The sequence below is a fragment of the Balaenoptera ricei genome, chromosome 14, assembly GCF_028023285.1.
Source record: "Balaenoptera ricei isolate mBalRic1 chromosome 14, mBalRic1.hap2, whole genome shotgun sequence".
Classification (NCBI taxonomy): Eukaryota; Metazoa; Chordata; class Mammalia; order Artiodactyla; family Balaenopteridae; genus Balaenoptera; species Balaenoptera ricei.
The window spans coordinates 80956295-81027538 of NC_082652.1; the positions used below are offsets into that span (position 1 = coordinate 80956295).

The following is a 71244-nucleotide window of genomic DNA, read 5'->3' on the forward strand; positions in this document are numbered from 1 at the left end:
GTATTTCACCCTAAGCTTCAGAAATGTGGGAACAGATGAGATAGAAGATTCCAGGGCAGGTGAGGTTGACAGCAAAAAAGGGGCAAGGACTGTAATAATAAAAGTCCTTGTAAAGTTTTCTCCTGATTGTAATGATTTCTACATCACACCAAAAGAACACAAGGAAATAGCAAATTACAGGAAAGAATGGCTTTCATATATTTTACTAATCTCAAGTGTGTTGAAAACAATTGCCTCCCTATTTTATCACTGAAACTGATTTAGGCTTTAGTTCAGCCTTTTACTGAATTATAAATTAGCTTCTTAGGGCATAAAGCTGTGGGGTAAAGAGGGCTCAGCATATGCTCTCCCAACAGATGTCCAAATACTTTCAGAAAGACTTTCGTAAAAAGTGATTCTTTTTTTACATACTGCCACAATATAGCTATAATAGGACTTCCTAATTTAAAACATTAAGGATTTTTTTTTAAACCCACCTTTTTAAAGTTAACCCTCAAAAGATCCAGTGGGACGTTAAAAATTTAGGTTCCACTGTTTTTTAAAAAGCAACAAACAGTGAGAGAGAGAGAGCGAGACATTTTGGAGGTCTTTAAACCTTAAAAATGCAACAAAACTTTAAAAAAAAAAGAAGTTGAAAGCCTGTCAGGTCACAGGGAATTCGCACCGGCATGGGAATTCAAAATGTTAGCATTAGGCACAGAAACGTTTTGTAGCAAATAAAATAATCCCCCAAAGATGGGGGCTTTGGGGGGCTTTTGCTAACTGTCGTGAAAATAATTTCCAAAGAGCGTTACAGACCAGAGGCAACTGTTAGGCCAGGGGCGTCCACACCAGCGCGTCCCGCTTCGGCCCAGAGGCCGTGGAACTCCCGCGGGTCGGGTCGCCCCTGCGCCCCCGGCGTCGCCCCGTGCCGCCCGCGGCCCGGGTGAGCGCTCGCCCGGGATCGAGGTGTCCAGGCCCCCAGCCCCCAGCCGCAGCCCAGCTTCCCCACCCTGTTCCCCGATCCGCAATCCGGAGAGTCGACACAGAGATCCCGGTAAAGCTGCGGTGGGAACTGTCCTGTCGCTGACTTCCAGACAGTCGGCCGGGCTGTGGACCGAAGAAATGCGGGTTAGCGCGCTCCCTCCGGAGGAAGCCCGGTTCCTGGGACGCGTACCACGCGGCCGAGAAGGGAACCCGGCGGCGCTGTGGGGCGGCGGCCCCCACGATGAGGTAGGGCAGAGTCGGTAGTCACAAGCCGTGCTCGGGCCCTTGGAAAAGGTGCAATTCCCCACTTCCTCTTCACATGTGGGCCTTGCACCCTCCTCGCTGCGCTCCTGCCCATCTAGCCGCCACCCACGGTCCCACAGCGTCCTCCCCACGACCCGCAGGCAACCACCAGACATTAGGACCACGCGGAAGCCGTCCAGAGGGAAGGCGCCTAGAGGGCAGTTGGGCGCGGCTTCTCGGAGAGAGGCGGGCCCCGGGGGCGGGGAGATCAACGCAACCATTGGTTCGGGCTGCTGATTGGCTGAAGTGCCTGAGTGGAGCCCGCAAGCGTCTCCGCCCGGACCAGCCGCTCCTCCTCTTCTCCCAGCCGCTCGGTCCGCACCGGTTCGCGAGGGAACCGCTCAGGTACCGCCGCCACAGCCCAGTGCGGACGACGGGAGAGGAAGGCGGAGGGAGGACACACTCGCTCGCTTGCTCTCTCCCACCCGCACCCGGCGCGGAGCCCAGGGGGGAGGAGTCACTGCGGGCACGCCCCGCCTCCGGCCCGGGAAGACTACGCCAACGACCCCGCCGGCTGGCCGCCGCCCCCCTTGCCGGCCGAGACCCGCCCCCGGCCCTCCCTTGGCGGCATGGAGGGGCCCCGCTCCTGACGGCCGCGCCGCCGCCTCGGCCCCCGCCCCTCCTCCTGGCCCCTCCCTCCCGCCCCCGCTCGCATGTCCGCACCGCCTTAGCCGAGGATGCTGAGGATGAAGCTGCCGCTGAAGCCGACGCACCCTGCGGAGCCGCCGCCCGAGGCAGAGGAGCCTGAGGCGGACGCGCGGCCAGGCGCGAAGGCGCCGCCGCGCCGCCGCCGCGACTGCCGCCCCCCGCCGCCGCCGCCGCCGCCGCCGCTCTCGGGCCCGCCGCGGGGCCCCCCGCCACAGCCGCCGCCGCCACCCGGGGGGCTCGGGCAGCCTGTTGCTGGCGGATCGGCGGCGGGGGCGGGCATGCCGAGCGGCGGCGGCGGGCCCACGGCGGCGCTGCGCGAGCAGGAGCGGGTGTATGAGTGGTTCGGGCTGGTACTGGGCTCGGCGCAGCGCCTGGAGTTCATGTGCGGGCTGCTGGACCTGTGCAACCCGCTGGAGCTGCGCTTCCTCGGCTCGTGCCTGGAGGACTTGGCGCGCAAGGACTACCACTACCTGCGCGACTCGGAGGCCAAGGCCAACGGCCTCTCGGACCCCGGGCCGCTGGCCGACTTCCGAGAGCCCGCCGTGCGCTCGCGCCTCATCGTCTACCTGGCGCTGCTGGGTTCCGAGAACCGTGAGGCCGCCGGCCGCCTGCACCGCCTCCTGCCCCAGGTGGACTCGGTGCTTAAGAGCCTGCGCGCGGCCCGGGGCGACGTCTCGCGGGGCGGCGCGGAGGACGAGCCCGGCGAGGACGGCGACAACGAGGAGGACGCCGAGAAGGACGGCTCCGGCCCGGAAAGCGGCGGCGCCGAGCCTCAGCCCGGAGGCGGGCTGGGCTTCAGGGCCCAGGAGGAACTGCTGCTGCTCTTCACCATGGCCTCGCTGCACCCGGCGTTCTCCTTCCACCAGCGGGTCACCCTGAGGGAGCACCTGGAGAGGCTCCGCGCCGCGCTCCGCCGGAGCCCCGAAGACGGGGAGGCGGAGCCGTGCAACTTTGCCGGCCCCAGGGCCCAGGTAAGGCGCGCCAGCCTCCCTGCGCCCGCGGGGCGGTCACTGCCCCGGCGGCCTCCCCTGCCTGCCTTTCGGACGCCCCTTGGCCGAGCCTCACCCCGGCGCAGGTGGCTCGGCATCCCCAGCCCAGGCTCCCAGCCCCAGAGCACTGATCTGCGTTTTGCTGGGCCGCTCAGTTGCACTCCGCACCCCCCCCCCCCCGCCCCTACACACACGGGTACCCGCCATAACAGAATGCTCTAGAAGTCTCTTCCGTGCCGGAGTTGCCACGGAAAACATGGAGCTCTCAGCCCCGTCCCCCTCTCGGATGAAGGGTCTCGGGGCCTTTGTGGCTTTGAGCATCTCGACGTGTTGGGAAAGGCGAAGCGCTAGGGGAGCCTGTGTGTTGGCCGCGGTCAGCCCTGGGCTGAGCTTTCCCTTTCCTGCCGCCTGGCGCTCTGGTCACGTTGTAAAGCTCTGCCTTGCCCCTCGGTGAGGCGTCCTAAAGGTGCGCTCCCGGCGTGTGGCCCTGTCTTTGATACAGAGGGGCTCTTTTTGCTCAGTGTATGCCTGAGGTAAAGGGAGTCGTAGGGTCTTTTGGCTCCTGCTCAGAGAACTTCGTGTTCCCAGAAAAACGTCAGATGTGGAGACCCGCGAAATGACTCAAATTAGATAAGTCGTAGCGCAGGTTGTCTGGGTAAAGAAACCCCTCCTGCGGCGGTTGGTTATGCCCTTTGCCTCTGGCGTGTCCTGGTTTCTAACGGGTTTGAGTTGTGCTTACACATTTGGGTACGGGGATGTTTGTTGGTCCTTTGCTGAGGCATAAGTGTTTTCTAAAAAGTTATTAAACGCCAAAGTGTAGAAGACGAGAATTAAGATAAGTCATTTGTCGCAAACATTAAAGAAAATAATTTTATATGGCTACGAAAGCAATTTAATAATAATCTAGGCCCAATATAAAGTCCTTGAGCGTCACAATTTTATGGAGTAGTAGCTTTTGTTTAGAGTAAAACCCGAACAGTAAGTTTATTTTCGTGGTTCACAACTATTTAAAAAGTATTTATTTGGATGCCATGTTTTTCAACTTGGGTGATCTCCAGGATGATATATTGGAAAGGGGGAGTTTTTTCACTCCTTGCTTGAAAGTTAATTCAACTTATATATCTGCTGCCATTCAATACCTTGGAATTAAAACTGGGCATTGTATTTCTCTACTGGCTGTGAGGACTCAGCACCCATAGAATCAAAGGAATTTGGGGGCTGGAAGGGATTTAGGGATAATCTAGGCTGAACCCCTCCTTTTTAAAACGAGGCTTCTGTGAGGTGACTAACTCACATTTTAGGACATAACTTTATCAAACTCAGATGTAGTAACGCTAGTATCCAGAATTTTCTTGGTGAGCTTGAAATATTACCTTCCAATGTCTATTTACTACTAGCATGCAACTGTGTATACTGATGGTATAAGCCCTTACCACTCTTCTTCAGCCTACTCACTAAAATAATTCCAAAAAAATCCTGCGCCCGTCATTAAATTTAGAGAAGCAAGTCTGAACTCAGAAGCAGTACTTATATATCTTAAAAAAATTTTTTTTCTTGTAATAGTATATATTGTAAAGATAACCTTAGAGTGTAGATATAATCAAAATGCCCCACAGTGGAGCAGTTTATATTATTCCATTCGTATCATTCCAACGAGGGTAACCGATTTCTGGTTTTAAATGCTGAGTCTTTTTTTTTGCTTTTAAAATTTGCTTATAGTGTGTTGGAAGGTGACTAGACAAGGAGAGAGAAGCATGAAAACCACAGTAATGAAATTTTTATCTTGACTGCAGTGTGTGGCCTTTTCTGGCAACCAGTGAGTGCTGGGAAGAGTGGACAAAGTGAGGCTGGGCATCCTGCCATTAATTTCAGCACATCATTACTTCTCAGGCAGTGCCCTGTGCTGTGGCCATCAGTAGAAGTGGGGGAATAAATAATAGGGGATACACACACTACAGGTGACACTGAAAGCTATTTCTAGACGTTGGTGTTGTGATGAACTTTTTTTCTCCAGTAGTTGTTTAGGGTTACCGTTAACAAGTCACTTACGTCTCACTAAATTGTTACTGCCCCACACTTTCTGCTGGTTGGCGTGGACTCGGAGGCCCTCAGCTGTGGCTTGTTCTGGCCTTGAAGACATTTCCGCGGATCTTATTGCTCCCAGGCTCTCTCTCTAGAGGCGGCAGATGGGGGTGGACTGATTTCAATCCCTGTTCACTGCAGTCCAACCCAGCTGTTCCGCGGCCTTGCGCCGTCGATGCACTCGGGGGAGGGACGGCCCACCTCCGAGTCTGCAGGGAGGTGCCCGAGGCTCGCGCCCGAGGGCCGCGCGGTCACGCGCCGCCGCCCACCGGCGGACGGCGACTGGGGGCCCGTCCTGCGGGGCTCCTCCCCTCCCCCGCCCTGTAAGATGGCGGCAGCGCGCCTCCCACGTGACTGGCGCTGGCCCCGCCCCCGAGGGAGCGGGCTGAGGACGGGCCGCGCTTCCGAGGGGGTGTCCCTTAGGCCTTCGCTGGGCGAGGCGGAGACGCAGGGTCGAGCGAAGAACCCGGTGGATTGCATGGTGCCCTCTGGGAATGGCAAAGGGGAGTTCTTGTGGCAGCCTTTTTTGGCCCCGGAAGTAACCTTTTAGACCCATACTTGTAACTTTTTCATTGCTTAGGAATAATTCTATTTCTTCACTAGTGTTTTAAGCATCACCTATACTCAATGGATGAAGTAGAACTAATTTTCTTTTAATTTTCTGTTGGAGTAAGGGTATACTAGCCATGACTTTTATGGGAAGTTTTAGGTTGGTTTGGCTGCAGCAAAGAATACAAACAGTTCACTTAATAAATGCCTTTTGGGAGAGGCTTTTAGAAGATCCCAGTTAAGCAGTGATTATTTTAGTAGCAAATGGGAGCTATTGGGTATCCTCCTCCAGTTACTTACATTTTTCTCTGCAGTGGTTTTCTCAGGTAAGGAGAATTCAGGGAAAATCTCACTTATACCATAAGTTAATATACCATTAATTTTTCTGCAAATTAACTAATGTAATATATATCTTTTTTTTGTTGTTTTTAATTACCTTTTGTGGATTTTTTTGTGGGGTAGGGGACAGGAAGTGTGTTGTAGAGGCTATCAAAGCGTTGAAGAGTGATAGCCATGTTTAGTAGAGCACTAGACTTGGAGGCTTAAATTCCAGCTCTGCCACTTACTTCGTAATATTAACCAGGCCACTTAAATCCGTGAGCCTCACTCTGATCTGTAAAATGGGAATAATAACTTATTCTTAAGGTTATGGTGATTGAATTAAGGAGATACGATGCAAAATAATTCACACTGTCTTGAGCACAAATTCTTTGAGAATGACGTTCAGTGCGTTTTCTTTTCCACTAAGATGCAGCCATCCAGATTGTTACATCAGTTGTTTTCAGGAGTAGGTTTTCTTTTCTTTTTTTTTTTTTTTTTAACCTAATAGAAGTCTATACATAATAGTATCTTCTATATTCTCTATTACCATACCTCTAAATTGATTGTTCAGGAAGGATAAGTAATTAAGCTGGTGTGTGAGACACATTTGGGGCAGTTTTGTTAATTCTTACATTGTAAAGATCTGGTATGCTACAGATAAGCCCAAAGGAAGCATTTCTCTGGGTCACAAATCATTAAAATATGTATTTTCCCCATATTGGATTTGGAGATGGGAATAGAGAAAATACGTATTTTGAATTTGGGTTATCATGAACTCCTGTGCAACCATAATCTACTTAAATCTTTTTCACATTTAGTTAGGATGATGTAAAGCTATTTTGCAGTTTTGTTAAGTTATGTAATTTTTCGTTTATTTCAGAGTACAGCCTGGAATCCATGGATAATTAAACATTTTATGCCTTTTTTATAGAAGCTATTAAATTGGCTGATGTTTAAGCATATTTATATTTTTGTTCTTCTTGAGAAATATTAAGCTTAATTTTTTTTTTAAGAAAAGCAAAAAAAGCCTGAACTACCCTCAAAGCAGACTGAACTTCACTTTTATCAACCGTGTTTCCATTATGGAGGACTGTGTTGTCACAGCGCTCCTTTTCTTCACAGAGAGCGCTTTGTTGCACAAGCCGCCTTCATCCAGGCTGTGTAGACAGTCACTCCAGAAGGGAAGTGCCTAATCGGGTGTTTATTTCACAGGTGGCAGAGCTGCTGGGCGCTCGGTAGTCCGTTTCCTTCTGTTCTTCCTATGCTCCAGGGAACGTTTGGCTTTAATGCCCTTCTAAATGTCTTAGTTCATTAGGCCTGTTTAATGCTCATTCAAGAAATAATTTGAGGTCAGGTTTAGGTTTTGAAGAGGTCATTTTTGCAAGTTATTTGGTTTTTCAAGTTTCAGACTGCCTAGTATTGAATGGGGATCTCATCACCATTTATTGCATGTAACTGCTGTGAAGATGAACGTGATAACGTACATGAAAATGCTTGGTAAACACGAGTGAGATAGGTCAACCCATTTGTCTGTTGATGGTTCCAAGAGTGGATAGCACAATTTGGTTGCAATGGATGAACAGAAATACAGAAGCCTGAAGAGATGATAGGGGTTGGGTTGCAGAGGGCCTTGAAGGTCAGATGAAAGAAACTGGTTGCAGTGGGAGCAGGTGGAAATTTGTGTGTCTCCCTGAAATGTTCACTGTCACTTTAAATTCATATGTATGAAAAGAATGCATCACTGATTTGTTAAAAAGAAAAAGATCTTCCAGACTCATCCAGTTTTCTCAATGGCACCATTATATTCCTAGTCACTCTGATTTGCTTGATAATCTTAATCCTCTCCACCCTCATATGCTGAATCCACTCTTTTCTCATCCTTGCTGACACCATTCTGTTCTGGGACCCTTATCTCTGATTCCCTTGCTTTCAGCCTTCCGACTTTTTACCTGTTGGATACCACTGCCAGATACATCTTCCTAAAGCAATATTTAATCATATCACGTTTTCTTACAGTGACTGATGGAACGTGGTCTCTAATAGGTCTTTGGACTCAAAATCTTTCTTCTGCTCCTTCCTCTCACGTCTGTTCTTTTATTTAAGGCTGACTCATGCCATCACTTCTTGCATGTTGTTCTCTGGAATTGTCCCTATGGTAATCTTCTCCTAAGAGTCTTTGCTGCCTCTGCATTCCAGTAGCGTGTATATTCTGTGTTACAATTTCAGTACGTATCCTATGATTCTTTTTTTTTTTAACTTTGAATTATTTTTAACTTAAAATCCAGAGGGGAAGTTCAATTTTATAAGTTCCCCAAAGACTCAGGCATGACGTCTCATTTTTTTGTCAACATTGCATATGTTGTAAGTGTTCAGTCAAAATTTCCTATGCTTAGTATATTTCAAATATAGCTCTGAAAAATACCATTATGATTAATTGCTCTAAGACAATTAGAGTGCATCAGGAAGTGATTTTTTGGGGGGGGGGTTGGTGAATTATCAGCTACTTTATGGTTACTTGCAGCCATGTAGTATAGGCACAGTTGTTTTGGAAATAATAGAAGGAATTGTTCCTTTAGGTAGAAAGCATGGAGCAGTATAGATTTGAACTGCAGCTTCAATGAGTGAATGCTGAATAGTTGTGCTTATTAATTATTCTTTCAAAATCAGGTCGTGTGTTATGTACACCACTCCCTAAATTAACTAAGATTTTGTGTGTAGGGGTGCATATTGGTGCAAACCTATGGGTGATGTTTTGATAGGACGGAAAAAGTCACAACTTACAAACTGTATTATTGTTTGGGTAGTTGTAGTTACTGTCGCCCAGTGTTGATCTCTGACCCGTGATTTGCTTGAGGGGTGGTGGGAGCCAGATGTGGAATTGAGATTGTACCTTGCTTATGATCTGAAAGTTAAAAACTTTGGGCACTCAAGTGAGCAGTTTATAATCTTAAGAATTGTGGGGTTTTTATGTTTCTTGTTAGGAACGTTTAAATGGGGAGAGTTAAGAAGCATAATGTTCCCTCAGTGTAATGGATTTTTGTTTTGGGTATCAAATGCTTGAAATTCTCTAGTGGTCCTGGAAGGAACAGCATGGTCGTGTGTCAGCCACAGTGCTGTGGTGCTTGGAGAAGACTTCCTCAGGAAAGAGGTCAAACACTTACAGAGAGGGTGATGTTGAGTGGTTTTGTTAGTTTGGGGAAGGTGCCTGTTCTCCCAGTTGGTATTAAACACAAGTCCTAATGCAGTGTTTCCCAACACTAATAATTACCGACCTGTAAGACACTTTCTGTCAAGGATGCTTCATAAGCTTTATAAGCTACAATTTCCACATGGTCCCAGGAACATTTCTCCACTGGGGGTGAAGGCTGTGCTTCAGCTAGAAGTTCCTGCAGTGCCATTTGGCGGTCAGGCTCCTGAGCCCAGGCTCACCTCCTACCAAGATCCTTTGGTGTCTCCTGTGGGGTGGGGCTGTGTAGGAGAGGGCAGTTTGGTCATATACGGGCTGGGGAGGAGAGACACATCCTCGCTAGATCCTTCTGTACTCATGCTCATGGGTGCGTTCTTTTCAACTCACCCAAGAAACATTCTGGCAAAGTGGGGATTTAAAGATCTGGGGGCTGCTAGCCCAGGGATGCAGCAGTTCTTGTTCAGCCTCCTAATTCCAGGGTAAAAGAAGAGATCTTTCCCCTTCTGTGGTAGGAGAGCAAGAAGGTTGGTAAAGGAAACAGACGCTGATGTTAAAGGGGGGGGTACCCCAGCTTTGGTCTAGGCTGGAAGCCATTACCACTACTCCCTGCATTCTATACCTTTGTAGCTTTGTGGTCCAATACAGTTTATATTTTTTCACCAGTCCACCTGTCAACTACAGATGGCACTATTGAGGTTCAAAGAGCAGAAACACAAAGGGAGTTTCATAAACGTCACACCTCCAGGCTGGTTCTCGGGTAAAAACTGCTGCCCTCACTTCTTTCATTCTCTACTCTCCTCATCCCCAGTAGGCTTTTGTATCAGGGTTCTTCTGCTAGATCTTCCCTAATTGTGCATCCTACAAGTTCAGTTCTCTAGAAAAGACGATGACATCGACAATTTTAAGGTTTTTTATTTGTAATAAATTCAGAGCTCCCCAGAATACGTAGAAAGTTACAGTGAATCAGGTTTCCCACTCCCATCTTTGTTTGCTGCACCCAGTTCCAGGCCACTCCTACTCTATACAGGTAGCCACTGTCAGTTCAGAGATGCCGTGTTAGGAAGAACTTAACAGAGCAAGGTCTTGTCTGTGGGCTGTGATGGCAAAGTGTATACACGGATTCAGTACATAGTTTAGCACTTCCTCCCACATTCAATAACTAGAGCGCGCTTACCCATGCTTTAACATAGTGAATTCTACCACACTCGTCTTGCTGAATCACCTTATTCGCACATTTCTAGTTAAACAGTAAATCACCTAGGAAGTGAGTCCATGATCATAGCAGAAATCCGTGGCATACTGTTTCTAAGCTGCTGATTCATTGCTCCCTCCTTTCTGCACTGTTGGGTCAGTTTTGTTCTTTGCGGCATAACTTCAATACATTTGCCATCCATGTTTCTTCTCACACCAGAACTTGCCTCTTATCAGATGCTGTAGATTGATTCAAGGCATTTCTTTGGGTTGGGTTATACTGTTTCATTGAGTAAAGATGAGACAGATATCTGCTTTTCTACCACATCCTCTCAATTAAAGAGACAGACAATAATTCTTAAATTCACCTCAGCTTCTTCCCTCTTTTTCTACCAAAATAGATGAAATTTGACATCTCAGTAATGTTTCTAATAATGAATCATTTTCTGACATTCACAGGAAGACTTTCTATGAATCTTGTTTAAATAATAGCATATGCTTTAGGTACAACCCTGGTTATTTAAAGAAGAGAATCTGAAACCTAGAACTGTAACAGATTACCCCAAAACTTAGTGGCTTAAAGCAACAGCCATTTTATTATTATTTCTCATAATTCTGTGGCCCAGGAATTTAGACAGGTAACTAACAGCAGGGGCGACTTGTCTCTACTCCAGGATGTCTGGAGACACAGCTGGGGACTGGGGGCATCTCTCCCCCTCTCCTCTCTCTGCATGGTCTCTGGCACGGCAGCCTCAGGGGAATTGCACTCCTCACAGGCTGGCTCAGGACTCCAAGAGCAAGTGTTCCCAGAGGCCCAGCTGCAAGGCTTCTTATGACCTATCCATAGCCATCCCGGAACATCCCTTCCATCCCATCCTACTGGTCAGTCAGGTCTCTAAAGTCAGCCCAGATCCACTGGTTGGGGAATTAGACCCACCTTTCAGTGGGAGGAGTATCAAAAGTATTTTTGGCTATCTTTCCTCTACCACAAAAACTTAATAGGGTGTTGTTGTTTTATATACTAGTGTTAAATTCTAAGTCTGATTTGATGAGTGTAAAAACTTCTGAAGTTAGTAAAATTAGTAAAAAAAAAAAAACAAACTAAGAAATTCATTTTCTGCTTTTGTTTTTTGTTTCTTTCTTAGAAAGAATGTCTTGGTATTTTAAAATGTACAGTCTGCATCAAAGGACTAGAGGAAACGTTTAGAACATTGGTAGATGAGCTAAAATAAACTCTACCTACAGTTTGACCTTTGTTAAAGTAAAATGAGACCAGTGTGATTTTTGTTCCAATGATGTGTTTTCAGAGAAGAGTCTTTTTAGGACTGTCCAGTCACTTGACTATTTCACAAACTTTCTCCACATTTAAGAGATCGCAAGTATGTAATTGTGATGGCTCTACATGTGTAAAATTGAAATCTGAGCAATCTCTAGAATGAATGAGATACATTACATGACATGTGGATTTGAGCTAACCAGGAGCACGCCATAGATCAGAAAAGGCTTTACACACTCAAATGAGTTATAGAAAGGAGAAGGGCACACACATACTAATGCTCTTTTTGTTCCTGTGCATTCTTTTGCCGGCTTAGAATTTTTAAACTTCGTCTTCTTAATCCAAGCAGAGAAAATTCTCCCACTTTCCACTTGGTCCTGATTCTTTTTGTAAAATGCCAATTCTGGCATGTCGTCTATATTGCATTTGCGTGGGAATCTGAACTTAATAGAAAAAGTGGGCATAATTCCTTCCTGTACGGTTCCATTGAACCACTAGTTTTCAGATTTTATGGCACCTTCTTCTACACAGAGTAAAGCACACGTGACATGGAGAGGGGAGACGGCAGAACCGACCCCCGTTCACGCTGGGACCAATAAACACCGTGATTCTGATCTCTGTAGCTCATGAGGCGTTAAATTTTTGTTAATAAAATTTAAAATTTTATAGTTTCTAAATTTAGTCTAAATGATTTTATAGCATTGGTACATGCTGAGACTTGGTGTTGGGAGGGGGCAGAAAACTTAATTAGTAGATATTTCATGGGTTGACGAACTTAGGTCCTTGGATAGAAACTCAAATACCATTTTTCTGCCTATCTTATTAAACTAGGAGGCTTTTTACTTGGTTGTTAAATTGTGTTCTTTAAAGTAACTTTAGGCTTTAAAAATGTGATTTTGATTGTGAAGCAAACTACTTTCACACAGTTGTTTCAATATAAAATTTGTGGAGGCAACATGATAAAATTATTCTTCTTAATTTTTTATTGTAGTAAAATATAATAACAAAATTTGCTGTTTTAACCTTTTTTGAGCGTACAGTTCAGTGGCAGTAAGTACGTTCACACTGTTGTGCAACCATCACCACCACCCATCTCCAGAACTTTTCTTTTATCCCACACTGAACCTCTGTATCCATTAAGCAGCTACCCCTCATTCCCCTCTCTCTGAAGCCCCTGGTAGCCACCATTCTACTTTCTCCATGAATTTGACTACTCTGAGGTACCCCATGTAAGTAGAATCATACAGTATTTGTCTTCTTGTGTCTGGCTTATTTCACTTAGCATAATGCCCTCAAGATTCATCCATGTGTCAATTTTATTCCTTTTTAAGGCTGAGTAATGTTCAGTTGTATATATACCACATTTTGTTTATCTGTTCATCAGTGGACATTTGAATTGTTTCCACCTTTTGGCTATTGTGCATAATGCTGCTATCAACATTGGAGTACTAATTATCTGCTTGAGCCTCTGCTTTCAGTTCTTTTGGGTTTATACCTAGCAGTGGAATTGCTGGATCATATGATAATTTTATTTTTTTGAGGAACTGCTGTACTGTCTTCCACAGTGGCTGCACTGTTTTACTCTCCCACCAGCAATGCACAGGGGCTCCAGTTTCTCCACATCTTCACCAGTACTTGTCCGTTTTTTGGATAATAGCCATTCTGATGGGTATGAAGTGGTATCTCATTGTAGTTTTGCTTCGCATTTCCCTAATGAAAACTGTTGTTTCTTTTATATTTTGCATTCATTTATATTTAAAGGTGTTATTTTTAATTCATGAACTACATATGAACAGTGTGGAAAATACTCTATATAAAATGGTTGACCTATTCAGCTGAACTTCCAATTTACACAAGTATTTGAGAGGATTACAGTGCTTTATTTATTTTGATTTTTGAAGTATTTACAGCAATTTTAGGCCAATGTGGTTGTATTACTTTGTAGTAAATGATTATATGGTTTGGGTTAGGAAATACATGATTTTGTTATTGTTGGAAGAATTCCTGTATCCACTTTTTTTTATTCAGTAATATTGAAAGTTGGTGAATGCCATTCGAAAGTTGGATGTTGACTTAAGAGGTCGGTGCTCTCCTTCTTAAGTGTTTCTGTGTAGACAGTCTTTATTTCCTTGGGTTTCTAGAACAAGACATACTGTAAGGCTGAAGCTTTGCTCCCAAGAGTATCTATTATGATGCCTTATTGCTAGAAATAGAGGTGTCAACTGGCAACCCATACTCGTTGACAGGCCAGGATGAATGATGAGACTAGAACAAAATATATTTTTTTAACATCTTTATTGGAGTATAATTGCTTTACAATGGCATGTTAGTTTCTGCTGTATAACAAAGTGAATCAGCTATACATATACATTTATCCCCATTTCTCCTCCCTCTTGAGTCTCCCTCCAACCCTCCCTATCCCACCCCTCTAGGTGGTCACAAAGCACTGAGCTGATCTCCCTGTGCTATGCAGCTGCTTCCCACTAGCTATCTGTTTTACATTTGGTAGTGTATATATGTCCATGCCACTCTCACTTCGTCCCAGGTTACCCTTCCCCCTCCCCGTGTCCTCAAGTCCATTCTCTGTGTCTTTAAATTAGGATTCTTGGAAAGTTTAGAGTCTTCTGTTTACTTCATTTCTTTATACAATTAAAAAAATTAATGTATATTATTTATTGCAGATTTGCAAAATTGTAATTGGTTCCTGTAACTGAGATAATTTTGGTCTGAGTAGTGTTTTGAGATTCTGAACATAAAGGGGAGGATAAGGTGTGAGTTGTGATAAAGAATTGTGTTAAAGCTGTTTTAATTTTTGGCTTACCCAGTGGGTTATAGTAACAATATATACAAGACAATACTTGAATTCTGAGCGCTGTGTGTAAGATTAGCATGCTCTTCATTACTCCAAGTAGCAGTTCTGGGGTAAAACTTACCTCTAGTTCACTAATAGTAGTGATTGGCTGAGCAAATTCAGATTTAGAGCACCCAGTTGCTCTTAGATGGTTTAACATTAATAGTAAACTCATTGTCCACACACATTCTTGTTTAGAATTGTGTATTGATGATACCTTTTAAAAAACTTTTTCCTAACAAAGCATCTTGTTAGACTGTCACTAAGACCAAGTAATGAATAAAAATTGCATAATTATATAAAAAATACAAATACCCTTACATCTGGGGAATAGCATAAAGGGTACCATCTTTTTATATTTATTCCTTCGATCCTGGTTCACTTTGGTAAAGAACTGACATCATTGGCAGTTCTGAATAGCAGTTTGCAAGCTGTCCCAAGAAACTGGGACAGTGAATAATGGATAGAATATTGCCATTAAATGAAGATAAATATTGATACTTCTTTCCCCACTGCTCTGACACTGTACCTTTCTGCTCTTAATGTGTAATCACCAATTTTATCTCTAAAAATTGCTATTAAAATTATTGCTATTAAAAGTAAGACTTTAATCTGGTTTATTTTTGTGCCATTCGCTATTCTTAGTCTCTGATATAGATTAACATGTGCCCCTCTTTCTCCTCTAGAATGACTCTGCTCATGGTGATTATATGCAAAGTAATGAGGCCAGTTTAATGGAACAAGCCCCGATACCTCATGATGGACTTACTGTGGCACCTCATAGAACCCAGCGAGAAGGTATGCTGTATTTTTCCTAAACTTTAAAACATCTGTACACGAAAAGATTGCAGAGTGCTATTGACATTGGTTAACTCACTCCTCTTTCTCCTTTTTGAAGTAGAGAAATCCTCCAGGTCCTGGATTTAGCTCAAATGCCAGCCCTCCCACTTCCTTGAGTCTGTGTCTGGGCTCTGGCTCTGCAGCCCCTGGCCTGTCCCAGCCCACGCTTACTTGGTTCTGCCTTGTGGTCCCTTGTCTTAAATCTGATTGCATACTTCTGGAGGACAAAGACCTTAACCTACTCCCAGAGTATCAGCCTAGTGCTTTATCTGTAGAATGTGCTCGATGTCTACTGAAGAAATTAATTTTACGGAAGTTCACTGCAAGAGAGTGAAGAAATTCCTTACAAGCCCGTTCTTCCTGCAGTAATGCAGTTTTCAGGAGGACCGGGTGGAGGAGTGAAAGGACGTTGCCCCCTGAGAAGAAATGAGTTCAGATTTTCTCTTCTCCTCGCATCTGGGGAGCCCGTTAGCCTGTACTGAGGGAAGTCTGAAATGGCAGATGTAGACTGCCACCCGGGCGGCCTCGGAAGGGTGAAGGGTGTACACTTAGCATCACACTCAGTTATAGCAGCTTTGAATTGGTGTCGTTTTGCTTCCTTTTCATTCCGGTAATAATCCTTTTGTGTGATGCATTTTTCTTCACGGAGGAAAAATAGGTGTGAATGTTTAATGTTTAGAAAATGTTTACAGAATTACCACTTCTATTCAAGACTATTAAACTACTCGAGTCACGAATGAACTGCTTCAGCCAGGCCCAGTGAGCCTACCAGTAACCTAAAGCAGAGTTTGGTTTTGCAGTGAAGGTCCTTTTTTAAAAAAAAGTAAAGATATTTAAAAAAAAAAACATAAAGACTACATCAAAAAGGTAACAATTAACTGTAATGTGGTACTCATAGATGGTTTTTCCTTTATTCATAATTTGTAAACAAAGGTACACAGTCCATGCTTTTCAGTTTTAATTTATGAGGGTTAGGGGATCTCCCATTATCAGCCATTCCTCACCACATACCCCTTTGTTTTCCTCATCTTGATTCTGATAGATCACAGCAGGTATAACTCGAAATCAAGGCTGAAGCCATAGCCGTGTTCCCGTACCCACACTGCCCCAGTGGTCCCCTTCCCTAGAAGTAAAGCTGCTTCATATTTTGGAACATTGATTAGTTCAGGTGGTTTTTATTTAATAGCATCATCCTTCACATAATTTAATAGAACAGCTTTTGGAAACAGCAGACTCTCCCTTCCCCACTTTGGCCTTTATCATACTGCAGCAGTTGTGAGCAATTGAAGGCTTCTCACCTGGCTTCTGAGATTTTCTTTTGTCCCATTCTCAACATTTCTCACCCACCAAGGGAAATTGGCCCAGAAGCAGGCCACCAAACACTATAGATTTGGAAAGTTAACACAAAATACTGGTAATGGTATCTCCTTAGTTTATTATGCCTGTTTACCAGCAAATTTCTGTAATCTTATGTTTCCTGCTTTCTCAGTGCCCACCTTCTGTGATCTACAGCAGTCTTAATTCTTCCTGTATACTTTTTGTTACTTTGTATATTCTACTTCGCCTATTTTAACTTCTTCTTTTAAGGCAGAGTGAGTCCTTCCCTTTTCTTCTCCATCTCCTGTCCCCCGAATCCAACAGTGACCTTCTGTTGAGTCACTTTCCTAACTTCTTACCTGTGACCTTTATCATCTTCATGACTATTTCTTCTACTTACACCGTGAGCAACAATCTTTTTTTTTTTTTTCCTTAAGTCCTTATATTATGCTTAGTAGACTGGCTCTTTTCAATTTGTAAAGAGATTTGCTTGCTAAGGTGATAACTTTTACTGAAGGATGTATGAAATGAGTAGTTTGGGGATTTGCACTTTTGCTTATTACTTCACGAGTAAGCTGACCATCTTATCTAATTCAATTCAGAGTAATTGTTCTTAAGCCATTAATGTAATTTATAATCACTATTTTATCTGTATAAATTGTGAAAAATTTTGCTGCAGTGAACCATCATAGTTCGTTATAATGTTAAGTTTGTGTTACTGTTATATGATATTAAGGGTCACATTCGAGAAAAACAATTTTTAAATTCTCAATTGGAAGGAAATTTTTACCAGTTCACATTACTTTTGAAGGGTTTTTTCCCCCCAATCAAAAAACAAAAAAACAGAAAAACATTTTCTAGTTTACACCTAATATGCATAAATAACTGAATGACTCTAAAGTGCTGTATTTGTGGTAATCTGAATTAACAGTTCTGAAGATTTCATCTAGAACAATAATCTTCACTGCGGGCGCCTTTTATTATTTATCTTTGGTGCTTAGCAGAGTGCTTGAAATGACTTCAGCCACTCAGCATGCTTAGTGGATATAGAAATAAATTACTTCATGAATGGACAGCACATTGCTGTGCTTCTGGGTTTTTTTGTTTTATTTCATGATTAAGGCTAGTAGTAAAGATGAAGATAAATAGCTTAATCGTTTGGCTTTGTCAGGTTGGGTAACTGAAATATGTATCTAGTCTCTGTAGAACAAGTCAGCATGTTTTCTTTCTTTCAGCTGTACACATTGAGAAGATAATGTTGAAAGGAGTCCAGAGAAAAAGGGCTGACAAATATTGGGAGTACACCTTCAAAGTAAGCTACTCTCACCCAAAAAGATATCTCATACTATGTTAAATGATCTTTTGGAAAGAATGAAAATTGATCTTTGGAAAAACTTAATGGCAGGTTTGCTAATTTAAGGGAAGCTATACACATGTCTGTGTTTGTCTTAGTTAAGGGAATGTACTGTTTTCAGTATATACTGCATGGTTTGCCAAGTGTTAAAAATTGTATCACATTAAAGTTACTCTGACAGTTTTATTAAAAAGAAATAAGAGCCTTAGATTTAAGGTGTAAGATATATCTTTAAAAAGTGAAAGTAAACATTCACCAGTATTTTTAAAAATCAAGATCACAGGCATTGTCTTTTCCTGGTATTTTTCTCCTCCTCTTCTTTCTCCGAGGCTTTGGTTTTCTGGCCTTTGTTGGCTTTTCTTATCTCTGCTTGCTCTGCTGCCATTCTGTCCTTCACACGGCTTTCTGATTAAGTGCAGAGCCCAGCTCTGTTAGTCCCCATGGCTCCTCTTTGCCTGTTGATTGTGATGTGGATTCCGTGTCCACGTCTTCCTCCCCCCCTGCTCGGGCTTCGCTGTCAAGCCCTTTCTTCTGACGTGGGACTGCCCACGCCTGGAAGCCGCGTGGAAGGACGCTGTGTTTCTCTGCATCCTCACTTCACTTCCTACCCAAAGGTGTTGCTTGCCCAACTTTAGCTGTACTTGCCTCACAAAGTCATTTCTAATCCTCCAGCAGAATGTTTTTTCATTCATCCCAGGTGTACCACCATCATCCCTTTCCCAGCTTCTTAATTTGGGTTCCATGATTTTTCTTTCCAGAAGGCTGTCATCTCATAGAGAGCAGGAATCTTCATCCTCTGCATCTCGCCATATCTGACTTGCTTCGTACATTAGTTGGAGTTTCAGGACTCTGGCTTCTGCCTTCTGTGAGAAATATCCTAAATTTTCAAATTTTAAGTCCTTACCTCCATGTTTCACCTATGTTTGGAACATTTAACACAAGCCCCCCTGCTCTCTTCATTCAGTTAGACCAGCTCTCCTTTTGTTGCTGGAGCTCTAAGCGCATTCCTTCCTGAAGGCCTTCGTTGTCCTCTGGCTCTGGAACGATATTCCCCCGGACCCTGGCAGAGCTGACGTCCCTTCAGCTCACACACAGGCTCGACGGCCCCTACTCTGAGGCCTTTCTTGGCACCCGTCTGACCTGCTTCTCCCACCTCCTGCTCCTGCTCCATGCCCAGCTCGTTTTCTTTGGAGCGCTGATCACTGATGGAGCTCCTTGTACATTCATTGGCTCTAATCTGACTCCTGCACTAGACTCTGACCTCAGCCAGCAGAGGCTTCACTGTCTCGTCCACTCCTGTATCCTTTCATAAGAACAGTGTCTGACACAAGTAGCTGCTCGACAGACATTTGAATAATTAAAAATCATTTAAAAGATGTGCCAGTTAATAAGGATATTTGTTTGAGGGTTGCTAGATAAAATTTTGTATGTATTCTTAAGTATCTGGTTAACTGTGGCATGACTGGTTGGTAAGGCTTATGTATTAGCATAGTTCAAGTATTCACTCAGCTCAAATAATTGTGAAGTAGAAATTATTAGTGGGCTACCATCGAGTCCACTGAGTTAAAGGTATCCAAGAAGTAGGTGGGTAATAGATTTTAGTTCTGGCTCTTCTGCTTACCTAGAGTTGAATCTGCGTAAGTTAACCTTTTTGAGTTTTAGTTTCTCCATCTGAAAACGGAGGTAGTCATATCTGCCCCATCTACGTTAATAGGATTGTAAAGCATTAAGATAAAGATGAAATCTTTTCATAAACCATAAGTCCCCATAAAAATGCAATACAGTACTACCAAAGAAGGGCAGTAAACTTGGCATTTCTCTTAAGAATGTATATTTAATAAGTTCCAGGAGATAGAGTTTTTCTTTTTTCTTGGGGCATAGATCTATGCTGTCGAAGTGTCATTTTAGAGTCCCTACAACTTCACCAAAAGGAACGTAAGACATTTCCCTTTCTGAAAAATTACTAAAGTATAGTCACGTTTTTAGAAGACAGCTTGTTTTGAAAACCATGCGCTTTGAAAGGAGTTATTAAAATTTTTTTAAGTAGAATGTCAATATACAGTTAATTTTAACAGTTTTGAAGCAATTATGACAATACCAGATTAACTTTATATTTCTAATTGTTAATCTTGATAAAGTTAAAGTAAGGTCATTTGTTTTACACATGGCTTTTTTCCAGTCAGTTCCTGCCTAAGAAATAACTGTATAACATGTTTTTTTTTTAAATCAGGTAAATTGGTCTGATCTTTCAGTCACAACAGTAACAAAAACCCACCAAGAACTACAGGAATTTCTGCTGAAGGTAAAAGTATAGATTTGTTGTTAAAATGATTTTGACGTGATATACAGCAGGGGTCCCCAAGCCCCGGGCAGCGGGCAGGTAGCGGTCCTCGGCCTGTTAGGAACTGGCCGCGCGGCGGGAGGTGAGTGGCAGTGAGCGAAGCTTCGTCTGCCACTCCCCATTGCTGGCATTACTGCCTGAACCATCCCTCCTGCCACGCCACCCCACCCCACCCCACCACGCCCCGCCCCGGTCCATGGAAAAATTTCTTCCACGAAACCGGTCCCTGGTGCCAAAAAGGTTGGGGACCGCTGATACACAGAATCCGAAAACCTTAGTACCAAAACAAACACCAGCAAAATTAAAGCATGTATATAGAGGCTGGCTTACAACTCTTCATGAACATTGCTGTAGAAGATGTCATGTTATTCTAAACATAGATTTTGTTACCTTACATTACCAATATAAGGAATTGATGGTTTTCCACATTAAAAAAAAGAAAAAAAAAAAAAAGGGAACCTTATTCCTAGTTCCTTGCTGAGATGTATATTGTTGGTGGCTCTGCGCCTAGTGCCCGACGGGTCTCTCCTCTGGGTTTCCCTGAACTTTATCTACTCTTTGTCTTGACAGATTTCATTTTTCAGTCACAGAATTTCTCTAAAGACTTAGGTGTTTTTTTAAAAAAAATGCAGCCCGAAATAAATAATTTGCTCTTCAGAATCACAGTAATTAATGGTCCCCCTGCTTAGCCAACATCTGAATATAGTGTTTTTTCCATAGGACCAATGCCTTATCAGGTTATATGAAATAATTGGCAACTAGCGTACTTCTAGGAACGAATTGCCGATTATGAAATATCCTTTCAAGTTTACCATGTCTTTTTTCCTTTTCATCTTCCTTTTAAAATCATCTACAAAAGGTAAGAGCATAAGCTGTCCGCTTGACAACCTGTACATGCTAACTAACGTCTTTGACTTCTGTGGAGGCGGTTGAACTGCACCTAAAGTTTGCTATAGTGAGGAAGGTCAGTGAGTTTGCTATAGTGAGTTCGAGGTCAGTGCTTTCCAGTCCTTTTTTCCGTATCAGTAGCAGCCTCTGTCCTCCACATCCTGGCCTCCTTCCCATGCTGCTCCTTGACAGCTGTGTCTGCCACCTGTGTTGTTTCTCCTTACCAGAAAGGAAGCTCCATGAAGGCGGGGTTCTTGTTTCATCCTCACTGCTGTATCCACAGTGCCAGAAACAGTACTTAGGACAGGATCGGAGTTTGAACTCTATGTTGACTGAATGAATGAATGGATTAATGAGGAGAGTTGCAAAAACCAAATTGTAATGAGATTTTGTAGATGGTTATCCGTTAGGCCTCAGTGTTCTTCTTAAAGAAGAACGTGTAGCGAGGTGTGAATGCCTTCCAGCACGCTGAGCTTGTGCTGTGGCTGAGCCGGGCCTCCGGAGGTGGGGGACTGGGTATGTTGGAGCAAAGACCAGACAGGTGAGAAAGTTCGGGGGACTGGTATAGAAGAGGCGTGTATTTTTAGTGAATGTGCCTTCCTCTAGCACTGGAAGTAGTCCCTGGATATCAAAGATAAAAGCACTTGAAAATAAATCCGTTTGCAAATACTGATGGCTGCATATCCGCACTCTGCCCAGTCACGTGAGCGGTCACTGACCAGGTGAAAATGTATATATTCTCACCTTCCTGTGTTGAGAAGAGCCATCAGTCATTCGGTAGTTGAAACAAGCTTCTCCACTGAAGCTGGTTTTGGCTGTGTATAGATATTCAGGAGAAATTGTGTTTAAAATGGGTAATGTGATATATGCCTAATGTTCTAAATCTGTATTAAAATGATAACATCAAAGTATAAATACTGAAATGAATGGTCATTTCCTTGTTTGCAAAAATGTGTAGATCCAGAACATGTTTCTTCCTGTTAGTGGTCTGAGGACATAATTTACACAGTGGGTGTGTGGAATGCCAGCAGAGCGTTTGACCTTACCAGGTTAATAAAAGGACCAGGAAGAGCTTCATTCTGTTATAACATCTTGATTCCATAGTCTTACTGTGCCTAAAATAGTAATTCTTACGCTACCTTTGTTAAATGTTCCATTTCTGAATTGTTGACTCAAAATGCTTATTTGTCAGAAGAATACTTACTTTGGGTTCTCCAATTAAAAATTAATATGTAAACTGACAAATTTGTATAGATTGTTATATTCCCATGGCACCTTAGATAAATGTGTTAATGGTTCTATTCTTAATTTTAGTGAAAGTGCCTGCAGTTCACGAGTTAATTGCAAAGACTAGTTATCAAAAGTCAAATTTAAAACTTTGACTTCTTGAAAGACTTGGAAAATTAGTTTTATAAGGGATCAATTTATTAGGCATTTTAATAGGTAAACTAGTTAATAAAAACAAAGTTTTAAGTCATTTTATTTAATTTAAAAATTCTCTTGGTCAACTGATGATTTTTTTGTGATTTCTTGTGCATGGCTCTGAGGCCACCTCCATCACATTGAGGAAAAGGTTCCTAAACCTCCAATTAATCTTTTTATGTAAGATTCTGAGTTTTCACCCCATCTTTCACACCCAGGTCTTTATTTGGTGTGTAGCGTTGACAGCCTGACATGGCCTGAGGTTCACACGTGATGCAGAAGGCACAAAAGTGGTAACTACAAAGGCAGAGATCACGTTTTCAGAATACTATTTGAGGATAAAAATAATACTCCCTGTACTCTGCGAAAGGCTCCATTTCACTAAAGAACCTTGGTGCGGTGTCCTGGGATGGGATGGGAGGGGAGTGCCGGGGGGCCCAGAGCAGGCTTAGCGCTGCCGGCACCCTCGGCCCCTCCCCTTCCCTTGGGACCCTGCAGTTCCCTGTGCAGTGGGTTCCCTGTGCAGTGCCACTTCAGGCTGCAGCCCTATGTCGGGAAGATTTAGAAAAGGAACTGCTTCTGGATGATTTCTGAGTAGGAGGCATTCATCTTCCTTTTGTGCCTCTGGTGTGTGACATATTTGCCAGTAAGTGAGAAACTTAACGTTGGTCGTGCGGTTTTTCTTTCCTAGCTTCCAAAGGAGTTGTCCTCGGAGACTTTTGACAAGACCATCTTAAGAGCCCTGAATCAGGGCTCATTGAAGAGGGAAGAACGGCGGCACCCTGACCTGGAGCCCATCCTGAGGTAACGGTTTACTGGCACCTCCCCGGCAGCCTCACAGGCTGGGCCACGGCCGTCCCGGGGCTGAGGATGGAGTTCTAGGGGAGATCACAGAGATTCCTCCTCTGGAGTACTTTTCAGAATGGACTTTTTATCCTTGTGTTATTTAGATCTAGGCTAGTAGTAGACACCAAACGAATTTCTCGTATCATTGTACTTTTCAGCTGTCTGTTATCATAAAAATCGTTTCTAAAGTATGCATATATTCAGTGAAACCTCTTATTTTCACCATAAAGTATTTATTGAAAGAGGCCCGTGTCCAAGAGCTCAACTTTGGAGGTGGTTTTGGATTTAAGTTGTTGAGTAAGGTTAGGCTAATGGGTGGGAAAGTGAGGGGCGTCCGAGGTCTGCAGTGTGGTTTTGGTCACTGTTGGCGCTCACCCCTCTCTGAGGGCCCCCCTTTAGGAGAGAGAAACTAAGGAATAACGGCCAAGGGAACAAAGGCTGTTATACTGGAAACTTGCAGTTATCAATAAGTAAAATAAGTGAAAGCAGTGTTGGCGCATATGCGGCTTAGAGTCGGGGCTTAGGTGAGACTGATCTGCCCCCTGAAGCTCAGCGGGCCCAACCTGGGAGGAAGACTTGCTGGGGCAGAGGTGCGGGCCGTGTCATGCAGTGACCCTCCTGCTCCCACCCAGGCCCCCTGAGTATTCTCAGGACGGGGTGGGGCTGGGGACAGAAGCAGAAATCCGGGAGGGAGGGTATTTCCATTGTATGACAAGATTTAGGGTGTGATTTGGAAGCAAATGAGGGAAACCAGAGAGGAGATGGAGGGAGTGACTGGGAAAAGGCAGCGGAGCAGAGAGCTGGAGGGTCCGATTCGAAGCCCCCCTACGAGCACGAGCACGATGGAAGGCGTGGAGGGACTGAGGAGCGACGTGGAGGCTGGAGCCAGACGTGGAGCGGCCGGGGAGCAGCTTCAGGGGAGCGCCCCTCCCGCGCAGCCCGCGTGCACGATGGGCTGTGAGGCCTCGGAGGGCACAGTGGGAGGGTCCAGAGAAGGACCGGAGGAGTGGGAGGGGCTGGGCTCCTGGCGGTGGGCGCAGAGAGCATTCCAGGGCCGAGCTCCTGAGGCCCCTGTGCCGCTGCTCAAGCATGGGGGCGTGTGCATCCCTGGGGAGCCTGTTAAAGGGCGGAGTCGTGCCCCGCAGTACTGGGGTGAGCGCAGTGCTGGGGTTCTAGGCTGCTGGGGGCGCGGGGTCCGCAGAGCACGCCCAAGAGGGTGGCGAGTTCTCAGGCCCCCGCACGTACAGGTGGCTCAGGAGGGGCGTGTGCAGCTGTGATACGGGGGTGGGGGGTGGCAGCGCGGGCCTGGTGTCTGCGCTGGGTGACAGCCTCTGGGGAGGGAAGTCATTCGCCCCCCGGGTGACGGTGCGGGGAGGCCTGGCCTAATGTTCCAGAGGGTGCACACGTGACAGGTGGCCCGGCAGGGGCGTGAGGCCCAGATGGGGTCAGGAGGGCGTATGCGCAGGGCTCCGAAGGGAGAAGCAGTGACAGTGGGAGACAGATGAGCTTACTACAGGGGGATGGGCCTAGTTAGGGTGTATCTTAAGAATCATGAGAACCAAGTTTCTCTGTTGGAGAAGAGAGTTATGGTATGGAAAGGAGAAAACCAGAATGAACCCTGGAGTGTCTCATTGGAGTTGAAGATATCGGGGCAGACTCACAATTTTCAGTATATATAGGTAGATACAGAAATAGATATGGTTGTGTGTGTGCACATGTGTTCCCCGGCTCTGGTCATTGAAAGGGTCGGGAAGCAGCCACACCCCAGTAGCGGTGGGCATCCCTGGTATCCAGAGCTTGACTTGTAACTCTGTTCTCCACTGAACAGAGCTAGGGCTCCTTGGAGGAGAAGCTGATTGCAGGGCTGGAGGAGGAAAAATACAAGATGAGCCCGTTGTGCCAGAGAGCAAGGAAGCGCTCAAGGGATGTTTGGCTCGGTCACGAGGACAGAGGCCAGCCTGAAGGGCTCCTAGTGGTCAAGTCTGGAGCAAATTGAACATCAAAATAAATAATAACAGTAACATTGAATGAAATAGGAAACCATGGGTCTGTGTTGAAATAAATAATAAACGAATAGATTGAACGTTTGAGGACTAGGATATTTACATTGTCAGAGTCATTTCCCAGTGCTTATTACTTCTAAAGGAGGGAGAGTAACTCTGGGTGGAGAAGTCTGACAGATGCTACTTGGATCCAGGAGAGCGAACTTGACTCAGGATCGCCCACCGCACAATAGGCTGCAACGAAGGAGCACTGCCTCACTCCTGTGATACTCCTGCTGTGAACCTAATCTCGAGGAAACAGCAGGCAAACCCAAATTGTGACCATTCCACAAAATATCTGCGCTGTCCTCTTAAAGCCAGGACAGTCGAGGGAGGGCTGAGAAGGTAGCACGGCTAGCTGGGTGCAGCGCAGGATCTGAACTGGGTCTTTGTGGTAAAAAGGATACTTTGGGATCAATTGGCAAAATTTAAGTGGCATCCGGGGGTTAGGAGGTCCTAATTTATCAGTGTTAGCGTCCTGATTTTGATTGTAGGAGAATGTCTTTGTAGGAATACTCATGTTTCACCCGGTGTTGGGGCAGCAGAGGTCAGTTATTTATGGTTTAGAAAGAAAGTTCTCTTTATTTGCAACTTCTCTGTAAGTTTGAGGTTTTCAGAGGGAAAAAAATACTTCCACAAGGAGCCACTTTCAGAAATTTGGCTCTTGGCCAGCACCACAATTAAGAAGTATGTGTTGGACTCCTTGTTATAGCTTTTAGGGTTCTCCTCAGTTATGATCTCGTGTGTGTGTGTGTGTGTGTGTGTGTGTGTGTGTGTGTGTATAGCCTTTTTACTGTAAAGATGTTATTCAAGCTATTTGTGGAGAATGCAAAGGAAGGTGTAATGTGAAAAGTCCCTAATATCCCTTTCTTCAAGTCTAGTCACTAGAAGTGGCCTTCATTAAAAACTTACATAGCTTTCCAAAAATTTTCTGGGCATGTACACATCCCTGAATTTGTGTATTTGTGTGTATTTCCTTTGCACAAATGAACTCTTCTTTGCACACTTTTTTGCCATTTAGTCTTTTCAGTAAATAATATTGGACGTGGTAAAGCATCAGTACATGTAAAAAGATTGCTGCCTGACTTGAGTCTGTATGCTGATTCCAACCAAGCCCCTGCCTTTATCTCAGGTGTGGTTTTCCTATACTGGATATGCCTGTACTTTTGACCAGTTAATTTGGTTTGTAAATGTAACTGGGCAGTAGATGCCTTTGGATTTTAATCCTCAGCCTTAGGTAATGTGTTCAGACCTGGAAATTTAGATTAGCTCCATACTTCGTATCTCAGTTTCTCTTCCATCTCTTCATTTCCTCCCTTTGTCTTCCTATTGAATATTTACCTCCACATTTGAGAACCAAGAAGCAATTTTGTCTAACGCACAAGGCAACTTTGGTCCATAAGGGTCATCTCTTCATATGGTATTTTGATGATTTTTTAACTAATCTGAATGATAGGTCCAAAACCTTGGGGAGACATTAAGAATTAAATTTTTAAATGAGCATTTAAAATGTTCAAAAGTAATGCAAGGGGGTTTGGATGTTGAGCAGGGTGACAGTTTAATATGCGTATACTATTTGAGTGTCATAACCTTGAAGAATGTTAGTATAGTCCCTAAGAAGAAATCGGAACTGAAAGGCCAGATAACTTGTTTAGGGTGATGCAGCTTTTAAGTGATTGAGCTGGTATTCAGATCCCAAGTAAACTTTCCATTAGACTGTGCTGTAACTATGCCCCTTTTGGCAGAGTCCCTTTTGTAGGGAAGACCTCCAGTTGGAATCTTTTAATGACATTAATAAAACATGAGGAAAGCTGTTTTTTAAAAATAACAGCTTAGAATTGTGGTATGATACATATTGAGGTGAGTCATCAGTCATACCTTAGTCTGTAGTAATACTTGTAACTAACCTGGCCGCTGCGTTCCATTTGTAGTTTCCAGAACTCCTGCATCCCGAACTTCCCAACCTCTTACTTTCAGACTGTGGGAAGGTGCCTTCATGGTACACCCAAATGATGAAAAGTAACACCTATGAAGAAGGGTAAAGAAACTGAAGTTGTTTTTCTGAGCAGAAAGGCGACTATTGGACCACTTGGGTAAAAGGCTGAAATAATACATAGTTGGTCAGAATTGAAGCATTACCACTAGATTATATAAAATTAAAAATAAGCCTGTTTATTAGATTCTTGTAAATAAGTCTTTTATTCACTTCCTCCTATGGGAAATACATTAGAAAATAATATTTTTTTCCTTAGGAAGGCAATTTTTTATACCTGAATTAAACTGCCACTGGGTTTGTTTACAATCTAAACTGTCTCGTGGATTTATAGTACATGAAATTAATGAATCTCTTTTCTTTTTATGTGCAGGCAGCTATTTTCAACTTCGTCACGAGCTTTTCTACAGAATCAGAAAGTACACAGCTTTTTTCAGTCCATATCATCAGACCCTTTCCACAGCCTCAGTAAGTGCCCCTCTGCTTCTCTGTAGAAATTTGGCCTTTTCCTTGCTTGGATGTCTTGCTTTACCATGCCATCTTGTATGGGATTGTCACTTTAGTTAAGGTCAAGGAATAGTGGCATACAAAATTAGAAACATTTGTAGTTTTTAGTGAATTTTACCCTGCAGTTTTAAAGAAAATAACAACAGCTAATGTGACAAAACAGTAATGACCTGTATGCAAAAAGAATATAAAAAGGAGTGTATGTATGTATATATATATAACTGATTCACTTTGCTGTACAGCAGAAACTAACACAACACTGTAAATCAGCTATACTCTAGTAAAAATTTAAAAATTTAAAAAAATTTAAAAAAAAGCTAATGTCACAAAACAGACTGATTCCAAGGCAAGGGCCAAGTATCTCAAAGTCGTGTGCATACTGGATCCTCAAGTTCCTTGAGAGATCTGGCTTACAGGTTGTAGAGATGCTTCAGTGCTGCTTGCATGATGGTGCATGATGGATAACCTCTCATGATCTGCCCCTGTTCCCATAATGACCTCCCCAGCCTCCCAGGCTGGAAACTCTGGCCTTACTCTTTTCACTTTTCCTCTTTGTATTCAGTCATTTAAAGGCCAAGCCATGCCAGACAAAGGACATCATCCTTTTTACCCCTCCTCACCAATCCCATTGTTAGTTAGGTCGTTTTTTCATGCATAGACTATGCAAAGCCTCACTTCTCTCAGGTTCTGGTTTCTTACTGTACTATAACCTGTCCTGGGATTATCTCGGGGATCAATTTGTTAATCCTCTATTTAGAACCTTAAACGTTTGCTGTGAAATTCAAGCCCTGCCGTGAGCCCCTTGAGCCGCCTCTCACCTCTCTCAGGCTCCCATTGGCAGCCACTCAGGACACCCTGCCGTTTCCTGTCCCAGGGTCTTGGCTCGTTCTGCACCCTATCTTTTGTTACAGCCTGTTAAAATCACACCTGTTTCAGGACCCAACTGAAATAACACCTCCTGAGGATTTCCTAGCTTTCTCTTACGTTCCTGTGTTTTGGTTTTGCCCGCATGTTTCAGCATTCATCATGGTCTGCCTGGAGTTTAGTTTTATACACGTCTATCACAGCTGCCTTTTTTAGCAAATATTTTGCCAGTAACATCGATGTGTGCTTTAGGAGAATTTCTGCTAACTTTAAGCACAGCCACTATGGCAAGTCGCTATGTATTTTTCTTGTTTTTTGAATCTTTCCTTCTGCTTTCAACAAAGCCATGTCTCCCTGTACCTAAAGGGGAAAGAAAATGCATTTTTCCTCAGTTTGAAGTGGGAGGAAAAAAAAGAGGTAAAAAAAAAAAAAATAGTATGATTGGATATTTATTGTAACAAAGGGGTTAACTTTTAGTTTTTCTGATCATTTGTGTGTATGTATATATGCCTTAAACATTTTAAACAAAAAGTAGCAACTAGAATTAATGACTCTTCATGACTAAGACAAGATGAACAACTCCATGTTTAAATTCATGTCTGAATAGTGGCAATAGCTTTTTAAAAAGAGAATCCTGATCATTCTAGAGTCGTTAATAGATTTAACAGCCAGTGCTTTCCACTTGAACCAAGTGTGGTTTTTAGTGAATATCTATAAATAGCGTCTAATTCTAAAAAAGCATTGAAGCATGAAGTTAAACTTTTAATTCAGATTTTAGCAGGCTGCCTAGGAAAATGTACCCAAGTGAGTAGTACACACATAAATAACAGAAAACCCGTCTGGAGAGTTTGGCAGTATCTAAATTACATGAGCAATGCTAAAGAGGCTGGTAGATTTTAAGAGATCAAATCGTTATGAAATCAAAATAGTGTATTAAAGGACATGTTTTGAGATTGTGGAAAATCTGGTCAGGATGTTCAGATTATTTCACCAAAGAACACATCATTGGCAAAGTTCATTTGCACTTACTCTTTTAAGAAATGACAGCTCTAACTTACCCTGCCCCCACAATAGAGAGCAATATTCCGTATCCTGACAGCTGAGAGAACAAATGTTAAACTCCTGAATGACTTAAAATGTTGACCTCCAGAAGCCTACTGGTGTGTATTTTAATGGAGACGTAATCCAGTGCATCAGGGTGGGTTCCGTGGGTCAGTGCTGGTCCATGATTGCCGGTCACTGGTCTGTGGTAGAAGAACAGGAACAGAGAGGAGACGCTGGGAGTAATCTGACGTTGCCACATTATACTGTCTTTCATAAAAGGAGCGATCCACACGATCTGGAAATTCTGAAAAACCTTACACAGCACAGATAGTTGAGAAGCACTGATCTAGTCCATCTCCTCATTTTGCACAAGAGCACGCGGGGGCAGGCAGATGTGAAGCAGCTTGCTTCACCCCTGTGGCTTGTATGGGGAGAGCTGGCTCCGTGCTTCAGGGTCCCCACTCCCAGTCCAGGGTTTTGTACTATGTCCTCTAGCTTTCTTCAAAGTCCTAACTACTAGACACGTTCTCTTTACCATTAACTCTCCACTCTCATCCTCCATGGGAGAAGAGTAATCATTATATTTGTTTTTCTCACTATTACAATTTTCCCTAAAAGTTAATGGTATTTAATACTTCCCGCAGATAACTTACAATCCAATCTGAAGACTTCTAAGATATTAGAACACTTAAAAGAAGACAGCTCAGAAGCTTCAAGTCAAGAAGAAGGTAAACGCTGATTCACTGGAATAAGTCATTCTGCGTGATATTGTCACAGGGATAGGTAAACAAACCGTTAGAACAGATTAAGGAACTGAGAAACAGACATATGGGAACTTGGAATGTGACAGGTGGCCTTACAGAAAAGTGGGGAAAGAATATGCAATAAATGGTATTGGCTGGCTTTCCAGTCAAAAAAAATGTTATATAATTAGATCCCTACTTCTCTTGGGCACAGAAAATTTCAAATGAATAACAAATTATTTGCAACATATATAAACTTAATGTAATATGTAAAATGTAAAACTTAAATTTTTAAATGTTAATAGTCTGGGATGAGAAGGCTTTCTTGACAAGACAGAGCATGACCATAGTGGAGATCTTTCTAATGTAAATTAAAGCTTAACACGTGACAAGAGGTTACCATTCAGAGGACATTTGCAGGATATTTACAGGTGTAAAGACTATACATCCAGACTACAGATTCTTCTAAAAATCACTGAGAAAATCAGTCTGGTCAACAATATGGGGAAAGATAAACATAGGCAGTTCTCACAGAAGAACGTTGAATGGTTCAGCCTCACAAGTAGTCCAGAAAATGCAAACTAAAAACAATGAGAGGAGCTTCCCTGGTGGTGCAGTGGTTAAGAATCCGCCTGCCAATGCAGGGGACACGGGTTCGAGCCCTGGTCCACGAAGACCCCACATGCCGTGGAGCAACTAAGCCTGTGCACCACAACTACTGAGCCTGCACTCTAGAGCCCGCGAGCCACAACCACTGAGCCCGTGTGCCACAACTACGGAAGCCCGTGTGCCTAGAGCCCATGCTCTGCAACAAGAGAAGCCACCGCAGTGAGAAGCACTGCAACGAAGAGTAGCCCCCCGTTTGCCGCAACTAGAGAAAGCCCACGCGCAGCAACAAAGACCCAATGCAGCCAAAAATAAATAAATAAAATAATTAAAAAACAAAAGTACAATGAGAGATTAGTTCACACTCATCAGATTGGCAAACCATTTTCAAGTCTGACATTATCAAAGATATGAAGTAATGGGAATCCTCATCTACTGTTGATGGGAATTTAAATTGGTACAACTATTGGTACAACTATTTTGGACAAAAATTTGACACTCTCGTGAAGTTGGAGGTGATTAATGCAGTTCTGCTTCTATGAAAATTGTCGTCCGTGTGTTCAGGGGACAGGGATTCAGGCTCTCCCAGCAGCTTATGGGTAACAGCAAGCACCTGGATGTTAACCCAAATGTTTCAAATGTTAATAAAGTTATAAACAGATTGTGGTACCTTCATGCCAGGTGGTAATTAAAATAAAGGGTATTTGTAGTATATTCAAACATGTAGCACCACTGTGTGTTTGTGAATACACACAGAGGTAGTTAAAATAAAAACATGCACTAGATTATTTCAACTAGTTAACCTCTGTAGAGGGAGGGAGCTGAATGGAATGGAGGGAGGCCTTCAGTTGTTTCTGGGATATTTCCTTTCCTAATAAAAAGAGGCAAATACAGAGATACCTGCGAGGTGGGTACATGGGTGTTGGTTTTATTAATATGTGGTTTTTTGATATTTGAGACACTTCTTTTTTTTTTCTCATGGTTAAAAAAGAGCCTGAAATTGAATGTGTGGTTTTGCAGCTTAATGCTCATAGTCAAATTTCATAGTCTTGGACAAAATTGATTTTGCTATTAGGTGGAACATATTTGAGAGGATATTTAAGGAAATTACTGTGTCTTACTGTGTCTTTGAAAAATTGTTTCTTTAAGGAATTTTCTGTGAAAAATGCTTAGAAGTGCTCTACGTGGTCTGTCAACACTGTTATGGTCACATACGATAGTTGCGTCTTCCTTTTGGATTTTGCAGAAGCATCTGGTATAATAAATTGTTTTTTTCCTCCACTCTAGATGTGTTACAGCACACCATAATCCACAAGAAACATACCGGGAAAAGTCCCCTTGTGAAGTAGGTATCTAGTTCCTAAAACATGAATGACTTTGTGCGTTTTTAAATCAGCGTCACGTTTACTTACTGATGTATTTGGCTATAATTTTGCCGTTTTACTGTTTGCTTGTTATTTGTCTCACCTTTTCTGTGTTTTCCTTTCTCTCCTTTCTTGCTTTTGGGCGTTTTTTTAAAATTCTGTTTTTCTCTTCTGTTAGCCTTGATAGTTTTCCATACATTGTTTTTCGATTCTTCTGATGGTTACCTAGAGGTTTTATTCTACATCTTTGACTTAGGAAGGTCTGATATTTGTGCTTGTACCATTTCCCACGTGAGGGCCTTGGATCACTGTAACTTCACTTACCTCCTCCCAGCTTATAAACTGTAGCTGTCATGCATCTTAATTCTGTTTTAAACCTCATGAACCTTTTCACGTTAATCATTTAGTTTTTCCCATTCCACTGTTCTGCATTCCTTCCAGTGTGTCTGAGCGTCCTTGTAACTGAAGAACACTGGAGAATTCCCTGTCATCATATCTGCCAGTGATGAAATCACTTTGTTTTTTATCTGGAAAAAATGTCTATTTTGCCTTCATTTTTGAAAGACGTTTTTGTTCATACGACATAGGACTCCAGGCTGGCAGTTACTTTCTGTTAGTGCTCAGAAGCTCCAGTGTCGCTGTCTCCGGTCTAGTGCCCTTGGTCCTTCACATCATATCCTCTCAGCCCAGTTTGATTTCTGCTGCAAGCCACATAAAATCATTTATGTGACTTCTGACCCCCCTCACACTGTGACCATCCCTCCGCAGGCCCTGCCTCGTGACTGTCCGCCTCCTGCCTCAGGGCCCGCACTGATTCTGTGAGCCTGCTTAGCCCTTGAACCAGCCCAGTTCAGAGCTGCACGTTAATTTGCCCCGGGGGTCAACCCTCAACTGGTGGGGAGCTCCAGCTTCCTGCCCTTTGGGGAGATAATTCTGGGAGGTCCCAGCTGGTTTGAGCCTCTGTCGCTCATAGCGGCAGCCTCACTAATGGACCCACACGCTGGTTTTTCCTCCTTTCCTGTTTCATTCTCCCCACTCCTTGCTCCCACTTCTGGATCACCTCCCAAGTCAACTGTGTCATCCCCAGATTCTGCTTTTAGGGGCAACAGTGGACAGTGGGTATCCATTGTTCTTCAATCTTATTGCTGCTCTTTGAAAGTTAGTGTGCTTTTCCAAACTGACTGTGTTTTTGAATTTTCCCATTGTCTGGTTTTCAGCAGTTTCCTATGATACATTTGTAGCTTTCTTTGAATGAGTTCTGCTTCCTGAGTCTGAAGCTTGATACAGTTTTGTTTTAGAGAAGCCCAGGCCATTCTCTCTTCACATATTGCTTCTGCCTGTTCTCTTGTTCCCTCTTCTGAGGCTCGGGGTGCTTACAGGTTAGACTTTTCACCATGTCCTAGGTGTTCTCTCAAATTTTTTTTGTTTTCCACATTTTTTTCCTCTCAGTGTTCCCGTTTATTTTCTCATGGTCAAATTTCCTCTTCAGTGATTTTTTTCATCTGTTTCCATCCATTGAGTTCTTAATTTCAGTTTATTGTACAGTTCTAGAATTTAAATTTGGTTCTTTTTTTATATTTTCCAGTATTCTTCCAAAATTCTGTCATCTTGTAGTCCTTGACCGATGTGAAACACTGTTAATTCAGAGTCTGTGTCCAATCCCTTCATTCTCTCTGGATTCTCTCTGAGTCTGTTTCTGTTGTGTGTTTCTCTTGGTTTTCAGTCACATTATCCTGTCCCTTCACTTGCCTTAGACACACACAGTACATAGTGGTTCTCTTGAGATTGGGGTTAACACCCCAGCTGTGAGTGGTGCAGGATGAGTCTAAAGACAGACTGTGCTTCTGTTGTCAACCTCCTCAGAGGCGGGTATTAATTATTAAATAGGTAAGAGAGGTATGAACTGGTTTATTCTTATAGTAGACTTTTTTCCTTAGAGCTGTTGCTAGGCATTCTATAAAAAACTAATATACTGAAGAAAGGGTTAGTAGAGCTTCTTCATTATGAGATGAGAAGGTTAGCTGACTGAGGACAGAGTTTCATACTTGTGTGAACTCTTCTTTTGATAGCACTATTGGTACAAGTTGTTCTCCGTTGGATGGGCTTACCATGCAGTATTCTGAACAGAATGGAATCATGGATTGGAGGAAGCAGACCTGCACCACCGTTCAGCACCCGGAGCACTGTGTGGCCTTAGCTGACCAGGTACGGCGGCTTTGTTTTGTCTTCGTGCCATACTGTTCAAGCATTGTCACTGCATGAGAGTCGAGTTCTTTAAGCATATTATGTCAGATAGTGTATCTGGTAAGAAGAAATGAAGGAATGTTTGAATGTAAGACTTCAAAGTTAATTGGTGTACATGATCTAAGCTCCTCTGTGACCTGAAGAAGTGTATATGTATTACTTTGTTTTTTGGTTTTTTGGGTTTTTTTTAATTTAATTTATTTATTTTTGGCTGTGTTGGGTCTTCGTTGCTGTACACGGGCTTTCTCTAGCTGAGGCAAGCGGGGGCTACTCTTCGTTGCGGTGCGCGGGCTTCTCGTTGCGGTGGCTTCTCTTGTTGCGGAGCATGGGCTCTAGGCACGCGGGCTTCAGTAGTTGTGGCACGCGTGCTCGGTCGTTGTGGCTCGCGGGTTCTAGAGCGCAGGCTCAGTAGTTGTGGCACCTGGGTTTAGCTGCTCCATGGCATGTGGGATCTTTCCGGACCAGGGCTCGAACCCGTGTCCCCTGCACTGGCAGGCAGATTCTTAACCACTGCGCCACGAGGGAAGCCCCGTATTACTTTTATTGGTCAAAAATATTAGTACATTTTATTGTGATGCCTAAAATGTTTCACTAGGGATGCATTGTTAAGCCAGGTTTTTTGCTTTTGAATTATTCACATTTCAGTCACTGTCTTGCTATTGGTGATGTGAATTTTGAAACGGACCTTCCCTCATGAGTTGTTGGGCCAGTTTACCAGCAGTCCTGAATGTACTTAGGAAATACTTGGTTCTTAGGAGTTGGTGTAATCAGAGAACAGAATGCTCTCAAGTGTGTTTAGGTAACATGGCACCACAGATACATGAGAGATACTTACTGGTACAGCTATGGAGAGAACCACCTTCTTTCTAGAAAATTGATTTTTATTACTGGCCAACACTCAGATCCAAATGTTAACCTTTACTGGAATGTGTTTTTACGAACTAAAGCATTAAAACATACTTTGAGAAATTGTGTGTTATCGGAGTCATACTTATTTAATGGCCGAGTTTCAGGTCTATGTGATTATACTTTTTCTCCCTCTACTTCAGTGCCAGCACCTTTTCTTCTTAGAGTTGATGCAATTGTGTGTTGCAGTTTTACCAACCTGAACTTTACGAGAATATTAGTAAACGTATAGCAAATACTGGTTACTTGACTGTGTTTTATTTTGTGGTAAGAAGAAAAAATACACATCCATTTTAAAAGCAAAATACGAAATAGATATTTTTTCTCATAATTAATATTAAGTATTTGTCAGAATATGCAGATTTTAGTGGGTCAAGTAGGTGACTTCAAAAAAGAGGTTGGAAATAAAAATGTGTTAGAACATACAACTGGGACTGCATCGTTTTAATGTTTTGTATCAGAATAAGAGGACCCTACATGAGTATGGTCTCACTTTAGTCTGATATTTTTTTTTATTCTTTTCCCTAGCATTCAACTGAAAAACGAAGTTTATCTTCAATAAATAAGAAGAAGGGAAAGCCACAAATAGAAAAGTAGGTTCAATTTAATCTTTCCAGTAATAGAAATTGGTAAGAAGAGACAACATTTGATAATGGGCATGTTTAATTTATGTAGTATAAATAGTATTTTTCCATTAGTTTTCTTTATATTTTTACTCTGGACTTAATTTTTTCAGTTCTAAATAATCAACACATGCAGGTGATAAAAATAAAGCTATTGTCAAATATTATATTCAGTTTGGAGGGGCAAAATTCTCAGCCCTGTAAACTAAAGGGTGAATCTTGGATTTACATTATACCTTACTAAACGTTTTTATTTTAATTATAAAAAAAATTTGAGGGGAATTTTATTAATACTGTGCTTAGTGTGTTCTCTAGGGACTCTTATAAACCATGTGGGTAACATGTATACTTTCGGCTTAGGGAGAAAATTAAGAAAACTGACAACAGATTGAACAGTAGAATAAATGGTATTCGAATCTCCGCTCCTCAGCACGCCCACGGTGGTTCTGTGAAAGGTAAGGGTGTTTTTCTTTCAAATACGCGTCACCTAAATATATTTAGCAGGGTACCTATTAGAGTAGGTATTAGGCTGTTGTGTCAAAGCCTGATAACACTTTTTTCCTGCGTTGATGTGAATAGTGATTTCTGAATTAACTCCATTAATACTTCAGAATTGTTTAATGCAGGAAATTTGATTCGGCCATGGAGGTAAATTTCTCCTTTGCCACAGTGACACTCTGGCACCTTTTCCTTCCCCTGGTAGCAGCGGTCTCCTCGATTGTTTCCTTCTCAGCCAATCCCTGCTCCAGAGCAGAGGCCGCAGGACCTGCGGGGTCTTTCCACCCTCGTGAAAGCCTGTAGTTCTTGTGTGTAAAGTCACTTCTAAAAATCTTGTTGACTTTTTCATGTTTTAATGACTGTCCTTTGTGGAGTTTTATGGGACTTCAGGGGAATTCAGACCCTCAGATTTTCGTTGTACTAGATTTATGTGGCTTCCATCTACCCACCATTATATTAAGGTCCTTTTATTTTTAAGTGAAAGATTTTATGTTCATTTGACTGAGAAATGTCCCTTGTGCTGGTTCATTGGTAACTTTTCTGTGTTACATTTACCTTCACCACTAATAGTAAAGATTTTTAGAAAAAGAATAAAAGCTCACAGACCTCTAGGAAAGTGTTTGTCCATGTGTGTGTCTAACACATAATGTTGACAGCTGACCCTACAAATACGATTTGTTTAATTTAAATTTTATTCAAATGTTAGTACCTTCAGTTGTGATGCAACATAAATAACCAGAATATATCCATTTTTTTAATGGAGTATATTTTTAAACTAGCTATTTGTTTAGAGAGATTTAATATTGATAAGGAAATATAGTTGCATTTTGACTCTAAAATCATCTGGCCCACTCATTGAATTAATTAACTGAGCGGTCTTTGGGGGGAAAATGACATGGGGGAAAAAACCATGTTTATGAGTATATTGTAACACTTCAGTATCTTTGAGGTTTCCTGTGGTGATGGCAGCTAAAAGGAGGGGGAGAAGCTAAAATAAGGAAGACGAGAGTTCTCTGTCGGTGGGTGATTAGAAATAGCTTCTGCCAGGCCTCCCTGTCTGTTTCCTCCTTCTGGTTTATTTTCTGCACTGTCTTCTAAAGCACACACTAAATCAGGTCATTCTATAGTTGAAATTCCTGTCAAATATATACCACCCTCATGACATCACTCTCTCTCGTCTCTCACATGATTTGGGAACTACACCAAAAAAGCTTGTAACAGTTCTTTCCCTTTTAGCTTCATATTTTCAGAGAAGTGTGTGGACTTTGATCTCAGACAGATGTGGGTTTGAATCCTTACTCCACCAGTTTCTTAAATTTGTAAAAGAAGAAGAATATCTACCTCACCAGACTGTAGAACTTAAATGTGATAACATGAAAAGCATTTAGCTAGTATCAAGCACAGAGGTGTTCAATAATGTGGTTCCTTTTCCCTATTCTAATAAGTTAGAAGAAAACATACGCTGTATAGGTTATTAAGAACTTTTTTTTTTTTTTAAACATCTTTATTGGAGTATAATTGCTTTACAGTGGTGTGTTTCTGCTTTATAACAAAGTCAATCAGCTATACATAAAAATATATCCCCATATCCCCTCCCTCTTGTGTCTCCCTCCCACCCTCCCTGTACCACCCCCTAGGTGGTCACAAGCACCGAGCTGATCTCCCTGTGCTATGTGACTGCTTCCTACTAGCTATCTATAAGAAATTTTGATAACATCTCAGGCTCTAATTCCTTTATTTCTTTATTTTTAAATATTATGAAAGTACAATCTCAGGATTTTTGATTCAAGATTAACCTTTGCTGTCTATTTTGTTCTCTGTATATGTCACTGATTCATATATATTTATATTTATAGAGTACGACTATAAATATATATATCAATACTTTGTACAACTTGTCTTATTGTCTAGTATAGCTCAGATGTTTGCTGGCTCCAACTTAAAGGGAAAACCCTCTATTTATTAATTCCCCTTTGAAATACTAAGGAATTACCTTTAAGTAGGTGATTACCTTTAAGCATTCAGTAAACTTAAGATATATTTAAGATTTTTTTTTAATAGAACCATCACACATATCATAAATGTAGATACTATATTGAAGCTGAAAATTTTAAATAACTCAGTTAAAGATAAGTATTATTTATTTTTAATTTAAAATTTAACTTCTATTTTGAGTAATATACATTTATGTAGTTCAAAATTCTGAAGGTACAAAAGGGAACAAAATAAATCCCTCACTGCGTCCCTCCATGTTGTCTTCTCCCCAAAGCAGTCAGTGCTGTTCATCCTCTGTGTTTTTGCAGTATATTTGCTTTTAAAATCTCTTTGAGACATGATAAATAAAACAGTTTGTCTCTCTGTTTAAAAGGGCAATTTGTGGAATAGCCTTTGGCATAGTTATTTCATCCTCACCTTCCAGCCACACCTCTGACTCCAAAGGATCACATATTTTTTTATTATAAAAATTCCAAAGACTCTACACAATTCTGAAGCACCTGGATTGTCAGAAAGGGAAAATTATGTTCAGTATAGATTTACATTTATGTGTTTAGTTCTTTGAAAATTGCAAATTAATATATGACATTTGGTGATTAGAATATTTGCTAGCTATATAATCTAAACAAAATCATTTCATAAATTGATTTTGAGAAATAGCTGCTTTTTTAAATTTTTCTTTTTACATTTCTGAAACTTACTCTTTAGAGTTTCAAAGTCATCACTGCATTTTAGTGAGCAAATCTTGGCTCACTCTATCCCAATGGTTTTGTTTTGTTTTTTTTTTTCCCCCAGTCCATCATTTCTGGTTCGAACTCAGGGGTTACTCAGTCTACTTGATGGGAAGCAATTTACTCTTTTAAAGAAAGAATTTTACAACATGCTCTGAGGAGTTAAAATATATAGACTTAAGAAGTGGCTCAATGTGCTAATATTGGACAGATCCTACAAAGAATCTTATTTCTGATTTTTTGAAGTCGGTTGTATTGATTTTTTCCTCTGCCTTTGTTTTAAGAATACATTTGTCCCCCCCAAAAAAAGTCGTCAATTATGTTCAAATAATATTGTGCTTCAGTAATGAATTTTTACTTAGGTCAGAGGCCAGCTTTTTAGGTAATTATAGAAAAACTTGGAAAAAAAAAATTTAAGGGTGTAACTAATTTCTGATGGTTCACTTCAGAAATTTATTTAACTAAACAATTCTATTTTTTAAAAATCACGTTATTTTTAGATGTGAATTTGGACATTGGATCTGGACATGACACATGTGGAGAAACATCTTCAGAGAGTTACAGTTCTCCGTCTAGCCCACGACATGATGGAAGAGAAAGTTTTGAAAGTGAAGAAGAAAAAGACAGAGGTTTGCTCTTTGGAGGGATTTGGGGGTGTCAGAGGAAAATGTGTGCTCTTAAAATCAGTCAAACATAAGTATTTTTATGTTACTGTAAATGTCATTATTGACTTTAATTGGTATAAAGGGTGTCTTGTAGACCACTGACTTAGCAGTTTCTAGTGATGTTGATTTTTTTAAGCCTATTTCACTTCATATGAAATTAAAGAGAAAGAAGACAGTCACAACAAAATGTGGAGTTAATGTAGAAAGATTGAAAACTTGCATATTGTTAGATGCACATATATTTGTAACGTTTATGTCTTCCTGATGGATTGACCCTTTTTATCATTATAAGTATCCTTCTTTGTCTCTAATGACAAGTTTTGTCTTAAAATCTATTTTGTCTAATAATAATATAGCCACTTTAGCTCTCTTTTGGGTGTTTGCAGGGTACCTCTTTTTCCATCCTTTTACTTTAAGCCTATTTGTGTCTTTGACTCTAAAGTGTCTCTTAAAGACACCTTATAGTTGGATTATGGTTTTTTAGCAATTCTGCCCATCTCTGCCATTTGACTGGAGTGTTTAACCTATTGAAATTTACTGTAATTACTGATAAGGTAGGATTTACGTCTGCTATTTTGCGCTTTGTTTTCTGTATGTACTATGTCTTCAATTCCGCCTTAAATGGAGGCTCAGAGTCAGCCAGAAATGAGAGTTTAGGGCCTTCTTAGGTCTCTCCTGGGCATGCGTATATAGCCCTAGATATGAGCATGGCCTTTTAGATTCCCAGGAATATATTGAAGCTTTTCAGAGCTCCCTGTGAACATCTCATTTTCAGTTTTTCCTTTTAAGTTTTTTGGTCAGGCTATTGTTAGCCTCAACCGGTAATGCCAGCCCAGGCCCAGGCCGCCAAATTGTTAAACAGTTGCCGCAGATTGATTGTGACAAATGCCCTGTGGGTAAGCAGCTGTTAACACAGAGTGAACTCAAGTTGCCAGACAGATAGTGACGGTTCCTTAGGAAGGTGCTTTTATAGAGTTCCAAATCCATGTTTCTTAGAGTGGCTGCTAGGCTGCTTGTTTTCATCGCTACTATAGTTGCAAGACTATTCGTTTGCAAGGCTACTTCAGAGATGGAGAATGTGAGCAAGAATTAGGGCAAGGTGAAATACTGCAGTGGTTGCTATTCTTACAAGATTCAGCTGTTTTTCTTTAATAAACACTCTTCACATCGCTGCAGGCCTTTAATTGATTTCCAGAGTTCTGAAAAAGTTGATTTTGATAGTTTTTGCCAGGATTTTTGTTGCTTTTATGGAGGAGTGGAGTGTCAGAGGTTCTTACCCTGCCATTCCAGAAATGAGGTATCAAAAATGTATATGTTGGGACTTCCCTGGTGGTCCAGTGATTAAGACTCCCCCTTCCAATGCAGGGGGTGCGGGGTTTGATCCCTCGTCCGGGAGCTAAGATCCCCCATGCCTCGCAGCCAAAAAAAACTGGAAACATAAAAAAACAGAAGCAATATTGTAACAAATTCAATAAAGACTTTAAAAGTGGTCCACAGACACACAAAAAATGTATATGCTGAATGAGGATGTCATTCTTTACAATGATAATGCTATCTGATAACATCTTGGCTATAAACGTCTGAGTAATACTGTCTTGGTTATAAGGTGTGTCCATGCTGGTGGGCAGTAATAAATGGTTTCTCTTGGGGCACTTAAAGATCATAAAGATCCTTTGACAACAGCATTTCAGACACGTGGCTTTTTCCTGCACGGTCCACAACTCTTCGAGACCTTAGCCTTTGTGTTATAGCGTCAGGTCACATCTTAGGGAGCTATGACAGTGATTCTGCTGCATCACATACAGTTAAAGCCAGTTTTTACTTTGAAGTTATTTTGAAGTCATAACAAATGTAGCATGCAGTGACTACTGCCAGTTCTACTAATCTGAGGCAACACTGCACTTCTGATCTGCAGTTTCCTCCTGAAAGAAGAAAAATGAAAGTAACTGCCCAGAGCTCTTATGAAGGTTAAATGAGAGAATTTTTATGCCTTATCCAGAACAGAGAAGCTTTCCATATGCTATGCTCAGTTCTGTAGGATGTACCAATAATCCATGGCTCTTAAGCTAACAACGCAGATTTGCCTCTTTGTCAGAATTAAGGGTACATCTGCATGCCTAGATGACTTTGCAGCAGTCCTTTCCTGACATCAGATAGGGTGAGTTGGTGGGCCTGTATAGAGGAGCTTGCCCTTTTTCAGATAGGCTCCGTTATCGCGTGACTAAATGAGCCTTCCCTAAACGAAGTATCATTAAGGGCTCTCTGAAACCAACCAGGGGGGAAAATGTCCACTGTGATAACAAGTGTGGATCATCTTTAGAATTTGGAGTGCATGAAAAGGTTGCTTTGAAAAGCATGGGGCTTTGTTGTTCTTGTTGGTCATAAAGGGGTTTTGTTGTAAGACTTCATACTTTTCAGAGTCAGTGCAAAAATGGAGGACCTCTCTCTAAGTAGCTGGGTGAGTCCTTATAATGCTTAGAAAACCATTTGGGATCATGGGGCCATTTGCTATGACTTAAGAAGATTTAAACAAAGACCAATTCCTATAGAAATTTAATTGATCATCTGAAAAATGTTACAGCTTCTTTTGAACTTAAATATTTATTTTTAACTCTATACTTGTATGAAGGTACAGATATAAATACAGTGCCTTAAATAAGTTACTAATTATTGGATACTTTGTGTTTTGCAAAGTTTAACAAGAAACTCCTCAGCTATTAAGGAGAGTATATGTTAGAACCATTTACTCATAAGTTGAATCTTTTCTAATATAAATTATTATTGTTGAATTAATAACATTGTTGACATTCTGTAGGTTGGCTCAGGTTTAAACCTTTCTCCAGGAAGACTAGTATGATTTGTTTTTAGTATTATTTCAAAAAATTTTAGCATCTTAGCTGAATATAACTAGTTATTACCTTAACAAATATAAACATTTTAAGTACACAATGCAATTCTGCTTATATTTGTAAGCAGAAAGATGTTAAATTAGGCACTACATTTAACTGAATGGTCTCTATACATAGTACTGCAATATCTGGGTTTACGATATTTAAACATTGTGAGTTAGATTTTGTCTTTTGTCCCCTTTATACCAAAAGTCAAGAAATCCAGGGGAAGCCTAGATCGAAGTTATTTCTGTTTACAAGCAGAAGAGTGATGCAGAAATAAAAACAAATGCAGTACAATTTTGTATCTGCCACTTTGCTGTTTTGTTTTAGGAGAAATGGCACTGCTCTCATATTTGCTCTGCTTCTTGTGTTCTAGCACACTTGTTTTATGACTGTAATGGTAGCTTTAAATTTTCTTTCCCCCACTGAAATATTTAAAAGTAAGAATATTTATTCCATTCTAAGAAAACTCTCTTCCCTTCCCTATCTCTGGATATTTGAGTTAAATATAGTCTTTTTTTTTTTTAATTATTTATTTATTTATTTTCGGCTGTGTTGAGTCTTCGTTGCTGCACGCGGTCTTTCTCTAGTTGTGGTGCGCGGGCTTCTCATTGCGGTGGCCTCTCGTTGCAGAGCATGGGCTCTAGGCATGCGGGATTCAGTAGTTATAGCACGTGGGCTCAATAGTTGTGGTGCACGGGCTTAGCTGCTCCGTGGCATGTGGGATCTTACTGGACCGGGGCTCAAACCCGTGTCCCCATGCATTGGCAGGCGGATTCTTAACCACTGCGCCACCAGGGAAGTCCTGAGTTAAATATAGTCTTGATTGAACTCCTTTAAATTGTATTATTTATGTGAGACAAATGTGAAGACCTCGGGTTTAGTGGTACAGAATATAAATCAAGTGAATTGCCTAAAATTGATTAAGGTTAAAAATATCTGATCCCAAAAAAAAAAAAAAAAAAAAAACTGATCCCTTTCTCTGTAATAAAGGTCTGTATTTTATACTGTGCTTCATTCAGTCTCCATTCACGTTTTGTTTCTTACCTCTCCTTGGATTTTTTTTTAAATTTAAGATTTAATTTTTTTAGAGCAGTTTTGGGTTTACTATAAAATTGGGAGAAAGATGCAGAAATTTCCCATGTATTCCCTGCTCTCACACAGATATAGTCTGCCCTGTTAACAACATTGCTCCCTAGAATGGCACATTTTTTACCAAGGATGAACCAGTCTACTTTGACGCATCATTATCACCCAAAGTCCATGGTTTATCTAAGGGTTCACCTTCAGTGGCTTTGGACAAATGTATAATGATACATATCCATCATTACAGCATCACACAGAGTATTTCCACTGCCCTGAAAACCCCCCGGGCTCTCCCCGTTCATCCTTCTCCGGGGCCCCTACCCCTGGCAGCCAGCAAGCTTTTATTGTTTCCATAGTCTTGCCTCTTTTCCAGACTCTCCATACGTTTACAGTGAAGTCCACAGAAAGCCAAAAATTAAAAGAAGTTCAGCTTGGTAGTCAGGAAGCTTAGGGATACATTTATTAGTCCAGACTTCAGTGTTTATTTTAGATATACTTAAATTTTATTTCTAGCAAGAAGGTTGGGAGATTTTGCTTGTGTTAACATCTACTTATGTTTGTTTCCCTCAGACACAGACAGCAATTCTGAGGATTCTGGAAATCCATCAACAACCAGGTTTACAGGTTATGGTTCTGTCAACCAGACTGTCACTGTCAAGCCACCTGTTCAGATTGCTTCATTAGGAAACGACGATGCAAGCCTCTTAGAAGATCCCTTAAGCTCACCCAAGTATCAGCATATTTCTTTTATGCCAACTTTACACTGTGTCATGCACAATGGTGCCCAGAAGTCTGAGGTGGTCGTTCCTCCACCCAGATCTGCTGATGGTAAAACAATAGGGGTGCTTGTTCCTAGCCCTGTTGCTCTCTCTGCAGGAAGGGAGTCCACGAACTCAACCCCCGTCGGAGTACTAGGGCCAACAGCTTCTACTGCAGAATCAGAAAAGCACCTTGAATTACTGGCGTCCCCTTTACCTGTTCCATCAACATTCCTTCCACACAGTAGTACTCCCGCTTTGCACCTCACAATTCAGAGGCTAAAACTGCCACCGCCGCCGGGATCTTCCGAGAGTTGCACAGTGAACCTCTCCCAGCAACCAACCGGGAGTCTGAGCGTCGGATCACCAAACACTGCCTTTATTCCTGTTCATAATCCAGGTAGTTTTCCAGGATCTCCTGTGGCTGCCACAGACCCCATCACAAAATCTGCATCTCCAGTGGCAGGACTAAATCAAATGGTGCCTCAGATTGAGGGCAACACGGGGACAGCCCCTCAGCCTGCCAATGTGAAGGTAGTTCTTCCAGCAGCCGGCCTCTCGGCCGTACAGCCACCAGCTTCCTACCCCTTGCCAGGCTCTCCCCTTGCGGCCGGGGTGTTACCCAGCCAGAATTCCACCGTCCTCAGCACGGCGGCAACGTCTGCCCAGTCAGCGGGAGCAGGCGTCAGCCAGGCCCAGTCGAGTGTTCCCCCCGCGGTTCCTACCCACACCCCCGGCCCCGCCCCAAGCCCGAGCCCTGCTTTGACACACAGTACTGCGCAGGGCGACAGCACGTCTTACATCAGTGCTGTGGGAAACACGAACGCCAGCGGGACAGTGTTGCCTCCGCAGCAGATGGGCTCAGGTCCTTGTGGTTCCTGTGGGCGAAGGTGCAGCTGTGGGACCAATGGAAACCTTCAGCTAAATAGTTACTATTATCCTAATCCAATGCCTGGACCAATGTACCGAGTCCCATCGTTCTTTACTCTGCCATCCATCTGCAATGGCAGCTACCTCAACCAAGCACATCAGAGCAATGGAAACCAACTTCCTTTTTTTCTGCCTCAGACTCCATATGCAAATGGACTGGTGCATGACCCAGTCATGGGGAGCCAAGCCAACTATGGCATGCAGCAGATGGCAGGATTCGGGAGATTCTATCCTGTGTACCCAGCACCCAATGTAGTTGCCAACACGAGCGGTTCGGGGCCCAAGAAGAACGGGAACGTTTCATGTTACAACTGTGGTGTAAGCGGGCACTATGCGCAGGAGTGTAAGCAGTCGTCCATGGAGGCCAGTCAACAAGGTAATCATGAGAGCTCCCAGAGGACTTGTTTCTGAGTGTGCCCGTTCCTCCCTCCCCTAGTGATCGCGGTGATCCTGTTGGAGCAGAAAGAGCTGTTGTGTGTTTGTTTACGGAGGTTGTGCTTTCGGTGACAAATCGTAAAATGCAAACGGCAGAACCTAGTGTGGACACACACAGGTCACACACACAGCACAAGGAAGTTCAGAGAAATTCAGTTTCCAATTAAGGAATAAACCATTAAGGCACTTCTTAAGGAATATAATGGGGATTTGCAAATCTCTTGCTAGCAGCACTTTTTTTTAAAGCTACAATCCTATGTCATAGAGTAAGCAAAATTTTTAAATGCTGAAAAACTAGGAAGTGATAGTCATCTGACATGGAAGATTTTTAGTTGTTTGGGTCTATCTATGCATAACCAACTGGCCTCATGCTATACCCTTCCTTCCCAGCAGACGTTTTTTTTTTTCAGTGCTATTGCATTTTAAAAGGAACAAAATATTTAAGCACTGGTTTTTGGAGTAAGGAAATTCAAACTAAGTTTAATATTATTACCACCAGAATAAAGAAATTGTTCTTAAATAAGTACGTGTAAGATACCAAATTCAGTGTAGACCTGAGAAACTGTTACCTTTCACTCACGTTAGGCTTTTGTCATTTTGCCAAATCTCACACAGAAAAAAAGTCTTGACTTGGGAGTATGTGCTTGACATTTTTAAGGGAAAATTGAGTTTGATAGCTTTAGGTTGAACTTAAAGCACAAACTTCGTTATTACTTTTTAAAAGTCATTTCATGGACCGTTTTGCGGTCAGAGTGTTGCAGAAGGAGCAGCGCCTGAGGAGCATGCCCATTTGATATCTTGTAGTGGTTTGTGATGCATTGCATTGTACGCAGTGACTTAGCGGCTCTGTCTTTCCCATTTTAGGCACTTACAGACTGAGATACGCACCTCCCCTCCCCCCTTCTAATGATACGTTGGATTCTGCAGACTGAAACAAGTAAAGCTTGCCTACTTAATACACTGAAGTGTGGGGAGTCATGGTTGGGGTGTGGAGGGGAGGAAAGGAAAGGTATTTTGTTTGTGTTTCTTTGTCTATACATTTCCTAGATTTCTATGCAGTTGGGGTTTTTCATTTCTCTTGTACCAATGTCCAAAACAAGAAAGAATGCATTGCTTTTGAGCCTCTGGTCTCCTGGTACAACAACAGGCTTATCTGTATGATACATGTAATTTAAACATCCAGACAAACTACCAAAAGGAAAATGTTGATGCGTACTTTTTTTTTTTTTTTTTACACTGAATACTTGCTGTGTGCAATGTTTACTGAATCTTTAAAACTGTGTATTTGACCTTTTTTAATAACACTGGTGACAGTCCTATGGTTTTGAAAAAAAACTTTGCTTCTTCCCCAGTTTTTCTCACTTTGGTCCTACACTCCGCTTTTCTCCCCCGCCCTCACTCTTTCCAGTGGCCGCAGGAGTGGTTGGCACTGCATTGTCCACACTTTGTAAGCTGCTCTGCATATAAATTGAGGGTAGAATGTTTCACCTTAATCATAAGGGAGAATCGCATTCCCAAAAGAGTGTGTATATATGTAATGAACAGCACCACGTAAATACATATATGCAGCGCTTGTTGTCCAAATAAAAATTAAAATAAGTGGAAGAGAGAGGAGGAAGTAAAATCATATGAAACTGAGAAAATATGACATGTGAAGTGGACAAAGAGCTTTTTCTTTAAAAAAAACAAACTTTTTACTTTATCATACTTTTTTAGCCTGTTGCTTCAGAGAGACATAAAGTGAACAAACTAGTGTGAGTGTGGTTCTTCTGTGTGTTTGTGTTTGTCATGAAAATCAACAGCCAATTTTACCTGTAGTCTACCACTGTGTCATGTAAAAGAGACACTTGAGTCAAGATTTCTTTTCCTACACCAACTGTTACAGTGTTCCATTGTGTTAAAAATGTGTATGCTTTATTGCAATCTGAACAGAAGCTCTACGTTTCTACAGAAGTCAGGTATTTGTTCCCTAACTTGTCTCGTAGCAAAGTCACTTTTATAACAGTTTACCACTATGCTTCATTATAATGTGAAAGACTGAATTCTGAGTGTGTTAAGATGGTATGAATCATGTCAGTGTCACATCACTAAGTTTAATGCTGCTGTTTAAAAACAAAAGTTTTTTTTAAAGCCTATCTATGTACTAAATTGCTTCCAGGTAATTTTTGATTTCCTAAAGTGCACTGAGGTTATCTGGAAGACGGGGTGTAGGTTTGGACTGCTGCATCCAACAGCAGTGAGCAGCTACCACTGTAGAGTCGCAGGTTGAGGGGCTTGGGGTTGGGTTTGTTTCCCCATCCTCAGTACAGGGCAGAATCGACAGATATTTGTTGTGTGGGGTCACGTTGGTGTGCAGCAGAGGAGGAACTTGAATATCATATCTGGTCTCGGTTCAGAAGCCTAACAGATTGCCAGACAAAAGGAAACACTTGAAGAAAGAAGCTTTGTGTAATGCTTCACAGATAGAATTTATATTTATAGCACCAATGTACATTTTGAAACCTTCTTTCCGGGTTGGGAGTTAAAGGGGAAGGAAGGTGGGGGTGTGAAAGGGGGTAGACGAAAGCTTTAATTTAAAAAGAGAAGAAGTCCGAGTAAAGGAAATTATTTTGATTAAATGTATTTTGTTTGATCTGGGTATTTTTGGACCACATTATTAAATTAATTGTTGAGCTGCAGTTGAGTTGTTCACGTGAGAGTTTTGATAAGCCCCATCTGGACCGCATTGTGAACCACTTGCCAGTTGTACTTTATGGAGCTTATTTTATGATTTAAAAGACTGTACTGTACATAGGAGGTATGTTACCTTCTCCTTATTTGTATGTTTACCATATACTTTGATATTTGAAATGTTATGTACTGGAAAGGCCACTTATATTTCTAGAACAGATTGGATTTTATGCAACCTTTTTTCCTTGAATTAACAGCAATAAAAAAGTGAAAAACGGCTTAAGGATTGTGCTTTATTGCAAATTTTGTACAAGTGAAAGATAGGAGGACATCATACCTGGTGGGTTTGGGGTTTTTTCCCTTTTTAGAGAATCGACCCGTTATTTTCCTGCAATGTGGGTAGTGAATCCCGAAGTTATTTACCATCTGGAAATGTTTCCCACAAGCAGCCTTAATAAATATGTGGGTCACCTGTGTGACCGCTGAACGAAGAGTCTGCACTTCTGTGCTTCCTGAGCACACACTGTGTGCCAGAGGGCACCGTGGCGGCTCAGACAGAGTCCTTATCGCCCGAGAGCGGTGTTTCTGGTTCAGGCCCTCCCTCACCAAAAGCGTAGAGGACCTAACTTACTTCCTCAAATTTGTTAATACCATTTTGTTTTCCAGGCAACTCTCCCAATACAGTACCTTTGATTACACTGGTTCTGTCTTCTGTAATCCAGTCTCAAGTCAGTCTTTACACAATCAGTAATTTTATAAGAGATTGTGGGGAGGCGCTTTCCACGTATCCATGCATCAGTCATGTCCTCTGGTGATGACTGATGTCACTCGGCCCAGCCCCTCCAGTTGTCCCCAACGTTCCCGTGCAGTGATGGACACTCAGAATGATTGTCCTGAGCCACCTAACGCACGTTCCCTCTGTACCCAGCTGGGCAGTGGGTTTGAAAAGATCACAGGACCCCTGATGGCTTTTCCGTTAGCCAGCAAACAGGCACCTACACGTAACACACGGCAGTTATGGACCCGCCTCCAGTTAACTCACACCTCCAGTGTCATCACCTGGGTCCCTTAACAGACCCTTCTCCTTCCTTCCCCCACTGTGCAAGGTCACCACTACTATCAATTTCACTATTCCTCTTTTCCCCTCACGTTTTACATCCTCCTTCCCCAAACAGTGTATTTTTACTTTTCTTGAGCTTTATAGAAAGGGTACCCTTTACCTCGTCTTCTGTGACTATCTCTACTCATCTGGTTTTACAGTCCTGATGTTGCATTCCTTCAGTTTATTCATTTTCACTGACTTTACAATATTCCATTGCATTGGGGGAGAACAATACACACACACACACACAATTTATCCATTCTTGTCAACAGACATTTGGGTGGTTTTCACTCGTTTGCTCTTGTAACAGGAGCAGTTTTGTACCAGTCTCCTGGCTTGTATGTGCGAGAGTTCCCTGGGATATACATCTAGGAATGCAAGTGCTGGGTTGTAGGACGTGCCAAGTATTCAGTTTTCCCAGATTCGCCATGTGGTTTACACTCTCAGCAGCAGCCTGCATGCCCCTCAGTCCACATCCCGATGCTGTGATAGTGCCCGGGGCGGCTTGGCGAGGGAGAAATAAGTGTAGGCTTGGAGGGGTTTGTGTGAGGCTTCATGGAGGAGGTGAGTGTGGAGGAGAGCCTGACGTGACAGTACGGGCGGGGTTTGGACCAGTGTGGACCAGGGGCCGCGCTCTAGGCAGAAGGTGTGTGTAAAGGCACAGGACCCGAGGTGATGGGTTGTGAGGTCGGGAGGTGACACAGGCAGCTGTCGTAGAGGGAGCATCTTGAAAGAGTTACGAGATTTGTGGTTCAGTAGGTAAAATAGAGCCAGACTGGAGAATTTGGAGTTGATCGAATGAAAAATTGGAAGTTGCCAAGTTTTAAGTAGAGAAAAAATACGTTGACGATAGTTTTTGAAAGTGTCGGGTGGTTGAAAGAAGGCTTGGAAGTTGAGAGACCGGTTAGGGTGAGGCGACAGGAAGGAGGAGGATGGAAGGAGCCCTGGGCTTCAGAGCCACGTTTTCCCCACATGGAAGATGAGCTTGTAGAAGTTACGGCTGTGAGGATTACACGATACGTGGGAAAGGTCCAGCGGGATGAAGTAGCACCAAGGAGGCACCCAAGTGTTAGTTGAATTCCGTTTCAGTGAACAGGAGGAGAATTGTGATTCTGTTTTCAGAGACGAGGAAAGTGCGGACGAGAGTTAAGTCTGTGTGAAGGCAGTGGTTCGCTGGGTGGCGAGGAGCCTGGTAACTGTAGTTCTTCATTATATTAAGCTTAGTTGTTTCAGCTCTATCCACTTATAAAGGACAAAATATTTCTTGTGCTCAAAAAGTAAATCTATTTGGAGGTAGCTATGGGCTCTATATCCATGGGCTGAGCCTTGCAGTACCAAAGTAGAACAAGGTCTTACAAGGCAAATCCACATTTAATTTTTTATGTAAGTGCTAAACATCTAATTTTTCTGAGAAGTTTCCAAAAAGATTAAAGCACAGTGTAAAATAATTTCTCTCTCTCTCTCTCTTTTTTTTTTTTTTTTTTTTTTTTTAAACAGGTAGCATCTAGTACTTGAGCACCACCATCCATGTGAGCTTGGAGGACACCTTTTTTCAATTCTACATACTGATTACAAAAACATTTAAGGTTAAGGCAGTGAAACCAAATGGAGGCAAGCTGTGACAGTAGTTAACCCCATAACCCTTCCATCTTTCCTCTCAAAGGATAAAGAAAAATGCTGACTCCCCCCCCCCCCACCCCACCCATAGAAAGGGCCCATTTCTGTCCAGAGAAATGAGTTGAGGTCTGGGGGATGAAGGAAGAGAGAGGTGCCCTGACCTTAAACATGGTGGCTGCACCTCTGGACCTTTCCTCGGGGATGGAAGACAGTCTGAAGTTGGGTTCTATTATGAGAGTGAAGGGCTCTGGGGCCCGAGGTTGAGAGGCAGGTGTAAACTCAGATGAGGGCGTGTTCTCACTGCAGTGCCCTAGACCGCCTGCAGAGGGCAGCACCATCCTTTCCCAGAGCACGCCCATCCGCTTGCACGGTTTGGATACCTAAGGTCAATCGAACATCAGTATTTTAGTATACCACTGCTTATGAATCACAGCTGTTGTACTCATATGTGCAAAAATAACTTTTCCACGTTTCAGGAAAAATTGACCTAATTCTTAAATGCTGTCCTCTTTTGAAAACTGTGAGCCCCTACATTGGAGCATGGGTACACATGACGTGAACTGTGTGTGTATGCAAATGTCTGTCCATCCTGGAAGCAAGATAGCTTTAGGCTCCCTCTTTCCTGCTCTGGAAAGTGGGGTACATCACAAGTGTGGGCGTCAAAAATCCTTCCTTCCTGCAGTCACACCTCTTCTTCAGTGACTGCTGGCCTCAAGTCTCCAGAGCTCTTAATTCCAAGATCCTGATTTGCTACTTGAAATTTGGGGGTAGGGGTGAGGTGGGGGGCTGGGTGGCTCTTCATTGTCTTTCTTTTTCCTCTTGCAGCTCCAACTTGATCCACTGTAAAAGGTCTCGCTCGGCCAGCCTCTCACCAAAAGAAATTGCTAATTGGGAAGCGGCGCCACCTGGTGGGGGACGGGGACAATGCAAGCAAGCCGACGTCATTGCCCACTTGACCTGATGTAGAGAAAATTGAACGTAAGGCAGAAAACAATTGAGATTGTAAACCTGTGCTCAAAACCTTAAAGAATGCAGGCAACTGGCCATAAAAGCAATTTGAGCGGTCTCCTCTTTCAGCCATTGCAATCTCAGTTTGTTATAAACATCTTAAACGCATTGATGGTACTTTAGAGTTTCCTTTGCACTTTTCTCTGTGCTAATTGGCCTGCACAACTGTGAAGGATATGGGGTCTTCCTCCTCCCTGTTTTACAGATCAGGAACTCAGGGTTCAGAGGGGTTAAGTGCCACAGACATGCCGCCAGTGATGAAGGCCAGGCCCCAACTTCAGATTAGTGCTTACCTCCTGCCCCACTTCCTGGCCTGCAACTGCTTCTCCACTGAACCCAGGGCAATGACCTTTTTAAACCATACAAAGCGATAGGCACCCATGGTCTTAAGAACCATGGGGCCTCTGGATTCCTGAGAGAGGAGTGGGCTGGGTCCTGGTCAGTCAGAATGTCTCTTTTCTGTATCTCTGTTGAAGGGGTGAGGGAAAGTTTGCAGAGCTGGGAGACCTCAGGCCTTTTAGAACTAGGCTTTCAGCGTTTGCCTGTCTCAGATGAGTTCAAGGAGCAGCAACTGTTGCCTACATCCAAGGTTTGAAACATGCACCAACATACTCTGTTGGAACACTGAGTCTTGCTCTGCAAAGGTTTTTATTATCCCCAGATGTCTCAGTGACTATTGAGCATTTGGTGACTATTCCATTAATTTTAAGACTTCAGAACTTAAGAAATGCAGTAGCAGGGCACACAGAAAAGACACTTCACTGCTGATATTTGCAAAGCTCTGACAGTTATATATAGATTGTCCCAAGCACTCCCTCTACCAGCCACCGCAACTCAAAGACACTCCAAAGACCAAAAATGACGGAGGCAAAGTCACCTTCAAGCAGGAACAGTGACAGTCACACCCACCCCAAAAGCCTTTCTGGATGTTAAGAATGCCACCAGGTCACCTAGTACTCGGTGCGCATTCTTGCTAGCGTATCAGGATTGGGTATTTGTGACATGGTAACTCACTTTTGCATTGGAAGCCTCCATCAGATGAACTTGTACAAGAGGTGGCGCTGGTAAAGCCTTATTTTCAGCACCCACCCACAGTACGCATGACCTTTCTCAGGCTCATTTACAGAACGGGGATAACATCCACTTTGTTAGAATAGTTACAAGGATTGAATCTGGCAAAATACATAAAGCACTCAGCGTCTGGCACACAGTAGGTGCTCAGGAAATGCGTGATGGTGGCGAATGCCTTCATGCCCAGCGGGGGGCAGACACATTTCAGCCTCACTGCAGCCATACGAGGTGGGTACTCCGCTCCACCTTACCGTTGGGGAGGTTGAGGCATGAAGGCCGCCCAAGTGTCTGAGGGTACAGAGCGGTTCAGTGGTAGGGCTGGGACTGGTACCCGCCGCTCTTAGCCCCCAGGCTCCTCCAATTCTTTGTGCCCGGGTCACAGGATGGCACAGGCATGGCGTGACAGTGCAGGGCACCCCACACGGGGGTCAGGTAGGCAGGACTCAGGCCGGCTCTGCCGTAAACTCTGTCGTCTTGAACACCTGGCCCTCCTGGACCTTCATTTTTCTTACCCGAAAGCTGAGTGTTGCTTGGAAAAGAGTGGTAGAAACTGAGCTAAATGACCTTAGAATTCTGTGGCTTGAAGCTTACTTTTTCACTTTAAGTGATTTATCAAGTTTTTATAATTCTTTACCTTTACACTTTTGTTTTAACTGATTTGAAGTCCTTTTTGGGTGTGGTCAGGAGCACAAACCCCAGCTGTCACCGTGTGCTAACAGGACAGGAAACGTTTCCAGGTCCTTAGGGAACGGCGAGAGAAAAGACCCCAGTTGGGGCTGGCTGGGCACTAGGTGGCAGCACCGGGTTCTGACCGTGTCTGGTCCAGCGGAGGAGCAGGTGCTCTGTCCTCTGTCATCAAGATTCTAGGCTCTCCTCTACTCGTACTGATAAAGTTTTCACTTAGGCGGGCCTTCTAGTCAAAAAACGAAGCTCGCATACTGAGTCCTGTGCTGAAGGACACAGGGTTAGCCGTAGCTCACAGGTCGGCAATGCGTAGAGATGGACAAACTACGGTCCACAGCTAAGAATGGTTTTTACATCTTTAAATGGTTGAAAAGAATACGTTTTCATGACGCATAAAAAATGATATGAAATTCACATTTCAGTGTGCACAAATAAAGTTTCTTGGAACACGGCCACTCGTTTGTCTCGTTGTGGCTGCTTTCGTCGGAAATGGCCAAGTTGAGCAGTTACGACAGAGACCACGTGGCCCTCAGAGCCTGAGGTACTGTCTGCGCCTTTATGGAAAAAGCTTGCCGACCCCTGACACACAGCAACCTTCTCTAAGTAAAGGTGCGCTCTCCGGTGTCTTTCAGGTCCTACGAGCGAGTGCAGGAATTTCACTCTCTCCTTTTTGCTGCTGGGTCTTCTTAGCAAAATGAGATCACCTCTGGTGCACACATTCCATCAGCTGTTTAGCAAATATCTCTTGGCTGGGAGCTGAGTGTCACGAGGGGCATAACCAGCTACAGCCTGGTCACAAGCTGTGGGATCCCAGCAGGTGGACAGGTGAACTCTGCCTGCTGAGAACTGGGAAAGGGTTTCCAAAGGACAGCATTTTCGCTGGGCCAGAAAGGAAGAAGTGAGATATTCTTAGTGAAGAGGTAAAGAGATGGCAAAGAAAATGTCATCGAAGATGGACTTCAGGAGTGTTGGGTAGGGAGGTGAGAGGGTGGGAGGAACAGGCAGGGGCAGGTGCGGGGCAGCAGGGCACGAAGACGGGAGGGAGCCAGGACGGGCAGGGGTTTGGAAGAAAAGAACATGGATTCTTTTGCTCTTGCTGAATTTGTGGTGCTTGAGTGACACCTGGTCATGCAGTGTTTGTCTCACAGTGTGGCCTTGGGTCACCTGCAGCAGAGTCACCTGAATGGCGTGACTAAAACACGGACTCCTCAACTCTCCCTCCCCCCAAACACACACCTAGAGAATGGAAATTCCCAATGTATATTTTGGTGGGTGCAGGGGAGGGCAAAGCCGATCCGTCAAGGAAGGCTGAGAAGGAGAATCCAGATAGCAGAGAATGTTCCCTGAAGACCGGAAGATAAACCTTGAGAATGAGATGGTTGTTATTGCCACATACAGTAGAGATCAGGAGGTATGGCCATGAGCTTGACAGTCACGAGGTCACTGGTAACTTTAAGACGACAGTTACAGGGGACTGAGAGGAGAGCCAGAGGAAGACAGACAGAAGGATGTGAGGATGGACAACTAACCTCACTCTAGTTGCTACTTTTTTTTTTTTTAATTTATTTTTGGCTGCCTTGTGTCCTCGTTGCTGCGTGTGGCATTTCTCTAGTTGTGGCGAGCGGGGGCTACTCTTCATTGCGGTGTGCGGGCTTCTCTTGTTGCGGAGCACGGGCTTTAGGCGTGCGGGCTTCAGTAGTTGTGACATGCGGGCTTAGTAGTTGTGGCTCGCGGGCTCTAGAGCGCAGGCTCAGTAGTTGTGGCACACGGGCTTAGTTACTCCGTGGCATGTGGGATCTTCCTGGACCAGGGCTCAAACCCGTGTCCCCTGCATTGGCAGGCGGATTCTTAACCACTGTACCACCAGGGAAGCCCATAGTTGCTACTTATTTTTAAAGGCAGTATAATGTAGTGCTTTGAATCCCAAGGTTGTCACTTGAGCCGGGGCCTCTGAGCAAGTTCCCTTACCTGTAAACAAAGATTACAAGAGCGTCAACCTCCTAGGGTTTTTGTGAGGGTTAAAACGTTCCAACGTGGTGCCAGGCATACAGGGAGCACTAACACAGTGTTATATTTCCTTTAAAAATATTTTCTTATTCAGAACCTGCCTTCCTATTTTAGGGCCTGTCAAAATTAGGCATGCCTCCCTTTGGATTATGACTGTGCTTTGTTCTTTTCTGTTAGCTGCTATTTTTGTTTTACATAATTGCAGTCATCCTATACACGCATTTTATATCTTTTTTTGGTTTACAACTGATGAGCCAATATCGACACTTTATTACTAACTAAAGTCCACAGTTTACATCAAGGTTCACTCTTGGTCTTGTACATTCGGTGGGTTTTGACAAATGTATGATGACATGTATCCAGCAATGTAGTATCATACAGAGTAGTTTCCCTGCCCGAAACATCCCATGCTCTGCCTATTCACCCCTCCCTCCCGCCCCTGGCATCCACTGATCTTTTTACTGTCTCTATAGTTCTGCCTTTTCCAGGTGGTCATATAGTTGGAATCACACAGTATGTAGCCTTTTCAAATTGGCTTCTTTCACTTAGTAATATGCATGTAAGTTTCCTCTATCTCTTTTCATGGCTCAATAGCTCTTTTTTTTTTCTCTGAATAATCCACTGTCTGGATGTGCCAGTTTGTTTATCCAGTCACCTACTGAAGGACATCTTGTCTGCTTCCAGGTTTTGGCAATTATAAATAAAGCTGCTCTAAACATCCATGTGCAGGTTTTTGTGTGGATGTAAGTTTTCATCTTACTTGGGTAAATACCAAAGAGTGCGATTGCTGGATCATATGGTAAGCTATGTTTAGTTTTGTAAGAATCTGCCAAACTGTCTTCCAAAGTGGCGCCCCGTTTTCGTTCCCACCAGCGGTGAACGGGAGTCCTTGTTGCTCCGCATCCTTACCAACATTTGTTGTCGTCCTTGGGTGGATTTTAGCCGTTACAAGAAGTACGTAGTAGCACCTTATTGTGTGAACTTGCAATTCTCTAATGACACACGATGGGGAGCATTTTTCACGTGTTTGTCTTTTTTGGTGAGGTGTCCAGATCTTTTGCTGATATTTTTAAATTGGGCTGTTTGTTTCCTTATTATTGAGTTTTAAGCATTCTCTATATTTTGGACACCAATCCTTTGTGCTTTGCAAATATTTTCTCCTTAAAAGCATTCTTTTAATGCTTTTTTCTTTTTATTGGGATGAAACGGGAATGTGAGGCCACCAAGGGACAGAGCCCAGAGGGTCCCCCTGCGTCTTTGCTCTTCTCAGACGCAGCGCCAGACATCTCCAGCGGGCATCCGGCAACATGTCAGAAGCAGGATGCCGCAGTGGTTGCCAGGTCCTCAGTCCAGAGCTGGGGGCGCACTTGGCAGCTGGGGTGGGACCCTGGAGGCTTCCAAGTACCTCCTCTGAAGGGACAACGGCAAGATTAAGCGGCTGGGCCACCGCTGGCCCTTTTATTACTTGCCCAGAGAACAGAAATTGCGGGTCTACAGCGACATCCCTTCGTAACTTCTTCAACCTTATTTGGGACACAGAGGACCGAGTTCCTCCCCAGTGTGTTTACAGAGACGTGCACGGCAAAGGAAGCAAGCCGTTTCCACGCCGGGCTTCAAGCAGGGCTGCCGGCGTTGCCTGTGCTCCTCGGTGTGGATGAGCTTCCTATCCGCCAGACACAAACAGACCTTGGCGGGGCCTCGGCGGAACAAGAGACAATAGTGCTTCCCCCAGGATGGAAAGTCGTCACCCCGCAGCGGACGGGAAGTTCAGTTCCACAGAGGGGCTTTGCCTGTGGGTCTTCACATCTCCCCTCCCACCCCACCCACCTCAGGATAAATTGATGCAATGTCCTAATGCTTCCACATAGCTGAGTATCTTCTCTGGAGTTCAGTATCAAAATAGGCATATTTCTGGCTACATTGAAAAACCTGGCGAGGAGGAAGTGAACTACTCTAGAGTGTGCGTGATCCCAGTGGAAATAAATCATTGTGCCCAGCTCGTTCTGAGTCCCAGTTTCCTCTTAAACCAGACTTTCCACCTAATGGAAAGTGGAGGTGTGTTTACTCTAGCAAAGATGGTCTCTTGATTGAAAACAGTTGGAAAAGGCCCGTCACGTGGAGGGAAATTGGTGGAGCGCGGTGTTTCTCCCAGTGCTGTCTGGGGAGCCCCTTGGGGGGCCTGTGAAATACAGACTCCAGCATTACCACTACCACCCCCGGCCCCCCCCCCCCACAGGATGTCCGGCGGAGGGCGCAAGAGCGAGCTCTTCACAAGCTCTCCATTCCGATGCACAAAATTTTGAAAATCATTAAGTTAAAAGCACAAACTTCAGAAGCCTAAAAAGCTGGCTTTAGATCTTGACTCTGTCACCCAGTAGCCGTGTGACTTTGGACAAATATTTAAATGGCTTCATTCGTATCTGCAAAATGGGAATAATAACAATGGGGTCGTGGAGACCCCCCAGTGCCTGCACAGCTACCAAAGCTAAAGTGCTTGAAACATGTACTGATACACACAAGAGGTCCTCAGAAGACAAGAAAAGGGGCTTCAGAAAGTGTAGGCTGTCCCCCTCCTCTACTGTGGGGTTTTGTTTGTTTTACACGAAGTAACAATGACTAGCTTTTATTTGAGTCCATATCATGCACCAGGCATTATCCTGAGCACTTCCACGTATTATTAACCCTCAAACAAGCCTATGAAATACGTATAATTATGATACCCACTTTATAGATGGAGAAGTCGAGTCAAGGACAGGTTAAGGAACTTGCCCACTAAGTTGCGAAGTCGGCATTTGAATGCGGGACCTCAGAGCCTGGAGCTCTCTTCTCCTTGGGCCTCTAGCCCTTAAAGACCTGACAGTAAACTGATAGAGAAAAATGGAAGTCCATTTTTCTGGACTTCAGTGGAAGTTTAACTCCTCTTCAGCAACCACATGGTAAGCATGGAATGTTCAAATAATTATTATTGTGGAGCCCAAGGCAGAACAATGTTTTCTCTGACGAGCCTTACAAACAGTATCCTTTCTGAGATGCTCAGTCTAAACCCGAGCTGTCCAATCTGGTAGCCAGTAGCCACAGATAGTTATTTAAATGTAAGTCAATCGATCCCTGGAAGAGACTAGAGAGTCCGGATATAGACCCACACATATGCCAAAAACTGACTATTGACAAAGGTGCCGCGGCAGGTGCAGCCGGCTGACCTCGGACGCCCAGGGACTGACCGGCTGCAGGGCTGGGGGCGGCGGCGGGGCGGGCGAGGAGGGTCCTTCTCAGCGACCACCCCGCGGCCTCGGCCCCCCTCCCCCCGTCCGCGTGGACGCCCCTCTGCGCTTCTCCGAACCCATTTTAGGACCGAGAGAGCCGCCCAGGGGATCTTCCCCCGGCGCGCCGCCCCCAGGGGTGTTGTCCTGCCAGAGCTGAGGATGCTAAATGTCCTGACAGAGGCCCGCACCGCCAAGGACGGTCCCTCCGGAAAGGCGACCGGGGCCCGGAGCAGGCCCCGCCCCGCCCGCCGGCGCGCGGGGTCCACGTGGAGGCCTCGCCCCGCCCGCCCGCGCTGGGTCCACGTGGAGGCCTCGCCCCGCCCGCCCGCGCTGGGTCCACGTGAAGGCCTCGCCCCGCCCGCCCGCGCGCGGGGTCCACGTGGAGGCGTCGCCCCGCCCGCTCGCGCCTCCTCGGCCTGCGCGGTGGCCCCGAAAAACCGAAGAGCCGGGGAGGTGGGCCCCAACCCCGCGCCACCTGCCCTTCGGAGCGTCAGTGTGTGCGGGTCTCGAAGACGGTGAGAAAGGGGCCTTTCCAATAGGCTCGGGACAGTTTCCCCAGGGTTGGTCTAGAAAGTGCTCCGCGTCCCTTAAACTGGTTCCCGGCGCCGCAACTGGAACCGTCCTGACCGCGAGGCCAGGACACTTTCCCCTTGGATGGGCTTGTCCCTCTGTGCACGCGGCCCGCCCTCACCCCGGATCCTAATGCCTCAGACTTAGCGTCACAGCTTTTGGTTCCATGCTGAATTGAGCAGGGAGAGATTTGGACCTGGGAATATCCGGAAAACAAGCGGTGTCTGTATCTAACAGACTCTCGGTAAATGTTACAGGAATGAATGAAGTGAGGAACCATCCCCCAGCCGCCACGGTTCCCTTTGTTCTTCCACGAACCAGAAAATGACCTGTGTATTCTGAGTGGGCATTCTAGGACCGCAGCCCTAATGAGAAAGAATTATGAGGACTTTACACTCCTGGGTTTTTTTTTTTTTTCCCCTTGAGACAAGAAAAGGATGTTCAAAGCCATTAACCTCCTTAGAACAAGCAGATAGGAAAGGCGGAAAGCAACGTTTTGAAAACAAAAGCAAATGGCCTTATTTACTTTTAAAAATACACGTAAAACATGAAGATATGTTCAAAAAGAATATATTTCTGAAAAGTGTAAACAGTTAAAATCCCTGGTCCTAGAGCCCCAGTCTTAATTCTCTCCCCAGGTGTAACCTCACCCCACGGCCCTCCTTTCCCTCTGCGCAGCTCCAGCTGCGGGTTTCTGGCTGTTCTCCACGAGGGCCAGTCCACCTGCAAGCCTCTTGCTTATTATTCCCTCCACCTGGAAAGCCACCCCCTCCCTTTCGTTTCCCTTTTTTGGGGGAAGGGGTATTTCATTTTATTTGTAAGATAAGTGCACAAACAAAGTGTGCTGCTGGATGAATTTTTACATACTTTTCTGCATATATATTCACCCAGATTCAGATGCAGACCATCTCCAGCACACGAAGCCTGCCCCCCGTACCTCCCAAAGTCAGTACCCTCCCCAGAGGTAAGCACTGTTCTGACCTCCATCGCGGCAGATTCCTTTTGTCTGTTATATAAATGTCCTAATGTCCTTCGGAGTTTCCAGCACTTTCTTTGGGAGCTCATTCCCATCCTCCAGGTCTCAGCTCAGATGTCATCTCCTCTCCTGTTCCTTTCGATAGCAGTATCCATAGCAGTATCCTGTGCCTTTCCTTCAGAGCCCTTCACGGTTTGCAATTTGTTTACTTGTTTACTGTTTGTCTCCCCAACTGGAAGGTAAGTGTCCTCTCCTGTTCACTGCTGTCTCCTGAACCCCTAGCCCATTGTCTAGCATATGTAGACAGTCAACAAATATTTATTCAATGAATGCATACATGTGTGAATGAAAGGAAGAAATGCCCCAGGTATCAATTTGTATGGTCCTGAATCCAAAACTAATTATAGTCATCCAAACACGCCAGAGGCCTCTGCGCTGTTGGTTACAAAGACAATATTCACCAAAGTCAAATGTGAAGATTTAGAAAGAAATACTGGAGTTGTTCCAGTCTGCCTGGAAGCAAAAAGTGGGCTAATTCTCCCGCTCTATAACAGGATTGCTTTCTCCACCAAGACAGGGCTTTCGCTTTATAGTCTTGAATCAATGTTTTATAAAACAACTCCACTTTGGCTACATAAAAAGACTCTCTCAACAGTGGTAGACTCTGTTGGAGTGATAGAGGATGATGGTTTTAAAACTTCCTTTATATTTTGTCATGTTTTAAAAGTGAGCACATAATACTTAAAAAAATTTTTTTTAATTGTGATAAAATACACATAACATGAAATTTACCATCTTAACAAATTATTTTAAGTGTACATACAGTTGAGTGGTTCTAAGTACCTTTACATTGTTGTGCAGCCCATCTCCAGAACTCTTTTCAGCTTGCAAAACAAACTCTGTAGCCATTAAACAAGTCCCCCATCCCCTCTCCCCCACACCGTCCTTGGCAACCATTATTCTACTTTATGTCTTTATGAATTTGACTACTATGGAACCTTATGTAAGTGGAATCTGTAACACAGTATTTGTCCTAGTGACTGGTTTATTTCACTTAGCATAATGTGTTCAAGGTTCATTCATGTTGTAGCATGTGTGAGAACTTCCTTCCTTTTTCTGGCTGAATAATAATCCACTGTATGTTAAACCATATTTTGTTTATCCATTCATCCGTCGATGGACACTTGAGTTGCTTCCAACCTTTGGCTATTGTAAATAATGCTGCTGTGAACATGGGTATGTGGGTATATCTTTGAGACCCTGCTTTCAATTCTTTTGGGTAGTAACCAGAAGTGGAATTGTTGAATCAGATGATAATTCTGTTTAATTTTTTGAGGAACTGCCATGCTGTTTTCCACAGCATCTGCATCATTTTACATTCCCAGCAGCAGTGCACAAGTGTTCCAGTTTCTCCACATTCTCACCAGCACTTGACATTTTCTGGCTTTTTGATTGCAACCATCCTATGGATGTGAGGTGGTATCTTTTTGTGGTTTTAATTTGTATTTCCCTAATGAAAAATGATGTCGACAGCATCTTTTCATGTGTTTGTTGGCTATATGTATATTTTCTTTGGAGAAATGTCTAGTCAAGGCCTGTGTCCATTTTTCATCAGCTTGTTTGCTTCTGTTGTTGGTGTTGGGTTCTGGGCACGTATTACTTTTAAAATCAGGAAAGAATTTTATTTTATGAAGAAATGGGAAAAATGCATATAGAAAGCCAGTTAAGAGAGTGTGGTGGTTAAAAGCTTTGGGCTCTGGAATTAGAACACTCAGTCACCGTAATTATTGAGTATCTACTGTATAAGTCGGGGTAAGGTAACTACTCTAACATACAACCCTAAAAGTGACCTAGTACGATAAACGGTGCTCGCTTACTTCAAGTCCATGGTGGTCTGAGGCAGAGGTGGGGGAAGGGCAGGACTTATGGAGGGACAGTATGTCATTTGGGGACTCTGAGTGACATAGTCATTCAGGGACCTCGGCTGCATCCATCCTGTGACACTTGACATCCTCAACATGTGGCCTCCAAGGTCACCAAAGGACGGGATAAAAGGGAGGATTACACGAGGGCATCGTTTTAGGGACCAGTCTTTGCCTGTATCGCATCAACCTAAAGTTGTGCTTCAGCCTCACCCACTGCAGAGGAGACTGGGAAACATCCTCTTCCTGTGTGCCCAGAAGGAAAGGAAATGGCGTTGTCTCTGCCCCAGTACATCCTTTTGGTCACCAGCCATCTCATTCTTCTTCCCCTCCACACACAGTCTCATCCCCTTCTCTCGGGAGACAACCTAAAGTTACATCCAGGATCTCCAGGTCACGCATTCTTCTCCAGCAGGGCTAGGTTCCGATCCTGTGTTCTGGTGACCAGTGAACTAAGGGGGGGTGAGCTGTCTGCCTGCCCTCCTGACACCCAGCGTACAGAGCTGAAGTAGAAGTGACAGATTCCCATTGAGCCATTGAGGGAGGGCGCAGTAGCCCCTGGCTCACAGAAGTGACAGATTCTTTCCTGAGAGACAGGTTTTGTGAGGGTTCCCAGCCCTGACAAGGGGAACGTTCCCTTAGGTTTCTGATCTGGCCTCCAAAGGGCACCCCAGCTGCATCTCAAAGGAGTTTCTCCCATTTCATTATCTTCCCTGACTACACCTGAAATTCTCCTTGGGGAGTAAGCCCTTCTCCTTGGCTTCCTCATCCGGTTCTTGGAGCGTTCTTCCTGCTCAGGGAACCCAAAGGGATGTTTTAAGTCTGCTGTGTGCATAGTCAAAGACATTTTCAGGGTGACTGTGATTTCTCTGGCAATAATCTTCTCAGAAAGGTAGTGGGCTGAGCGAAATAGGGAAAACTCTGGGAAGGGTAGATTTGAGATGCCGACCGGAGATCCCTGCACAGATGTAGACTAGTTGGATGTAGGAGCCTGGCATCGGGGACGAGTCCAGGCTGGAGAGATACGTGGGGAGCCATCACCATCTGGCTGGCATTTATCAGGAGGCTGGCACGTGTAGTCAGAAGAGAAGAGGTCCAAAGACTCAGCCTGGGTCCCTCCAGTGGCCAGAGGTGGGGACGAGGGGTGCGTGCCACAAGCCGGGAGATGAAAAGGAGGGCCTGGGAGGTAAGTAAAAATCCAGAAGAGTGTGGTGTCTCAGAATAAGAAAGAAGAACACGTCTCAAGGAGGAGGGTGTCCCCAACTAATCCAGTGGTGCTGAGGGATCAGTAAGATGAGGGCTGAGTGGACACCTGAGGCGGTCATCGGTGACTTGGGCAAGAGCTGTTCCTCTGGAGCAGTGGAGTGACAGTCCCACTGAAGTGGGTTCAGCCAACAGTGGGAGGGGAGCATGAGTGGACGTGACTGCGGACGGGCTGGTCTTGCTGTGAAGGGGAGTGGGGACATGGGAAGGAGTCTGATGCGCAAGGACAGCAGGAACACTTCGCCCCTGGTAACCGCCCTGAGACGGCGCAGAGGATGTGGCCGGAGCCGCCGGGAGACGGGGCAGCGAGAGCCCGAGGAAGCGAAATGTGTAGAGTGAAAGTAGAGCCAGGGCAGCAGCTGAGAGTGAGGGTGAAGAGGCATCTCGGGGGTCCGAGGAGAGAGGAAAATGCTACGCAGGAGTGGTTGGAGAGCGGAGAGTGGGTGGACTCGGGACCTGTGACGCTGAGCGGCAGGAAGGCCCCCGGACGGCCGTGGTCATGCCTTTAAGGAGAGACACCCTTGCCCCGTCCCTGTCGTGGCTGTGCCTCTTCAGCAGAGCACAGCCACGTGAGCACGGGCGTGGAGCAGGCAGAGCTGGATTTAACCAAGTTTGGGGGTTTTGCCACCGTCGGCTCCCCTGGTTCCCAGGCCTTAGGTTTGGGCTGGAACTACACGCCGGCTTTCCTGGGCCCCCAGCTTGCAGAGGGCAGATCGTGGGGCTTCTCAGCCTCACCATTGCATGAGCCAGTCCCTCATAATGGATCTCTTTGTGTATATCTACATCCATCCTCTTCGTTCTGTTTCCTGGAGAACCCTGACTAATCCAAGGCATATTGGGGGAGGTGATGGGGGGGTGTGGCCGGCTCAGGGAGGAGGGGAAAGTCCTGGGGGCCAAGCAGGAGCAAGGAGGCGGGAGGACAAGTGTCACTTGAGAGGCTCCGGAGCCGCAGCGCCCACTGGACGGAGCCAGGCTGAGGTTCCAATGTGCAGGTGAAGAGAGCATTCAGAGAAGAGGTTGCAGTTGTAGGAACTGGGGAACTGGGGGGGAGGGGGTGGAGACGGGGTCGCAGGGCCCGCGGAAGGCTTCGTGCAGTGGGGAAGGGGTTTGGATCGTAGATGTTTAATGAATGCACTGTCCTTCCTCAGGGAGGATAAGAAACTCATCCAGGGTCACCAGACTACTCAGTGACAGGGAAGCGGTCCTGATGCCAAAGCCTGGACTCTCTCCTCTGAGTCCAGGCTTTTCTGTGAGAAACACGGAAGTCGCTTGTCTGCCTCCTGTTCCAGAAAACCCCAGCGCTCCAATCACCTTTCCTTTCCTGCTATGGAGAGCCCGTGTCGCGCTCTGGGCTCCCAGATCTCTTCAAGATGCTGGACAAAGTCTGCGGATTTTCCCCAGAAAAATGGGCATGTGCACAAAGCCTGTGCATTGCAGGGGTCGTGGACCCTTCAGGATCCATCCGGAGCCCTCAGGTTGACACATCCTGCCCTGTGGCCTCTGAGTGTCAGGAGGTGGAGCTGAGGTGAGCTGGACGTCGATCCTGAAACGAAATGGTCCAGCCGCCCTGACGTGACCGCGACTAGCAGTGCCCAGTTACTAAAGGCCAGGTGGCTAAGCCGCCACTTGGGCACCCCGCTGCCCTGTCGGGATCTCCCTGCAGTTGCCTGGACACCGGGACAAAGGAGGAGACGGCGGATGGAAGTGGGAGGAGCGCCCCTCAGCCGGGAGCCAGCGGTGTGCCACTGCCACCCGCCGCAGCTCGGGGCTCTTCACGGTGTGTCCTGCTGCACCCAGGAGGTGCTGAGCAGGTCCCCTGGCCTGGCCACGAACCCTTCGGGGCTGCGTCAGCACTCAGCAGACCAGCCCTATCTGGGAAGCTTCCAGGGACCCCTCTCTGTGGACACAACTCCAAGAAGCTAGGCCTGGCTGGGGGGTGGCTAGGATTTCTTCGTTCCCTGAACCCCAGGGCAGAGCTCCTCCAAGGATGCCTTATGCTCTTGTCTAGTCTCCAAAGTAACAGCCATCTGCACCTGGAAACCACTACTTAACACCTGTGAGGGCAGCAGGAAGGGCAGCCTGTCTGAGGCTTCTGAAAAGGTTTGCAGCAGATACCCTCGGGAATTAGCAGAACCTTGAATTAGCTTGCTGGCCAAAAGTGCCTCATACTTCGAGATCCCGCAGGACTCCCTGGATTTCTCTGTCTTTTCATTTAATGCTGGAGAGACCCAGCCATTGTTTCTCGCTCTCGATTCTTCCTCTGGAAAGGAAACAATCCTTTTTCTTTCTCCCCATCCCCTCCTATCCACCCCCCTTTTCACCTAAGAAAATGTAAAAGCTCTCCATACAGTAACTACAGTGAAAGCAGTCCTTAATCTTATCAATGACTACAAGAATAAGGAACACCAAAGTAAAGCAGGTGTCTTAGTCATTAGGGTGTTGAATGTCCTCAGGCTGGATATGCTGAGAAACCAGGACTCGTGTTCTGATGAGAAAACCAAAGCCTGATTTCTAGGCAGTTATTATGTCACCAGATTCCTAGCACCCATGTAGAATAGATCATTTCCTAGTCCAGTAGGAAATGTGCTCTAGTTAGGCTCTTTTCATAGCAAGAGTCTTAAGTTACTGAAAAAAATAATAAAATAATTTTTTTTTTATAAAAGGGGGTTTATTTTAAGGATACCCATGACCAGCGAGAACTGGCCTGGGTCACTGTCGGGGTTGTGAGGGCTCTGCGTGGTGGCCGGCAGGACCCCGCTCTCCTGCTCTGAGCCTCTGCTTCTCCCTCTGCTGGGTGTTCCTCTCTCCTCCGCCCCACTGCCTCAACCGTCCACAGAGCCACTTCCTCAGGAGGTGGCCCATCCCACTCCCTCCCGACCTCCCAGCATCACACCTCAGATTCCCCTTCCATGGCCAACGGCCTCTTAGCTCCAGTTCCAAAGAGAGAGACAGGTGGCCTGGCCCATGTGATAGTTTTCTGGGGCTGCCCTTGGCTCAGGCCACTTCTGTTCCAGTCAGCTGTGCGGAAGTGTGTCTTATGTGATACAACATGGTGAGAAGTGGGGACAGCTTGCTGCTCCCAGGAAGGGCGTGGATCTGAGGCCCCATGACACGCCTTCCACTACGTAGTATCAATATATTCCCTTCCAATATGATCCAGCTGTCAAAACACACCTCATCGAAGGCCACGTCTAGTTATTGCCTTAGAATCAATAGGCAGGGCCATTTCAGAAGCCACCGCTCAGCAGAGTCAGTTTCACCCCTGGTTATGTTGAGATCCCTTCTAGATACCCCTCTCCATTCTGTAATCCATGTACTAAATGGCTCATGTAACCACAGCCAATATAGATCCCATATGACAGCGGCACAGACTGAAGCAATTGCATGGGCAGAAGGGGAGCCACCTCCTCCACTTGGCTCCTGGACCCACAAATTCCAGTGATGGCAGGGACAGCACCATCATTGTGACCTGTCCCCAGACTGCCCTGAGCCCTGCAGGCACCATCCTAGCCTCATGGTGTGGGACCTCCGCTGTCAGATTGACCACCTGTGGGTGGTGGGAGAATTTGGGAGACCCCATGTGAACTCACTTCTTTGTACTGCAGTGAGTTGTGGTTGCTCAGTGTGACTTCTGGAGCTTCTGCCTGTTGACAGGGTTGTGCCACTACATCACAGGGAGAGCTGCCTGGCCTTCCAGCTCTGTTCTGAGGTCTCAGGATAAATTGAGGGACCAAGATTCCCTGCAATGTTTGAGTGAGACATACCCCTTTTTATTAGGCTGAGGACTTTTATGATGCTACAGCTCCTGCAGAATCCCTGGGGGCTGTCCATCAGTTCCCATTCTGGAATCTCTTGGCTTATAGATGAATGATTTTGCTTCTCCAGGCGTTTGGATCACCACACCCTTTGGAGTCACCAGCTGTCATAGCCACAACTAGGTCCAAAAGACCACTGCCGTAAGGCCTTTGTTGCTTACCAACAACCTGGGCTGGCCTCCGCGTTTTAGTGGAGGTGGGGAAGGGCATAAGAGCCTATCAGCTGAAGTGCTTTTCCTCCTGGATCTGACTTTGACCTTGTTGCATGATTGTAGGCTGGACAGCCTCATCATAGACGCTGTGGGTGGGACAGGCTCTGGGAACACACACTGCAGACTGTCATTATGTTCTATGAAATTCAGCGCCCTTTAAAAATAAACGCGTCCCTTCGGCAAGCTGTCAGTGGGGTGCCATTTCCATCCACGGTACCACCCCGCCCCTCCCGACGGCCCCTGGAGTTGTACACTGTGCTTCCCCAACTGTGCTCCAAACCATCCTCGAGTCTGCTTTTAGGATTCTGCATCTTATAAATGGGGAAACGGAGGCAGAGAACATTTAAGTGATTTGTTCAAGGTAACAGGGCAAGAATAAGGACTTTAACGTCCTAACTTCTAACCCTATTCGGGGCCTTTAGCTTGGCGGGAGCAACTCTTTACACTTTTAGCAGGGAGATGTGTCCACGAGGGCTGGTTCTCAAGAAAGAAAGGATGACATCCTTAGATGCTTAATTAAGAAGGTCACCCCCCTCGTGTCTGGCTCTGCTCCCCAGTCTTGGCTTCCTCATTATCTCGGTTAGAAATTCACTTTGCTTTCTTCCATGCTCATAACACACTGTTCATTATGTTGGCGGCAGAACGAATAATCCACTCCCAGGCTTGGCCTCCCTTTGTTCCCAGCGCTCTGCATCCTCCCTGCCTTTTTCCTCCAGAGATCAAACTCTTTTATGCCTTTTTCTAGTTTCCTTTGATGCGAGCCTTGATGGCTGCGAGGCTGTGCTTGTCAGTTGCTGTTTTAACAACTCAGAGGTCATTTCAGTCCCTGCTTCTGTAGAAATGATGAGTCTGGAGGGAGACAGCCCAGCGGCCTCCCCTTCCTCCCCCCCCCCCCCGTTTGTTTATGTGTTTGCATCAGTCTCTCTTCGGCAGTCATTGTCCTGTATATGAAAATGTGAACCTGATTTTGACAGCTGGCAGTGTCTTTGATGTTGGAAGATGTCACTTGGGAAAGAGGGGGAATGACAGCAGATGGGCAGCAGCTGGTCTGCACGGCGGTCGCCCCTGGGCGCAGCTGTGGGTGGCTGGAGTGGGGTTTGGGGGGTGGGAGCGTGTGTGTGCATTTGTCTCTGTTTTGTGTGTTGCCAAATTCCCTGGGCTGGATATCATCAGGCCACAGCACCGTGCTCCGTCTCGTTAGAACCAGGAGTTCCCGGCACCGGGGAAGAGGGAAGGAGAAAGCGCCAAGAGACAGGGGACGAGAGGAGAGGAGAGCAGCAGAGAGCACCCCAAAGGTGGAGTCGGAGTGAAGTGGGGGGGCGGGGGGTCTGGGGGGAGAAAGGGGAAGACAAGGGGGTGGTAACGGGGAGCTGGGTGCGTGGAGGGGCTGATTGCCCAAGGTGGGCTTTGTCCTGGTCCATTTATAATAAACCTCCACAGACTGGGTGGTTTGTAAACAAGAGAAGTTTATTTCTCACCATTCTGGAGGCTGGAAGTCCAAGGTCAGGGGGCCAGCCTGGTCGGGTTGCGGTGAAGGCCCTCTGCCATGGCCAGCAGGCTCCTGGCTGTGTCCTCGCAGGGAGGAAGGAGGGAGCTCTGTGGGGCATCTGTAATGAGGCAGCTGATCCCATCCACGAGTGCTCCACCGTCAGGACTAAGCGTCTCCCAAAGGCCCCACCCCTTAATAGCATCACCTTTGCGGGTAGGATCTCAATATGTGAATTTCAGGAGGACAGACGCATTCAGTGCAGAGCAGGCTCTTTCCCAAGATCGGGCAATTCTCCAGCCGTTTGTGCTGATCGGCATCACGGGGCAACCACAGCCTTGGCACAGGGAGAGGGGAGGCTTTAGGGCTCAAGGCTGTCCTTGAGGCTGCAGACAGGGCCCACCTGCTGCCGAACACCCACCCTCATAGCAGCCGGGCCAGGCTCCCATCAGCAAGTGAAGGTGAGAAGCAGAAAGCCATTCGCCAGCTGACCTGCTCTGCGGGCTGCCTGTCTGGTATCCTAAACCTATAAACGTGGGAGAAGTGACTTTCTAGCTCTTTCTCAGGGTCCCAAGGCAGCCAGCGAATGGTCAGTAAGGCTACGATGTTGCTGTTCCCTCAAGACTGTTGGCGCCTGGAGCTGCCTGGCACCGGGATCGGCTCAGGGTCCTCCCGCCCCACACCCCGCTCCTTCCCTCTCCCTCCTTCTGTTTTCGGGTTCCTGTGCTGGGTGGTCCTTGTCACCACCAGCAGCAAGTCCTGCTCTAAGGTCCACAGAGACCAGGGCTGTGCAGGGACGTCTGGCCTAGCTCCATCCCTGGGTTTCAAGGGTCAAAACAGGAATCCCAGAGACAGGTGTCTGCTTTATTACATGCAGAGAGGAGCCTTCAAGTAGAGCCAGACACAGGTGCAGGAGTGGACACCCTCCAGGGTCCGTGCCTGGGCCATCGGCCACAGGACATCAGGAAGGAGACCCCCTCCTTGGCCTCCTGCCCACAGCTGCCGGAGCTTGCCGGTTCGAACCCAGATTTTCCCACTAAACCAGGGCAGCTGGGAACAAGCCTCTGACCGCAGAGCAGAACCGCAGCCCAGGAGTGTTGGTTGCTGGGGAGGCCCTGAGCCAGTCGGGGTCAGCTGCATCCTCCCCGCAGACTGTGAGCTGAGAACCTGCCGCCCTCCCATGGCTCCCAGAGTCCGGAGTCCCCGCCGCTGTCCTGGCTGCATCCCTTCCTGGCAGCCACTTGCGACTCTGCAGGAGTGGGGGGGGGGGTGAGAGGTGGGT

At 44.7% G+C, this 71244-nt stretch overlaps 1 protein-coding gene across 3 annotated transcripts; it reads left to right on the forward strand.

Moving 5' to 3' along the window:
* Nucleotides 1-1594: 1594 nt before the first annotated feature.
* On the forward strand, nucleotides 1595-53629 carry ZCCHC2 (zinc finger CCHC-type containing 2). Of its 3 annotated transcripts, XM_059894534.1 has the most exons (15): nucleotides 1595-2888; nucleotides 15050-15161; nucleotides 17756-17832; nucleotides 20105-20176; nucleotides 23217-23329; nucleotides 27780-27874; nucleotides 30466-30549; nucleotides 32458-32515; nucleotides 34604-34739; nucleotides 36213-36277; nucleotides 36668-36762; nucleotides 40032-40160; nucleotides 44744-46237; nucleotides 47161-47233; nucleotides 52511-53629. In XM_059894534.1, exons 1-14 carry the CDS (start codon nucleotides 1947-1949, stop codon nucleotides 47226-47228), a joined length of 3540 nt encoding a protein of 1179 aa, XP_059750517.1. In that variant the 5' UTR covers nucleotides 1595-1946; the 3' UTR covers nucleotides 47229-47233; nucleotides 52511-53629. The 3 variants fall into 3 exon arrangements, with proteins under 3 accessions (XP_059750517.1, XP_059750516.1, XP_059750518.1); XM_059894533.1 differs by lacking the exon at nucleotides 52511-53629 and having other exon boundaries at nucleotides 47161-49196; XM_059894535.1 differs by lacking the exons at nucleotides 30466-30549; nucleotides 52511-53629 and having other exon boundaries at nucleotides 2163-2888; nucleotides 47161-49196.
* The last annotated feature ends 17615 nt before the right edge of the window (nucleotides 53630-71244 follow it).

What these genes read in the sequence shown, in the direction of transcription:
- ZCCHC2 (XM_059894534.1), top strand. Translation starts at nt 1,947, where the DNA reads ATGCTGAGGATGAAGCTGCCGCTGAAGCCGACGCACCCTGCGGAGCCG. An exon ending in TCATAGAACCCAGCGAGAAG is followed by an intron (nt 15,162 to 17,755) that starts GTATGCTGTATT and finishes TCTTTCTTTCAG; the next exon opens with CTGTACACATTGAGAAGATA. An exon ending in AGACCCTTTCCACAGCCTCA is followed by an intron (nt 27,875 to 30,465) that starts GTAAGTGCCCCT and finishes TACTTCCCGCAG; the next exon opens with ATAACTTACAATCCAATCTG.